This window comes from Indicator indicator, chromosome 18 (assembly GCF_027791375.1).
Source record: "Indicator indicator isolate 239-I01 chromosome 18, UM_Iind_1.1, whole genome shotgun sequence".
Classification (NCBI taxonomy): Eukaryota; Metazoa; Chordata; class Aves; order Piciformes; family Indicatoridae; genus Indicator; species Indicator indicator.
The window spans coordinates 17,968,546-18,037,495 of NC_072027.1; the positions used below are offsets into that span (position 1 = coordinate 17,968,546).

At 52.1% G+C, this 68,950-nt stretch overlaps 4 protein-coding genes across 4 annotated transcripts in view; 2 read left to right on the forward strand and 2 right to left on the reverse strand.

The window, feature by feature from the left end:
- The first annotated feature begins 8,640 nt into the window (after positions 1–8,640).
- LOC128972832 (interleukin-4-like) lies at positions 8,641–12,278 on the forward strand. Its single transcript, XM_054388960.1, has 4 exons — positions 8,641–8,772; positions 8,941–8,988; positions 11,186–11,317; positions 12,174–12,278. Exons 1-4 carry the CDS (start codon positions 8,641–8,643, stop codon positions 12,276–12,278), a joined length of 417 nt encoding a protein of 138 aa, XP_054244935.1.
- A 4,974-nt stretch (positions 12,279–17,252) lies between these two features.
- KIF3A (kinesin family member 3A) lies at positions 17,253–41,195 on the reverse strand. The gene is made up of 19 exons (XM_054388961.1): positions 41,003–41,195; positions 38,682–38,826; positions 38,377–38,461; positions 37,805–37,910; positions 36,749–36,888; positions 34,786–34,983; positions 34,253–34,427; positions 32,507–32,608; positions 30,905–30,976; positions 28,695–28,703; positions 26,747–26,903; positions 25,733–25,913; positions 24,654–24,764; positions 23,494–23,615; positions 19,876–19,885; positions 19,018–19,071; positions 18,193–18,261; positions 17,850–17,974; positions 17,253–17,327 (listed from the first exon to the last, which is right to left on the reverse strand). The coding sequence occupies exons 1-19, from the start codon at positions 41,178–41,180 to the stop codon at positions 17,279–17,281; spliced, it is 2,088 nt and encodes a 695-aa protein (XP_054244936.1). The 5' UTR covers positions 41,181–41,195; the 3' UTR covers positions 17,253–17,278.
- A 6,053-nt stretch (positions 41,196–47,248) lies between these two features.
- Positions 47,249–56,430, forward strand: CCNI2 (cyclin I family member 2). Its single transcript, XM_054388962.1, has 7 exons — positions 47,249–47,348; positions 48,384–48,541; positions 50,072–50,146; positions 51,231–51,371; positions 53,186–53,416; positions 55,576–55,746; positions 56,425–56,430. Exons 1-7 carry the CDS (start codon positions 47,249–47,251, stop codon positions 56,428–56,430), a joined length of 882 nt encoding a protein of 293 aa, XP_054244937.1.
- Positions 56,431–64,149: 7,719 nt separating this feature from the next.
- SEPTIN8 (septin 8) overlaps positions 64,150–68,950 on the reverse strand; it is a 24,121-nt gene continuing 19,320 nt past the window's right edge. The window contains exon 8 of the mRNA XM_054389107.1: positions 64,150–64,204. Within this exon, the coding sequence (XP_054245082.1) occupies positions 64,150–64,204 (55 nt within the window). The remainder of the gene's footprint in view (positions 64,205–68,950) is intronic.

A 68,950-nucleotide genomic window follows, 5' to 3' on the forward strand; every position in this document is an offset into this window, starting at 1 on the left:
GTGGTGTCCTAGTGATGATCACGTAATGGTGGTGTCCTAGTGATGAGCTCCTAATGCTGGTGTCCTACTGATGATCTCCTAATGCTGGTGTCCTAGTGATGAGCTCCTAATGGTGGTGTCCTAGTGATGAGCTCCTAATGGTGGTGTCCTAGTGATGATCACCTAATGCTGGTGTCCTAGTGATGATCACCTAATGCTGGTGTCCTAGTGATGAGCTCCTAATGCTGGTGTCCTAGTGATGAGCTCCTAATGCTGGTGTCCTAGTGATGAGCTCCTAATGCTGGTGTCCTAGTGATGATCACCTAATGCTGGTGTCCTAGTGATGAGCTCCTAATGGTGGTGTCCTAGTGATGAGCTCCTAATGCTGGTGTCCTAGTGATGAGCTCCTAATGGTGGTGTCCTAGTGATGAGCTCCTAATGGTGGTGTCCTAGTAATGAGCTCCTAATGGTGGTCTCCTAGTGATGAGCTCCTAATGCTGGTGTCCTAGTGATGATCACCTAATGCTGGTGTCCTAGTGATGAGCTCCTAATGGTGGTCTCCTAGTGATGAGCTCCTAATGCTGGTGTCCTAGTGATGAGCTCCTAATGGTGGTGTCCTACTGATGATCACCTAATGCTGGTGTCCTAGTGATGAGCTCCTAATGCTGGTGTCCTAGTGATGAGCTCCTAATGGTGGTCTCCTAGTGATGAGCTCCTAATGGTGGTGTCCTAGTGATGAGCTCCTAATGGTGGTGTCCTAGTGATGATCACCTGATGCTGGTGTCCTAGTGATGAGCTCCTAATGGTGGTGTCCTACTGATGATCACCTAATGCTGGTGTCCTAGTGATGAGCTCCTAATGGTGGTGTCCTAGTGATGAGCTCCTAATGCTGGTGTCCTAGTGATGAGCTCCTAATGCTGGTGTCCTAGTGATGCTCTCCTAATGGTGGTCTCCTAGTGATGAGCTCCTAATGCTGGTGTCCTAGTGATGAGCTCCTAATGGTGGTGTCCTACTGATGATCACCTAATGCTGGTGTCCTAGTGATGAGCTCCTAATGCTGGTGTCCTAGTGATGAGCTCCTAATGGTGGTCTCCTAGTGATGAGCTCCTAATGGTGGTGTCCTAGTGATGAGCTCCTAATGGTGGTGTCCTAGTGATGATCACCTGATGCTGGTGTCCTAGTGATGAGCTCCTAATGGTGGTGTCCTACTGATGATCACCTAATGCTGGTGTCCTAGTGATGAGCTCCTAATGGTGGTGTCCTAGTGATGATCACCTAATGCTGGTGTCCTAGTGATGAGCTCCTAATGCTGGTGTCCTAGTGATGCTCTCCTAATGGTGGTCTCCTAGTGATGAGCTCCTAATGCTGGTGTCCTAGTGATGAGCTCCTAATGGTGGTGTCCTAGTGATGATCTCCTAATGCTGGTGTCCTAGTGATGATCACCTAATGCTGGTCTCCTAGTGATGAGCTCCTAATGGTGGTCTCCTAGTGATGATCACCTAATGCTGGTGTCCTAATGGTGGTCTCCTAGTGATGATCACCTAATGCTGGTGTCCTACTGATGATCACCTGATGCTGGTGTCCTACTGGTGAGCTCCTAATGCTGGTGTCCTACTGATGAGCTCCTAATGGTGGTCTCCTAGTGATGGTCTCCTAAGGGTGGTGTCCTACTGATGATCTCCTAATGCTGGTGTCCTACTGATGAGTTCCGAATGCTGCTGTCCTACTGATGATCTCCTAATGGTGGTCTCTTAGTGATGATCTCCTAATGGTGGTGTCCTAGTGATCATCTCCTAATGCTTGTGTCCTACTGATGAGCTCCTAATAGTGGTCTCTCTCCTAGTGATGATCTCCTAATGGTGGTCTCTATCTTAGTGATGATCTCCTAATGGTGTCTCTCTCCTAGTGATGATTTCCTAATGGTGTCTCTATCCTAGTGATGATCTCCTAATGGTAGTCTCCTAGAGATGATCTCCTAATTGTAGTACCCTAGAGGTGATCTCCTAACAGTGGTCTCCTAGTGATGGTTCTCCCTTTTCTTTCCTCCTCAGATGCCCTGCAATGACACCCGAGTGGCACAGGTGGTGTTCACGGATCAGAAGGTAAAAGATGATGGAGGGGTGGGTGGAAAACTCATTTATGAGAGACACAGGCACAGGGAGTACTCTTTGCCACCACACAGGCACAGAGAGTCCTCCTTGCCACCACACAGCCCACGCAGCAGAGGTTGTCTGGTCGAGTGGCAGCTGGTGAAGGTGGCACACAGCTCTGTGCCAACCTCCTCTGCAGAAGACCAGCTCCAACCAGTCCCTTGTGATTACAGCAATGGACTGAAAGTTGTTTAGAAAGTCAGTCTGAAGTATTAGTAAGAGTGGCAGGGCTCAGCACTGCTGGGGTCACACCTTTGGAGGGGCTGGATTCAGTTTTGGGCTCCTCACTCCAAGGACACTGAGATGCTGGAGCAGGTCCAGAGAAGGGCACTGAAGCTGGTGAAGGGTCTGGAGAACAGGGCTGGTGAGGAGCAGCTGAGGGAACTGGGGGTGTTCAGCCTGGAGAAAAGGAGGCTGAGGGGAGACCTCATTGCTCTCTGCAAGTCCCTGAGCCAGGCAGGGGTTGGGCTCTTCTCCCAAGGAACAAGTGACAGGACAAGAGGAAATGTCCTCAAGTTGCATCAGGGAGGTTTTAGGTTGGTTATTAGAAGAAACTTCCTCATTGAAAGGGTTCTCAAAGCCTGGCACAGGCTGCCCAGGGAGGTGGCTGAATCCCCACCCCTGGAGGCGTTTCAAAGAGGCAGAGATGTGGTGCTGAGGGCCAGGTTTAGCACCAGCCTTGGCAGAGTCAGAGAATGGTTGGACTGGATGACCTGAAAGGTCTTTTCCAACCAAAGCAACCCCAGGATTGTAGGAAATGTCCCACCAGCCCTGGGCACCTTGAGAACAGCATCAAGTCAACCCCCCTCTGTGGTGCTGATGTTTTCCCTCCTCACGTTGGCAGCTGTCAGAGCAGGAGCTGCTGTGCCAGGCTGTCAAGGCCCTCAGCACAGTCACCAGGTGCAAGAAGGACTACGAGCCCCTCATCAGCAACCTGCAGAGCCTGCAGGGCAAGGAGGTAAGCAGCAGCTGCAGCCCCCACCCCCTGCCACGGCCGTGCCCCCCATGCCAGCTTTGTGAGCGTGGACCCTGGCTCAGTGCCAGCTCCCCAGAGGCACCCACAGAGGAGCCAGAAAAGAGGGTGAATGTCCCCTGGGGTGGTGGCCAAGGGGGTCACACCACTGGGCAGAAGGGCCACCTTCTTGTCTTGAGCAGAGGAGAGATTTCCCCCCCTCCTGCTCCTGCACCCTGATTTATTTCCTGAATTATTTATGTGGAGATGGAGGCAACAGAAACAGACCATCAGCTTGGGCTGGTAGCTACCACCCCAGCTCCTCAGTCCTGCTGTCACCCCTGATGCCACAGAACCACAGAATCGTGGAATGCTTTGGGTTGGAAGGGACCTTAGAGATGATCCAGCTCCCCCCAGCCCAGGCTGCTCACAGCCTCATCCTGCCAGGGGTGAGGCGCCCCCAGATGCCACTCCCGTGCCTCACCACCCTGACAGGGAAGAACTCGTTGCTAACACTTTTCCCTCCCTCCCCAGACCTGCCCCCTGAGCAATGACAACGAGATCTACCTGCGCCACTTCTTGCCAGCCCTGGGCAACTTCACCCAGGGCTTGTACAGGCGCCTGGGCATGCCAGCAGCACACCGAGACGGGCACCGCTCCGCCGCCAGCCCCAGGCCCAGGAACCTTCCTGCTGCCAGCTCTTAAGATTGGTGGTGCTGGGTTGGTTTGAAGCTCCTCGCTGCATGCACTTCCTCAGCTCTGCCCCTGCCCTCCTGAACCCAACGCAAGTCCCAGCAGGCACCCAGGAGCACTCGGGAAGTGTCTCCTTCCTGGCAGGTGCCTGGCAGCTCCCAGGCTTTCCATCCGAGTGTGTCAGACAAACCTCAGCTTGGCAGGAGAGGTCTTGTCTGGATGAGGCTGCCCTTAGAGCTCCCTCACAGCCCTGTGCCTCCTCCAGCCAGCATGACAGGATGTGACCCCTTAAGAGGGATCTGACCCCCCCAAGAGAGATGGATGTCACCTCCTGGGAGGAATTTGACCCCTCAAGAGAGGGTCAGAACCCTGTGGAGGAACATATGTGTCCCCTCAGGGAGGATCTGAACCCTGGGAGTGATGGATGTGACCCCTCAAGAGGGCTGCAGCCCCCTGGGAAGGCTCACAGGAGGATTTTCCTGGCTGGGAGGAGCACAGGGCACGACACTTGGATGGGGTGGCCAAGGAGGTTGAGCTTGCAACTCCTCCACCTACTAAAAACCAAACCCAAATTATCTGCTTCCTGTTCCTCTGAGCGAAGGGAGGCTTCTTCATAATCATCTTCTCTTCCTAAAGAGATCAAAATCTGGGCTGAAATGATGCATTTCACACTTTCAAGTTCCTACAGCAGCTCGGGGGACAACTTCTGGGTGGGAGCAGAGCTGGGGAAGTGCAGCAACCGAGGGCAAAGAGGCAGAGGGGAAGGAGCAGAGGGAAGGGAAAGGAAGGAGCAGAGGGAAGGAGCTGCCTCTCCACCAGCCAGCCCTGACAGTGCACCCTCAATATGCCTTTTTATGTGCTTTTAATGTGTCTTTTCCTGGTGGGCTTTTAAGTTATTGATAGTGATGGAGCAGGAGAGTCTGTGGGGTAATTTTGGCTCTCCTGGGTAACTTTGGCTCTCCTGGGTGCTCCTTGGCACCACCATGTCCAGAGTTTATTTATTACTCTATTTTATTTAAATAACTTATTTTTGTATCATGTAACCTAAAGGTTCAGGACCGAAACAAAAACCAAAGCCAAACCCTGGGTTGTCCAAAGCTTTTCTTCATTTGGGACCCAAACCAAAGAGGAAAGAGCCAGAACTGGGGTGGTTTCAGTTGGAGAAGAGCAGTTCTGTGGATCACAGCCCTGGTTAAAGTGCTGCTACCTCAGCCTTAGGGACCTCTTCACTGCCTTACCCTCACCTCTCCACCATGCCAGCTGAGCCAGTGCTGATGTGTAATTTATTGTTCTTTCCTTCTATTTAAAATATTTGTGTTCTGACAGAGTTAATATATTCCAATTAGCACCTAGTTTGGACGGCCTGGCTTTGTTTTCTTGGTTCATTTTGGTCTTTGCACTGATGTCACAAGAAGGGTTTCAGGGCTTGGGTAATAAACTACTGAGGAATGAGCTCTTGGCACCTGTGGTTTGTGCTGCTGATTTCCCTCCCCTGGCCTTCAGCACTTGAGGAATGTCAGCAGGAGGTGCTGCCCCCTTGGCCAGCTGGCACAGGGGCAATGGGATGGGAAAGGTTGGGATTTTGGGGGCAGACCTCACCAAATCTCCCCAGTTTGCCACTGAGAGAGTTTGCAAGGCAGCAAAAGGCACCAAGGAACCTCCTGAGAGGAAAACATGGGGTGAAGGGAAGGGCTGGAGGAGAGGGGTGAGGGGACCTTGCTTGGGAGAAGGCTCTTGCCATAGAATCATAGAACAGTTTCCATTGGAAGAGGCCTCCAAGAGCATCCAGTCCAACCATCAACCCAACACCACCACGGCCCCAGCTGCCATCATGTGTGGGGCTGTGATGAAGGGAGGTATGCTGAGGTGCAGACCCTGGTCTGGGGGGGTCTGAAACAGGAGCTAGCAGGCGGCCAGGTGGTGCTCAGCTGAGCAGAGAGGGCTGGGATGAAGAGGTGCAGAATCCCATTTTCCCAGTGCTAGCACCCATGGGGCTGGCTCACAGGATAAGTCCCTGCTTGGCAGGCAGTGGGGGAGGCAATAAATAGTCCAAAATGGCAGTTGGGGATCATTATTACTGCAGGAAATGGCTCCAAACTCCTGTGGTGGGGCATCACCTGCAGCCTTTGGCTTTGCTCTGGAGCAACCCCATCATTAGCAGCAGCAGCACCAGACCTGGCAGGCAGCAGAAAGGGATGAAAGCAGCAGCACACCTCTGCCAGTGCCAGCTGGACCTTCCCCTGGGCAGCATGGGATGCTCCAGCAAGCCCTCATGGTCCTTCCTCAGTGGCTGTCCTGGAATCCCTCCAGATGGGGCAAATGGAAAAGGGTTAAAAAGCAGAGCTGGTGGTTCTGAGACTTGGTGGCTGCAGGGAGCCCAGCCCAGGATCCTTGTGGGATGGGGAGATGCTTCAAAGCAGACAGCAGGAGGAGGAGCATGGCAGTGGAGGAAAACTGAGGACATGTTTCTGAATCAAGCAGCAGGCTCAGCCCTGAGCAGTGGCTGGGACAGAGGTGCTGCTGAGGCTCTAGAAATGACCCTCAGCCCCAGACATCCTGAGATGGGCACTGTGCCAGGGCCAGAACCTGCCCTCCAGCTTGACTGATGGGCCCATGGCTGCCTTCAGCTGGCCTCAGGAGAGGACATGGAAATCTTCTCCTTCACTGGTGACCTTCTCATCACACAGTGATGCAGGTTTCCACCATGATTCAGCCTGAGCAGCTCAAAGGTTCCATTTTTCTGTTCATTTAGCATTTTCTGTTCATTTACTCCAGTTTCAGAGATTTCCACCCTGATCATGAGGGAAAACACTGTGCCTGCAGGACAGGACCCCCACCTCCACCCCCTTCACCTTGCAGCTAGGGCAGAGGAGGCCACAGCAATGCTGGCAGGGCTGGAAGCCCTCTGCTGGGAGGCCAGGCTGGGAGAGTTGGGGTTGTTCAGCCTGGAGAAGAGAAGGCTCCAGGGAGAGCTTCTGGTGGCCTTTCAGTGCTTCAAGGGCTGGTCAGAAAGCTGGGGACAGACTTCTGAGCAGGGCCTGTTGTGACAGGACAAGGGCTGATGGTTTGAACTGAAAGAGGGAGATTCAGAGTGGAGAGAAGGAAGAAATGTTTCCTCCTGAGAGTGGTGAAAGCCTGGCCCAGGTCACCCAGAGAGGTGGGAGATGTCCCATCCCTGGAACCATTCCAGGTCAGCCTGGGGCTCTGAGCAACCTGCTCTGGTTGCAGATGTTGGGCTAGATGACCTTTAGAGGTCCCTTCCAACCCAAGCATTCTGTGACTGTCTGCTGCCTGCTGGGCAGGGAGCTCCCCACCACCCCCGGGCACAGAGCAGTGAGGTGTCTGGGGGCACCCCTGCTGCCATGGGAGCAGGGACACTTATCTGCTCTCCATCAGTGTGGTGCAGGCAGCAGACACACCCCCTGGTGAAGCTCTGTCTGAGTCAGTGGCACCAACTCCATCTGGGGCATTCTGGAACCAGACCAACCCAGCTGCCTTTGTTTGGCTGCTCCTGGAGCCCTCGCAGGCTCTTATCGAGCATCAGCTGGGGAGTTGCTGTTTGAGTGAGGAAAATCCCTCTTAGTTATTACAAAACTCCACAGCTTCCCTGCTTAGCAGCTTGCTCAGCACTGTTTCCTGCAGCAGGGCTGCCTGGGGGTGCCAGCCCCTGCACCTCACTCAGGCTTTACCCCAAGCCAGGTAGGATGGGCTGGGGCAGCCTGCAGCTGGCCAGGTGGAGGAGCAAAGCTCCATTTCCCCAGCAGCAGAACTCCCAGCGTTGACATCACAGAACCATGGAATGGGTTGGAAGGGACTTTAAAGATCATCCAGTTCCAACTCCCTGCTGTGGGCAGGGACACCTCCCACCAGCCCAGCTTGCTCAAGGCCTCATCCAGCCTGGCCTTGAACACCTCCATGGAGGGGGCATCCACAACCTCCCTGGGCAACCTGTTCCAGTGTCTCACCACCCTCACTGCAAAGAATTTCTTCCTCATCTCCAGGCTCAATCTGCCCTCTTCCAGCTCACAGCCATTGCCCCTCATCTTATCACTACAATCCCTTATCAAAAGTCCCTCCCCAGCTTTCTTGCAGGAGACCACCAGCTCCTTCTCCCTCACCCACACCCCTGCAGGCTGCTGCAGGCTGAGCCACGCTGTTTCGGGAGTCCTGTTTGTCCAGAAAGCTCCCCTAGGTCTCCATAAACCTCCCAATCCTGGAGTTTTTAGTCCCAGTGGGCCCCAGGCAGGGCTCACCACCCTTTCTGTTCCTCCCCAGGCACAGGTTAAGCTAAGCCCAGGGCAGCAGGCACTATGCAGATGAAGGATGCTTTGCATGATTTGGAGATAGTCAGATGAGGAACCCTGAGCTGCAGGAGCTGGCAGGACAGAGAAACAAAAGCAAAGCTCCAGGATTTGAGCAGGGTCGGGGCTGGGGTCTTCCCAGCTGGGCCACTTCCACCTGAAGGTGTTGGGAAAGGCCTTGGGATGGGGGAGAGGCAGGGTGGGCAGGGCAGGTGGGCAGGTCCCTCTTGCCTGCTGCGAGCTGACTCCTACCACCGCCGGCTCACGGTGGAAACTTCCTACGTTGCAAGATCAGAAGAGCATCTTGACTGCTGCAAAAAGTCCTCTTGTCCATAGGAGTGACTCTGGAAAGTGCAGCTAAGGGAAAAAAAAAAACAAACCCAAAGGGTTTGGGTGGTTTTTGTTGGGTTTGTGTTTTGTTGTTTTTTTTTTTTTTTTTCCAACAGGTTCAGCAATTTTGCCAGCCATAAATGGAGATGTTTCTCCTAGGAAAGCACACACCAGGTAGAGGTCACCCCCAAATCCAGGCACTGCCAGCTGAGGGGAGGCTTCACCCAAGCAGGCCATGGGCATGCTGCTGCTGCTCACCACCCTGCTGCTCTCAGCCTGCCAGGGCCACTCGGCCACCCTGCTGCCACCCACCTCCAACTTCCTGAGGGAGAACATCAGGCTGCTGAGCCAGCTCCTCCAGACACAGGTAGGCTCAGAGCTCACCCACTGCTGGGCTCGGGGGTGCTGGGGCAGAGGAAGGTGCTGAGAGCAGGCAGGCAGAGGGCCAGGCGTGTGCCTGCCTCCTGTGGCAGCAGGGCTGGCTGCTGCTGGCTTCTCCTGCCTGAAGGCTGCCCTCCGGTGTGTCTCCCTGCAGGGTTCCTGTGACAGGAGGAACGTGACAGATGTCTTTGCAGGTGGTAAGGTAAGAGAGAAAATTCACCTCTCCTTGGGCTTGGGGGCATGGGAGGCATGGGCAGAGGCTGCCAGGGGCTGGAGGAGAGCACAAGGCAGCCGTGGAGTCCTGCCCGTCCTGGTGTGGCACTGCATGGCAGCAAGGAGCCCATCATGAGCCCCAGGCAGTGATGCTGGGCTGCCAGGCTGGTCCTCACTGTTCCCAGTGCCCAGCAGGGGTGGCACAGGAGCAAGGAGCCCATCATGAGCCCCAGGCAGTGATGCTGGGCTGCCAGGCTGGTCCTCACTGCTCCCAGTGCCCAGCAGGGGTGGCACAGGAGCAAGGAGCCCATCATGAGCCCCAGGCAGTGATGCTGGGCTGCCAGGCTGGTCCTCACTGTTCCCAGTGCCCAGCAGGGGTGGCACAGGAGCAAGGAGCCCATCATGAGCCCCAGGCAGTGATGCTGGGCTGCCAGGCTGGTCCTCACTGCTCCCAGTGCCCAGCAGGGGTGGCACAGGAGCAAGGAGCCCATCATGAGCCCCAGGCAGTGATGCTGGGCTGCCAGGCTGGTCCTCACTGCTCCCAGTGCCCAGCAGGGGTGGCACAGGAGCAAGGAGCCCATCATGAGCCCCAGGCAGTGATGCTGGGCTGCCAGGCTGGTCCTCACTGCTCCCAGTGCCCAGCACTGGTGCCCTCACCTTCACACACCCATCTCCAGCTGCAGCCAAAGCAGGGTCAGAGGCCATGGGGAAGGGCAGAGGAGTGGGCAGGGATGGGCAGGGGGTGCTGAGGCAGCACTGAGGGCTTTCAGGCTTTTCAGAGGGAAGAGAGGAGAACCTTCTCCCTTGGCCTTGGAGTGGTGTCTCACACCCAGGTTGGACACTGTCCCTCTGCAGCCTCTGTCCCTCTGGTGGGAGGCTCCTCAGAAGATCTGGCAGCAGATGGTGAAGGCAAGTTCTGCTCTGAAGCCTGAGCCAGCTCCCCCAGCCCCCAGGGTTCCTGTTGGCACAAAGCCCATGCCCTCACCGATGCCCTTGCAGATGCCCTTCATTTGCCTGGCACCTGAGGGGCACAGCAGTCTCCTGTGAGGGGCTGGGGCTCAGCACCCCTGGCTGGGGGTCCCTCCACCCCTCCTGCTGCAGGGACAGGCCCTGGGACAGAGAAGAGTCCCCCAGCCCCAGAGATGGCTGTGCTGACAGGGATGGGCTGGTGGCTGATTTGGTGGTGGCACTTGGGTGACAGCTGAGGAGGTACAAGCAGGTGGAGCTCACAGGGACCTGCCAGAGGTCCTGCACTGAGGTGCCACCAGGAATGTGCCCAGAGAAGACAGCTGAAATGATTTCTTCTTCCCACCAGCACTTCTTAGCTCCTCACCTTCCGGGTGTCTCTGCTGCTGCCTTTACCTACTCAAAGCACCTGATGGAGGCAATCTCTTCCCAAGGGCTTTTGTTATTCCTTCCCAAACCAGATTCATTCCCAAGGGACCCTGTAAGGAGCAGCTCCCTGGGACAGGTCCCACATTCACACCTGCAACAAGAGCCTGAAGCATGTGGGGCCAGGTGCTCCTCAGTGGTGCCCAGCCACAGGCCAAGGGGCAGTGGGCACAATCTGGAAGCCAGGAGGATCCACCTGAACAGGAGGAGGAACTTCTTTGGTGTGAGGCTGCTGGAGCCCTGGAGCAGGCTGCCCAGAGAGGTTGTGGATTCTCCTTCCCTGCAGAGCTTCCAAACCCAGCTGGACACTGTGCTCCTGGGCAGGCTGCTGTGTGTGCCTCTGCTTTAGCAGGGGGCTTGGACTGGATGATCCCCAGAGGTCCCTCCCAGCCCCAGCATGCTGGGATTCTGTGGGTGCTCATCACTGTGCCAAGTTCTGCTACAGCTTCTCACTGGCAGCTCCCTGCTCACCAGGGATGGGAACAGAGCCAAGTGCACACACAGGCACTGGGAAGCTTTGACACTGAGTCACAGGATGGTTGGGGTTGGAAGGGACCTCGATGATCATCCAGTTCCAACCCCCCCAGCCACGGGCAGGCACAGCCCACACTAGCCCAGGTTGCTCAAGGCCTCACCCAGCCTGTCTCTGACCTCCTGCAGGAGGGAGCATCTCAAGCTGCGTTTCAGAGCTGCCCTTGGGGCCAGAAATGCACCACGTGTGCAGCTGGAATCTGCTGCTGAAGCCATGGCTGTAGAAGAGGGTTTCCAAAAGGGGCCCCTGTGTCTTTTTCCAGACAGGTGATGATGTGGAGATCTTATGCAAAGCTGCTACTGTGCTAGGGGAGAGTCAGAGCTGCCACAGCTACCTGGAGGGCATCTACTCCAACTTGCTCACACTGGTCCAGAGGAAGAACATGGGCCACAAGGTAAGGCAAAGCTCTGCCCTCAACCAGGGAGCCCTCAGCAGCCTTCAAGCTGGGACATGGCTTCACACCAGACCTGGTGTAGCTCCAGGCTTTTCCACTGAAATCTGGAACAGCTTGCCCAGAGATGTGCTTGGGACCTATAGGAAGGCTGGGGAGGGACTGCTCAGAAGGGCCTGTGGGGATAGGATGAGGGACAATGGTTTGAAACTGGAGCAGGACAGATTTAGGTTGGACACCAGGAGGCAATTCTGCACAGTGAGAGTGGTGAAATACTGGAACAGGCTGCCCAGGGATGTGCCTGAGGCCCTGGAGACATTCAAGATCAGACTGGATGTGGCCCTGGGCAGCCTGATCCACTTGGAGCTGTCCCTGCTGCTTGCAGGGGGGTTGGACAAGATGACCCTTGAGGGACCCTTCCACTCTAATGAGTTCTGTGATTCTGACATGGAAGAGTTAGAGAATGGTTGGACTTGATGATCTTGAATGATTCTGTGATTCTATGATTCTAAGCTCTTTGCAGCCTTCAGACTTCTCCCTTGGCCACCATTCTTGCTTCCACCTCATCCTTTCCTTACAGAAAGAATGCTCAGGCTCTGGAAGAGGTTGTCCAGGGAGGGGGTGGAGTCCCCATCCCTGGAGGTATTCAAGACCTCTGTGGCCATGGCAGCTGGGGACATGGTTTGATGGCCATGGTGGGGCTGGGTGGAGGGTTAGATACAAGAAGCTCAGAGGTCTTTCCCCACTGAAGCAATTCTCTGACTCTAGCCTCCTCCCACACCCCATCAGCCATCAGCAGGCTGCAGCCCCAGACACCTCCTCAAGGAAGCATGCCCAGGGTCATTTCTCCCTCTTGCAGGCACCATGTCCTGTGGCAGGAGCCACCACGACTTCCCTGAAGGAGTTCCTGATGGATCTACGCAGAGTCCACCAACGCTTCATGAAGAACAGGAGCTGGGAGTGAAAAACCACTTTGGCCTCTTGGGTTTGAACCTTAATGCTGCTGCATGTTTTTCAGAGCTTATTTATATTTTTTTAAATAAATGTATTTTTGGACTAAATGTGGTGGAAGGTGCCTGAGATGTTTCTCAAGCAGAAGAAAGTAGAGAGAAGCATGGTTGAGAGCTTGAGGGTGCCAACAGCAAGGAGGGAGCAGAACCTCTGAAGGACCCTTGGGATGCTTCCTTGAGGAGGGATCTGGGGCTGCAGCCTGCTCTTGGCTGCTAATGGTGGTGTGGGAGAGGATAGAATCAGAGAATTGCTTTGGTTGGAGAAGACTCCAGCCAGCAGCAGAGCTGGGTGGTGGTTACAGTCTCCCCAGCAGCACAAGACCAAAGTCCTGCAGGTGTTTAGGTGTCCACCATTCTGCAACTAACTTTGGCACAGTGTTGGAGAGGGCTGTGGAAAGCCCCAGGACTCTGCAGGCTTTGGTTCCTGCATCAGCTGAGTCCCAGGACTCAAGGGAGCTGCAAGGTTAGGCCACAAAAAGCTGGAGCCTGGGCAGGCTGAGATGGCCTCTAGGGGAAGGAATGCACTGGGATGAGTACAGCTCCTGCAGCAGAGGGAACAAAGTGAGCCTCTTGAGGTTCAACCAGGCCAGGGTCCTGCACAGGGGCTGGGCAACCCCTGGTATCAACACAGACTGGTGGGCAGCCCTCAGGAGAACACCTTGGGGGTGCAAAGCTGGACAGGAGCTGGCACCAAGTGCTGCTGCCCAGCCCCAGCCTGTCCTGGGCTGATCCCCAGCAGTGTGGGCAGCAGGGGCAGGGAGGGGATTCTGCCCCTCTGCTGTGCTCTGCTCAGACCCCACCTGCAGTGCTGGGGCAGCTCTGGAGTCCTCAGCACCACACAGACAGGGACCTGTTGGAGTGGGGCAGAGAATGTCACAAACATGAGAGCTGAGGGGGGCAGCTTCTGGCTCTCTACAAATCCCTGAAAGCAGGTTGGAGCCAAGCGGGTGCTGGTCTCTTCTCCCGGGGAAGAAGTGACAGGACAAGAGGAAAAAGCCTCAAAAGTTGCCCCAGGGCATGGACATGAGGAACAATTTCTTCCCCAAAAGGTTTATCAAAGCCTGGCCCAGGCTGCCCAGCGCAGTGGTGGAGTCCCCATCCCTGAAGGGGTTTCAAAGCTGTGCAGATATGGTGCTGAGGGCCAGGTTGGGTGGTGCTTGGGTAGTGTTGGGGCAGTGGTTGGACTTGATCTGAAAGATCTGCTCCAGTCTAAACGATTCTGTCTGCCTTCTCAGCTCCTTGAGGCCCATCTTGTGCTCTTCAACCACCCTCATCCCACTGATCTCCTCTAGGGTCTCACAAAGCATCCTCCTCTTCTGCCTCTACAGGAGCTTGCTGCCCAGTGCCCTGGAGCTTGGCAGTGGTCCCCACACAGCCTCCATCCCCTTTCTCCCCCCACTGCTGTGGATCAGAGCTCCACAGACTGCTTGAGCTGCCCTTCCTGCCCCACAGCCTGACTCAGCCAAGCCAGAGAGCTGCTGTGGGCACCAAGTTAGTTGAAAACCATGCAGAGAGGGTGGAACTAGGAATCAAGAGTTTTATTTGATGGGATGAACATGCTCCAGGGCCACAGGACTGCTATATACAGTGTCAAGAAGAAGGTTTAATCATAACACAAAGCACACCCAGAAACAAAACAGTTAGAAAACCCAATAAATAAGAAGAAAATGTTACAGATGAGCAGTTTCTCCTCTCTACAGGAGCTTGGCTAAGCAGAACTGTTGAGAAGGTGACAGCCTGGAGATGTGCAGTGCAGTCAGAGAAAGGCACTAAGGACCATTTCCCCCTCCTCAGGAACAAGATGAACTAATTCATGTACACAACATCAAACAACAGAAACCAGCCAGAACCTCAGCATTAAGGTTGAAGTCCTGCAATGAGGGGAACCTTCTGGTGGTGAGACATGGAGATGAACACACAAGATCTATATTAGGGAGGTGGGAATTGGAGAGATCCTACAGAGCATGGGATGGGAAGGGCTGGATTAAGATCTTGACCCCCACACAACCAACCCCCTTCCTCCTTGAGACACATTATGGACCTGTCAGACATCCCCAGACTGTCCAGAGGGTCACTAAGGTCAGCCCCACACCAGACTCCCCCTTCTGAAAACAAAATGGTAAACCAGGGTGAGAGATCCTCATGGCCATGAGAAGGCTCACCTGAAGTCCTCTAGAAGAGCAGAGAATTTGTTCTCCAAGCCCCTGCAACAGGAGATGACAACCAATCCAGGCTTCTCCAACCAGTTACAAAGGTGCACAAGCAGCAGTTTGGTTTCCCTGCCCAAAGCTCACTTAGATGTGCAGAGGACTCTTGTTTGCAGCAGCAGCACTGTGAGGTTATTAAATCCTAAAGCCTCTAGAGGTAATTTCTCTGTCCCTTGAAGCACAGGGTCAGGCCCAGGGGTGTCACTAAGGCATTGATGTCTGCCAGGTCAAAAACCAAACCCAACCCACCCTGTCCAGTTGGCTTTTTGAAAGCACAGTTCAAGAGGAACTCCCTTAAAAACAACAGTCAGCAAATCTTAGCACAACACAACACAGGAACACAACAGTTTGCCCTGGCCTGGCAGTTAGGGCAGGCCAGAGCTATGCACCCATCTGCTGAGGCTCACCACTGACCTAAGGGTGGGGACAAAGCAGCACTGAAGCCATTTTCAGGGTCTGGTTTGATGAGAAGGATGGAACATGAGACAGGATCATAGAATGGTTTGGGCTGGAAGGGACCTCAGACATCTACTTCCAAAGCCCTGCCATGGGCAGGGACACCTCCCACCAGACCAGGCTGCTGAACTCCATCCAACCTGGCCTTGAACACTCTTCCAGGCTTGGAGCCTCCACAACTTCTCTGGGCAGCCTGTTCCAGTGCCTCACCACCCTCATGGGGAAGAATTTCCTCCTAATGTCTCATCTCAATCCAGCTCCTTCCAGTCTGAAGCCATCAGCCCTTCTCCTGTCACTCCATGCCTTTGGAACAAGTCCTGCTCCAGCTCTCCTGTAGCCCCCTTCAAATAGCTGCTCTAAAGTCTTTCCTGGAGTCTTTTTTTCTCCAGGCTGCACAACCCCAACTCTCTCAGCCTGGCCTCACAGCAGAGGGCTTCCAGCCCTGCCAGCATTGCCGTGGCCTCCTCTGGCCCTGCTCCAACAGGTCCCTGTCTGTGCTGAGGACTCCAGAGCTGCCCCAGCACTGCAGGGGGGTCTCAGCACAGCAGAGGGGCAGAATCCCCTCCCTGCCCCTGCTGCCAGGGATCAGCCCAGGAGATTGTTGGCTTCTGGGCTGCAAGAGCACATGGATAACCCAACTGTATCCAAGCACATTCAAAGTAAGGTCAGCAATTCAAGAGCAAAGCCTTCTGCAGCTTAGATTGACAGAAATTCAGAGTCATTAACTGTTCATCAAGTTTTAATTACTCTACATACTTCCCAGGAACATTCTAGTAACCAAATCTGGCTACTAGCAAGAACTGAGGACACCCAAGGAGCTGTCTTGTTCTTCCTGTCATTTTTTTTGTCCCTGCTGACTGCAGGGATGTGGGACTAGATGACCTTCAAAGGTCCCTTCCAACCCAACCCATTTAATGATTCTGTGCTTAGGGACTCCATTTCTCCTCTGGGTCCTCACAGCTTTTTACACCTCTGGCTGACCCCAAGACCAGATGAAGTTCCAGCACCCTGCCAAGCCAAGGGGGCTGCTGAGATGCCTGTGCAGCCCAGGTGCTCCAGCACCAGTTACAAAACACACCTGATCCAAAGGAGAGGCATCTTCTGTGACACAACAGCAATGTCTTCAAGTGAGGTGTGTCTATTAGCAGCACAAATATCAACCCAAAAATAAAAGAGCAGCCACAACACAGAAATGCTTAGAGACCAGAACTGCTTTCCTCTCAGCAGAGCATAGCCAGAGATGACACAGTCCACACAGGAATGAACAGCAGCAGCTACTCCAGGGGATGCTACTGGGAAATCTGGGTAATTCCATGCCTGGTTTAACACAGGAGGGTCAAATCCATCATCAGTTCAATGCCCTTGTAGCCAGGGATAAGAAAATGAAGCCATCACACCCAGTGTAAAGGCTGAAGCCAAATCCTGGTGTCAGAGCATCCCCCTTAAACAATCTCTGCTGTCCAGATTACAAAGCATGTCACAGATGTCAAAAATTCCAGCTCAGAAGCATTAAAAAAAAAAAAAAAAAAGCAGCCAAAGCAACATTGCAACACAGCCTTAAAAAGGAGGAAAAAAAAAGCAAAGCTCTCTCTTGCCTCTACACCAAAAGCCTGGTCCTCCACAGTGCAAAGAGGTACAAAGAAAAGCACCACTCCAAAGCTTGGGGGTTTGCCTCACTTAGAGCATGGTCCCTTTCCAGGAGCCTCAGGCTTTTGGCATTCATGTTTGCCCTCCACAAGTACATTTTTTTTTTTTTGGTAGAGCAAGACAGCAAATGAAGAGAGAAGAACTGTGCATTTGATGCACAAGAAGGATCAGGTGAGGACTACTGAACTAAAAGGGTTTGAGATGCTCCCATGGTTTGCAGCCACCACATCCAAAACACAGCAGGGGCTAGAGAGAGGAGCCAGTGAAAGCTGTGTGCAAAGCAGGGCAGAAGTCTGATTCCCCAGCCTGATGGCAGCAGCTCATCAACCCTTTGGAGTTAACACTTTAAAACACACACAGCAGAACCCTAGAACCCTTGTTTGCTACACATTTAACACATGGAATTTCACAGCCATCATCTAAGACCTGTTTAATATTCTGTTAATATAACATACAGGCAACTAAAGGGAAAAAAAATACATTGGTTGTTTTGTTTGTTAAAATCAAAAGCTCCATACCAGCAAGGCATGGTTTTTATACAGCTGGGAAGGGGGGAGATGTCAAACTGTGCCATCTCTTGGGATTCCATATCCTGGCTCAATTTTATAGACTCACTGAACAGGCAAATCCTGACCAGGTCACACCTACTGCAGCAGGGAGTCAATGACAGCTCCTGGCTTTGCCGAACGTTTTCTGTTTGGAGAGCAAGAAAGGAAAGGGGAAAAAAAAACAAACAAACAAACAAATAACACCACACACACATCACTATGCTGCCTAGGAAAGAGAGGGACCAGCCACATTCCAAATCCAAACTAACACACAAGTGTTACTCTGCCACAAACACAGCAAAAGCCAAACCGAAATCCACCAAGGAAAAAGCCATGCTGAAATCTCCCCTCCCTCCCCACCCCCACGAGCACATTCCCTGCCAAAGTCAGTGTCTGGTGTTCAACTGACCCACAGGACATGGTCCAGAAGATGGGAATGAAGCAAAAAAAGCAGCAAAAATCCCCCCAAAGAGGTCCTTCTGGACAAGATTTTACTGCTTGGTTCTGTCCCACTTGGCATCAGTAAACTCCATACTGTGCAAAGTGTTGGCGTTTTGTCCTCTCATTAGGCAAAGGTTTGAAGACTTGGGGCAAGTTTGCACACACAAACTCAAGCCTTCCCCTGGGTAAATCCCCCATGACACAAAGATACTCCAAAGTTCTTCACCTTCTACCAGTCTTGGGCCTGGATCTTCCTTTGGAAGTCCTGGGTCTCTCCAGCTTCATCAGCGATTGCCTCAAGCTTTCTTCAGTGTAAGCCAAGTAAACGTGGGAAAGGTCCACCTCAAAGGGCTGGCAAAGACAAAACAACCCCACAAAAGATCATCAGAATCCTTTCATCCACTGAGCAGTGTTGCTTTTGGGACACTACGACTCATCTCTTCAAAAAAAAAAAAAAAACCAAAAAACCCCAGTTGGACATGGGCAGCTTTGCTATGAGCATGCAGTGGGAGGCCCAGGCAGCAGAGCCTCACCTATGCAGTTCAAAAGCAGCTTACAAAGCCACTCACATCTTTCTCTTTCTTGTCCAGGACAGGTGTCTGCTTCCTCATGTTGTTTCCTGTGTATGCCACACATTTCTGGAAGAAAGAAAGGTCTGTCAGCAAAGCCTGCTTTGGTCTGGTGAAGTCCTCGAATCAAAGAATCATTTAGGTTGGGTAAGATCTCTCAGGTCATTGACTCCAGCCAGGGCTGCTGCTAAACCATGGCCCTCAGCACCACATCTGTGAAACACCTCCAGGGATGGGGATTCAGCCACCTCCCTGGGCAGCCTGTGCCAGTAGCTGAGACCCCTTTCACTGAAGAAGTTTCTTCTGATGTCCAACCTAAACCTCCCATTTCTTCTCCTCCTATCACTTGTTCCTTGGGAGAAGAGACCAACCCCCACCTGGCTCCAACCTCCTTTCAGAGATCTGTAGGGAGCCTGAAGGTCTCCCCTCAGCCTCCTTTTCCCCAGGCTGAACAACCCCAGTCCCATCAGCTGCTCCTCACCAGCTTTGTTGCCCTTCTCTGGACCCACCCCAAGCCCCTCAGTGTCCCTCTGGAAGTGAGGGGCCCAAAATTGAACCCAGCACTCCAGCTGCAGCCTCACCAGTGACAAGCACAACTGCTGATCCAAGCCAGGATGCTGGTGGCCTTCTTGGCCACCCAGGCACAGGCTGGCTCACGTTCAGCCAGCTGTCAGCCAACACCCCCAGGTCTTTCTCTATCCTGGCAGCTTTCCAGCCACTCCTGGCAACCCCAAGGCTATACAAAGTGTCTCCAGAGCTTTATCCATGCTATTCTGGGCTGGCTGACTCCCCAGGAAGTTGTGCTAACATCAGCCACGAGCTCACCAGCTGCCACTCTCCAATGTCTTCATTCCAGTGAACGTAGTTTTCAATCTTTTCCTAGAGAGAGAAAGAAGAGCACAGGAATTGCTGCAGCCTTGCACAATCATCCCTCTCCAGCTGCATTTTCCATCCCTGAAGGGTTGGGCAGGTTGCTTAAGAACAGCCTTGACCATCCCAAGTTGTTTTTATCAGGACTGTCATGCCATGTTTAACCTGCTCTAGGTGCAGCTGAGTCCCTGACTGCAAGGAGGTTGACTAGGTGACCTGTGAAAGGTCTCTTCCCACCCAAACCAGTCTGATTCTATGTTCAAACCTCCCTATTTACACTCTGAAAAGAAAAAAACACTACCACTCCCAGGCTGCATGCACTGGAGCTCCCACTCTAGCACTGGTTTCCCATTATGCCCAAGCCACCAGGAGAGCAATAAACCTCTGGTAATATGGAGGGGAAAAAATAATGAAGGATTAAGGGAAAGAACTTCTATTTTCTCTCTTAGTGTGCATCATACTGAAGGTCATCACCAATTCTCTGGCTACTGGGGGGTCACAAAGCAAACAAGTGAAGAGTTCCAAGCTCTTCCTCCTTTGTTTTAATACCAGACACTGAAGCACAGTGGGAAAAGGAGGATTTGAACAGTGACAACAGCAGTTGTGGTGAATGGGATGTGATTTATTTTTAAGCCATTAGGAGAATGAGCTGTAAGAGAATTGAGATTACTACAGCCCTTTGCTTACAGCCCCTGCCACACTACTTCCCCTAAAGGATTCCATAACCAAAGTTATCCAACCCTCTGAGAAACACAAAGCCATTCTGTATTCTTTATTCACATCATGGTGCTGCTTTTGGAGCCCAACACTGACCTCCTGCCAACTGAATTGCCAGATGAAGCCCACCAGGTTACAGGAGCCACCCAACAAAAGCATCTTTCTGCTTTATCACCTGGTTTCAACAATCCAGGTAAGGACAAAGGCAAGGGGTGAGAGGAAAAACAAGGGGGGAGGGCAAGGTGAGAGAGGAAAAAAAGGATGTGGAGTGCAAGGGGAGAGCGGACACAAACGGATGGGGTGGGCAAGGGGTGAGAGGAAAAAACCGGCGGGGGATGGCAAGGGGAGTGCGGCCACACAAAGGAAGTGGTGGCAAAGGGGAAGAGATGAAAAAAAAAGAGGTGGGAGGGCAAGGGGAGAAGAGAAAAAAAAGGAGGGGGAGGGCCTTGGTGAGAGGAAAAAAAGGAGGGGCGGCAAGGGGATCGAGGCCCACCACGGCGGGGGAGTGCCAGGGTCGCGCTCGGCACCACCCCCGGATCGGGGGCGTGCCACGTGTGCTAGCTTCGGACCCCCCCGTGCTGTGTCGTGGCCCTGGGCTCGCTGCCACACCCCGGTCGTGTGGCTGTGTCGCCCTTGGCGCCTCGTTCCCCCCCCGTGCTGTTTCGTGTCCCGTTTCTCGCCGTCCCCCCCTTCGGTTTCTATGTCCCGCTTTGGCTCTCGGTCCCCCCCCGGCGTTGTGCTTCCCGCCTTCTCTCTCTGCCCCCCCCCTTCTTTGGCGGTCCCTTTGTCTCGCTTCCCCGCCCATCTGCTATGTGGCTGTGCCCTTTGCTCTCTTCCCCCCCTTCTTCTGGTCTATTCCCTTTTCGCTCTTCCCCCACCCTTCTTTTTTCTTGCCCCTGTCGCGCTTCCCCCCCTTCTGGTTCGTGCCCTGTGCTAGCTCTGCCCCCCCGTTCTTTGTCTGTCCCTTGTTCTCTCTTCCCCCCCGTCTTTTCTCTTCCCTATGTCTCCTCTCTTCCCCCCCCCACTTCTTCTTCTTCTTGCCCTTGTCATCATCTTCCCCCCCTGCGTGTTCGTTGTCCCTCCTTGCTCTCTGCCCCCCCTGCGCTTGTCGTGGTCCCGGTCTGCGCTCTCCCCCCGCCCTTCGTTTCTCTTCCCTTTTCTCTCTTTCTCCCCCCCTGTCTTTTCTATTGCCCTTGTCTCTCTTCCCCCCACGTCTTTGTCGGGCCCTTTTCTCTCTTCACCCCCTTCTTTTCTTTCCCTTCTCTCTCTGCCCCCCCTTCTTTTTAGCTTTCCCTGTTGCTCTCTTCCCCCCCCGGTCTTTTTCGTTCCCGTTTCTCTCTCCCCCCCCTTCTTGGTACTTTTCCCTTTTCGCTCTTCCCCCCCCTTCTTTTTCTTTCCCTTTTCTCCTCTGCCCCCCCCTGCTTTTGCTGTCCCTTGTCGCTCTGTCCCCCCCCGTCGTTTTGTCTTTACCCGTATTCTCTCGTCCCCCCCCTTCGTTTGTCTTTATCCGCCCCCTTTGCTCTCTCCCCCCCCCTTTTCTGTTCTTCCCCTTTTTCCCTTTTCTTCTTCCCCCCCCTTCTTTTTCTTTCCCTTTTCTCTCTGCCCCCCCCTGCGTTGTTCCTTTCCCTTTTCTCTTCCCCCCCCTTCTGTCCTTGCCCTTTTCTCTCTCCCCCCCCTTCTTTTTCTTTCCCTTTTCCTCTGCCCCCCCACTTCGTTTTCTTTCCCGTTTCTCTCTTCCCCCCCCCTCTTTTCTTTCCCTTTTCTCTCTTCCCCCCCCTTCGTTTTCTTCTCCCTTGTCTCTCTTCCACCCCCTGCTTTTTCTGTCCCTTGTTCTCTCTTCCCCCCCTTCTTTTTGCTTTCCCTTTTCTCTCTTCCCCCCCTTCTTGTTTCTTTCCCTTTTCTCTCTTCCCCCCCTCCTTGCTTCCCTTGATCTCTTCCCCCCTTCTTTCTTTCCCCTTTCTCTCCTCCCCCCCTTCTTGTTCTTCCCTTTTCCTCTCTTCCCCCCCTTCTTTTTCTTTCCCTTTTCTCTCTTCCCCCCCTCTTTGCTCTTGCCCCTTTTCTCTCGTCCCCCCGCTTTTTCTTGTCCCTTTTCTCTGTTCCCCCCCCTTCTTTTTCTTTCCCTTTTCTCTCTTCCCCCCCTCTTTCGTCCCTTTTCTCTCTTCCCCCCCTTCTTTTCGTCCCGAGCCTCTTCCCCCCCCTTCTTTTTCTTTCCCTTTTCTCTCTTCCCCCCCCTTCTTTTTCTTTCCCTTTGCCTCGCCTGCCCCCCCTTCTTTTTCTGTCCCCTTTTCTCTCTGCTCCCCCCCTTCTTTTTCCTTCCCTTTCTCTCTTCCCCCCCTTCCTTCTTTCCCTTTCTCCTTCCCCCCTCTTCGCTTTCGGTCCCTTTCCTCTCCCCCCCCTTGCTTTTTCTTTTCCCTTTTCTCCTCCCCCCCCCTTCTTTTCTCGCCCCTGTTCTCTCCCCCCCCTTCTTTTTCCGTTTCCCTTTTCTCTCCCCCCCCCTTCTTTCTCCTTCCCTTTCCCTCCCCCCCCCCTCTTTTCTCTCCCTTCCCTCCCCCCCTTCTTTTCTTCCCTTTTCCGTCCCCCCCCTGTCTTTTTCTTTCCCTTTTCTCTCCCCCCCCCTTTTTTTTCTCTCCCCTTGCCCTCCCCCTCCTTTTTTTTCTCTCCCCTTGCCCTCCCCCTCCTTTTTTTTCTCTCCCCTTGCCCTCCCCCTCCTTTTTTTCTCTCCCCTTGCCCTCCCCCTCCTTTTTTTTCTCTCCCCTTGCCCTCCCCCTCCTTTTTTTTCTCTCCCCTTGCCCTCCCCCTCCTTTTTTTTCTCTCCCCTTGCCCTCCCCTCCTTTTTTTTCTCTCCCCTTGCCCTCCCCCTCCTTTTTTTTCTCTCCCCTTGCCCTCCCCCTCCTTTTTTTTCTCTCCCCTTGCCCTCCCCCTCCTTTTTTTTCTCTCCCCTTGCCCTCCCCCTCCTTTTTTTTCTCTCCCCTTGCCCTCCCCCTCCTTTTTTTCTCTCTCCCTTGCCCTCCCCCTCCTTTTTTTTCTCTCCCCTTGCCCTCCCCCTCCTTTTTTTTCTCTCCCCTTGCCCTCCCCCTCCTTTTTTTTCTCTCCCCTTGCCCTCCCCCTCCTTTTTTTTCTCTCCCCTTGCCCTCCCCCTCCTTTTTTTCTCTCCCCTTGCCCTCCCCCTCCTTTTTTTTCTCTCCCCTTGCCCTCCCCCTCCTTTTTTTCTCTCCCCTTGCCCTCCCCCTCCTTTTTTTTCTCTCCCCTTGCCCTCCTCCTCCTCCTTTTTTCTCTCCCCTTGCCCTCCTTCTCCTCCTTTTTCTCTCCCCTTGCCCTCCCCCTCCTTTTTTTCTCTCCCCTTGCCCTCCCCCTCCTTTTTTTCTCTCCCCTTGCCCTCCCCCTCCTTTTTTTTCTCTCTCCCTTGCCCTCCCCCTCCTTTTTTTCTCTCCCCTTGCCCTCCCCCTCCTTTTTTTTCTCTCCCCTTGCCCTCCCCCTCCTTTTTTTCCTCTCTCCCCTTGCCCTCCCCCTCCTTTTTTTTCTCTCCCCTTGCCCTCCCCCTCCTTTTTTTCCTCTCTCCCCTTGCCCTCCCCCTCCTTTTTTTCCTCTCCCCTTGCCCTCCCCTCCTTTTTTTCCTCTCTCCCTTGCCTTCCCACCTGCCATATATTATGTCACCGTCGCCTCCTCCCCCCCCCGCTTGGGTCCTCTCCGCCCTGTCTCTATTACCCACATCACCATCCTTGAGGAATGAAGTTGTCTATGATGAGCATCTGCAGACGAAGTTCTCTGCTCAGCTGCCGAATGTTCTCCAGCAGTCCTTCAATCTCTCTCTGGTGCTCTTGTTGCAGATCTGCCATCTGAGGACAAAGCAGGCATTGGAGAGTCAGCACCAGCTGAGGCTGTGGTAACAGCCTAAAAGAGAGCAGACCTCTGCCTACACAAGGCTTTTGGGAAGCCAAAGCAAACTCTGGTTCTAGATACTAGAACATTTCTCTCTGAAGAAGAAACCCCCTGAGATGTTCCAGCTCCGAGGTGGCTGAGAGCAGCATTAAGGTCTCAGCTTCCTGAAACCCAAACTGGCCTGCTGCCAGTTCAAGCTCTGCACCAGCTAAGAGCAGACAAAGAGCATGCAGACAAGGTCTGTCTCTGGCAAGATTTCAAGGAAAACCTCTGATGCTGAAGATAAAAACGCAGGAACTCTAGAGACCAGCCAGAAGACACATGGGTCCAGTGACTGCAGAAGAGATGAGGGCAGCAGGCAGAAAGGACAGAGAGCTAAGGGCTGGGGAGCATGTGTGCTGCTGCAAAGCAGGAGATTGGGCTGCAAGCAAACAACTTGGTTTGTTTCAGAACTAGCCAGTGGCTTTCATAGAATCAGAGTGGTTTGGGTTGGAAGGGACCATGAAAGTCATGTAGTTCCAACCCCCCTGTCATGGACAGGGACACCTCCCACCAGCCCAGGCTGCTCAAGGCCTCATCCAACCTGGCCTTGAACACCTCCAGGGAAGGGACATCCACCACCTCCCTGAGCAACCTGTTCCAGTGTCTCCCCACCCCCACTGGAAAGAATTTCTTCCTAATCTCCAGTCTCAATCTGCCCTCCTCAAGCTTCAATCCACTCCCTCTCATCCTATCACTACAAGCCCTTGTACGTTCTGAAGCTCTCAAGGTCTCACACAAACCTCCTCTCAGGCTGGCTTGGAGAAAAGCCCTACAGCACCCCCCAGGTACAGCCCTGACACCTGAATAATCAGACATTTTTGAGCTACATGAACCAAATGCCCAGCCCAGAGACATTCCTGAACCCGTGGCACTCGCTCTGGTGTTACAAAGGCCCAACCCTTCCCAGCCCCAGTCCCTCATGTGAGCACAAGTTGAGAACTTCAGACACTAACCTCTGATTTTGCAGCCATAAGCATGGTCCAAACTTTCTTCAGCTTTTTGGTTTTGCCCTGTGCCTCCTCCTGGAGGCTGGTGTACTTCTCCTCGATGTCCAGGCGTTCTTGCTGTGTGCAACAGTTAGCAGAGACATCCACACACAGAATCACAGAATTGTTAGGGTTGGAAGGGACCTCAAGCATCATCCAGTTCCAACCCCCCTGCCATGGGCAGGGACACCTCCCACCAGCCCCAGGTTGCTCAAAGCCTCATCCAACCTGGCCTTGAACACCTCCAAGGAAGGGACATCCACAACCTCCCTGGGCAACCTGTTCCAGTGTCTCACCACCCTCATGGTGTAAAACTTCTTCCTAACATCAACATCATCACCACACAAACTGTCTGCAATGGTGTGGACAACAACTGCAACAAAACAAAGCATTGCCAAGGCCTTGGAGGTCCTGGCTTGGCCAGCTGGCTCAGATCCATAGGGACTGCAGCACCCTGCAGGTGAGCACTGCTAACATGTGGCTTCAGAAGTGGTTAGAAACAGAGTCCCAGACTGGTTTGGGTTGGAAGAGACCTTTAGAGGTCATCTGGTCCAAACCTAGCCCTGCAGGCAGCAGGGACATCTGCAACTAGAGCAGGTTGCTCACAGCCCCAGACAACCACACCTGGAATGGATCCAGGGATGGGGCATCTCCTACTTCTCTCTGGGCAACATGGGACAGGGTCTCACCACCCTCACTGGAAACAAAAATCTCTCTCTCCAGTCTAAATCTCCCTTTTTTAGTTCAAGCCATCACCCCTTGTCCTGTCACAACAGGCCCTCCTCAAAGTCTGTTCCCAGCTTTCTGATCCCCCCTTTACTCACTGAAAGGTCACCAGAAGGTCTCCCTGGAGCCTTCTCTTCCCCAGGATGAACAACCCCAACTCTCTCAGCCTGGCCTCACAGCAGTGCTGTGGCCTCCTCTAGCCCCCAGCTCCTGCTGTGCCTTGAGCAGAGCCACATTTCACCCCCACAAGCAACACCAAGGCACACAGCATGGTGTGTCCTGCCACTGCTGCTTTCAGCAGCTCCAGCACACAGCCTCACCTCCTTCTCCTCAAGCTCCCTGCGAAGCTGCTCTGCTCTCTTCCTTCGTTCTTCCAGTTCCATATTTGACTCTTCCAGAAGCTTCTCTTGCTCCTCTGCTTTTGCCAGCAAGTCCACTCCTCCAACAATCACCTTCTTCTCCAGTGCAGACAGTTTCTCCAAGAGGGACTGGTGCTCTTGTCTGGAGAGAGAGGCAAGAGTGAAGCTTCCCATCCTGCAGTGCTCACACGGCAGCAGGGCCAGCTCAGCCTCACAGCCCAGACACTGCTCACGGAGCTGGAAAAACTTGTCCTGCTCTCCAGGCTTGCAGAGGGAGTGAGGCAGCATAAATGAATGCAGGGAGTTCCCCCAAGCCTCCCTTCACTTTCTCTCAAGCAAAACCAGATCAGCAGAGAATTCTCTCCTGCCTCAAGTCCCTCCATGAGGGGCTGCAAGGCACCAGCACCATCACCAGGCTGCCCAAGGCATCTCCTCCCTGCCAGCAGAGCAATGCCACAGGCAGCTGGAGAAAAGGCAGTGAAAAAAGGTGAGGACAGAGCAGCCCAGCTGCAAACCAGGCATGCTGGCTGCTGTTGGAGCAGCCTGTTTGCAAGGGACAGGGGGATCCCAGCAGCTTTTCAGCTCTGGAGTGGAGAACCTCTCCACCCAATGTGAGAGCTCATGATGGTGTGTTGCAGGAAACCTGGCTTGCTACACAGCTACTGCCCATGCAGCACAGCAGCACTGCTGCCCTCCACAGCTCCCCAGGGGCTGGAAAATTCATGTTTCTAGGCTGCCTTGCACAACTATATAAAGTTAAGGAAGTGGCAAAAGGATAAGTTTGTCTGCTCCATCTGCTCTAAGCTCTGAGACAATACAAGCTCCTCTCTCACTTTGACAACAGCCAGAGTTATGTTCAGTTCACACAGAGTTTGACAGGCACCTCCTCATCATGCACCTCCAGATAGCCAGAACTGAGGGGTAGGTTGAGCAAGGAGAAAGCTACACAAACTGCTCGGAGAGCAGGGTACTCACTGTGCTTTCAGCAGGTCTTTTTCTCTCTTCTCCAGTTCAGCTCTGGCTTTATTTCTTTCCTCCTCTTCCATATCAAGCTTAGTTTCAAGAGCTTTTCTCTCCTCTTCAATCTTTGCTTGCATCTCTACCATCTTATCAGGGGAAACTTTCTTTTTGCCTTGAGAAGAGGCAGGGAAAACACAAATGAGCTCCCAGAACAATAAGACAGCCTCTAAAACACAGCAGTTCTTTTAAGTTCAGACTGAATGCTTCCATTTAACAAACATTAATCCAGTCAGATTTCAGCTCCAGGCTGGGCACAGTCAGTCTTTCAAATCCCACTTTAAGAGTGAGCAGCTGTCACCAGTTCCTACAGAGAAGGAGCACTGTAACATAGGAGGAACACCTGGAGAAGCAACCTCAAGAGAAGTCTAAGCTGGGAACTCAGATGTTCTAACTACATGGGTGAGGCCAAATGAAGAAGAGAAGACTTCCTTGACCTACAGCTACAAAAGCTGAGCTACCAAGAGTTGCCAGACTCCAGTTTCAGCTCAGCATCCCCACCACACCCCTCAGACACTGTCGTCCTGATGGGCTGAATTATTGCCAAGTGGGCAAACAGGTATTTTCAGAACACTTTACTGTGGAAATAAAATTCAGGACAGCCCTAATGAAAACCAGGGAATTAAAGACACTTTGGGGTGGTATTTGATCTGTGTAACAGTGTCTACCCACAGCTCTGAAGGTACTGAGGTTTGCTGTGACTCACCAGCTGTGTCTTTACAACATAACTACAGCACAGCAGGTACATCTCAGAGGGTTACAAGGTGAGCAACTCATGGAACCTGTCACCTGAAGGGCTGGTCCCAAACACCCCTGACTTAGACAAAGCTTGAGGCTGCTGCTCCTGCAACTCACTCAAGAAGACTTGAGTCAAGTCAATACAGGGATCTGTAGGGGGGTATTTGGGGTGAGAAAGCTCAAGCCTAACATCCTCAAATCGACAGCTCTCCCCCAAATCCTAAACCTCCCTCTACTCACTGCAAGTAAATCCAACATTGTCTTTGGCCTTCAGACGAACCAAACCAGTAGAATCCAAAAACTAACAGCATCCATCTACTGTCAAGGGACTCTCTTTCACAGTGACAATTACAGGGCCGGAAGGTGCTCAAGGACATTAAAGAAGGAGGCTTCCTTCCCTCCAGCCCCCCTGGCATTCAGCCTGGTTTAAATACATACATGACCTGTGTGATCCTGCTCTAACAGCTGGGCTGGACTGGATGATCTTCAGAGGTCCCTTCCACCCCCTCCCATGCTGGGATTCTGTGACCTCTGAGAGACAAACTGCACTGCAGTTGTACATTTATCTACACATCTGCACACATCTGTTTGTGCACACCAGAAAAAAATTAATTAGTTCTGTGGCAAGGGAAGGTCTCAGCACTTCAGCAGACTGCCTCAGCTTCCATCTGCTAAACTTTGGAATCAGGTAAGAAGCACTGCTTTCTGGATTGGTCTTTGAGAGAGAAGCTCTCTCTACACAGAGCTCTTCATTTGAAAAAAAGAGAAGGCATAAAGGCTCCTCACTGGGTATGGGGCACTTAAAATATCTCTATGTTCAGAGGATAGTCTGGGTTGGAAGGGAGATTAAAGACCATCCAGTTCCAATCCCCCTGCCTTGCCCCTCCCACCAGCCCAGGTTGCTCAAGGCCTCATCCAACCTGCCCTTGAAGGCCTCCAGGGAGGGAGCATCTACAACCTCCCTGGGCAACCTGTTCCCCACCCTCACTGGAAAGAATTTCTTCCTAACATCCAGCCTAGTGCTCAGCTTGAGAGAAAAAGGTGAACTAAACCAAGTGTTTAGACCCTACTGACAACAGCTAGCACCCCAGACCAGCCTCCCTCCACAAGACCCTTCTCACAAGCTCTGCAGATGCATCAGGAAGAGGTGGGAATCAATGGCACCAACCTGCTTGGTCTTGTGTTAAGAGGAAGTGGAAAGCAAATCACAGAGAGGCAGCACACACATGAAAAGAGGAGGAAAGAAAAATATATTATTGCTTTGGTCATATTTTTTTGGCCAGAGATCAGCAGCATCAGAACAAACACTCATTGTATAGGCATGGTTGTGGAGGAGGAGAAAACTCTACTTGGAGGATAATCATCAGTCAGCTCCATTAGAGCAGACAGGAATGCACTGTGGCTTTATGCTAAAGCAGAGACAGGTTCTGTACTTCGGGGTGCTTTGCACATCCAGGGGGATTCTCCAGCTCGCTCTTGCATTCTTCTGCCCATTCAATGCAATGCAGAATCTAAAGGGGACCCCAGGAGCCTGCCGCAAGGATCATGCCCTAAGGAGCAACTCAAGAGGGTAGAGGTTGCTTCTTCAGTCAGAAATGGATGCTTCCCCCTCCCCAGGGCAGCCAGCTCCTTGACATCACCTCTCCAACACTGGCACACACGACTTGCTTCCAGTTTTAACCGAGTTTCCAAGCCAATTCTTTCCCAAGAGACATGACAGTTGCACACAGGGAGTCTCAGCACAGGGTTTCTCCATCAATTACACAGGGTAATTAATTAGTAGGTTAATCTGCAGTAACTGATGCTTCCATAGAGGTAAAGAGCCAGGTTTGGTTATTCAAGCAAGTGCAGCAAGAGAGGCAGGACAGGAGAAGGTTAATGAAAGACACCACATGCAAAAGGGCCACGCTTGAGGACAGTTAATATCCCAAACCACGCTCATGCCAAGAGCCCAGGGCAGCTCCCCAGGCAGAGCTGGCTCCAGGCTGGCAGGAGGTGGACTCCTCCACTGCTGCCACACCAGCAGTTTGCTATTAACTGTCCTCACCTCAGTAAAACACTCTGCTTCCAAGCAAGCTTTGAGAGAGCAGCTTTGAAGCAAGCACATTTCCAAGGCTGCTGCCCTATCACCTACCAAAGATCTCCATGAGGCTGGGACCCTTCTTAACCTGCTGCTACGCTTTCTCTGAGCTGTCTGTCACTCACACGAGCACTGTGAGTGTGATGGAGGTGTGACTAGACAGCAGTCCTTTGGAGACTCTCTCCACACATCTCTACAGTGGCTGAAGTCCCTCCAAGCCAGGTCTTGGATGAGGTTTGTGTCTTCAGTCCGCACTGACTGACTCTAGGGTTTGTACCAGGACAGAGCCTTCTCTGACCAGGAGCTTTTCCTCCCTGCTAGATCTTCGAATCACAGACTCCATCATTAAGGTTGGAAAAGATCTCTAAGACCATCAAGTCCAACCTTCTACCCAACACCTCCATGACCACTTAGACCACGTCCTGAAGCGTTTCTTGAACACCTCCAGGGGTGGTGACTCTGAACTGAGTCCCACAGCGACCAAGAGCTTTGTGTCATGGGGCAGTTAAAAAGACACCAACCACCAGTAAGGACCTTCTAAAAGTACCTGCTAAATTAAAGCCAATCAACCAAGTGCCATCACATTAACCTTGCAAGCATAATCCTTGTCTTGCTTGACCATTGACTGCTCCAGCCATCCTCTCCAAAGGTTTGAGGAGATAGTCCAGTGTAACACAGCACAGCCTCTCTAGCTGTCCTCTTTATCAGCTCTTATGGCAGCAGCTCCCTCAAAAAGGGTAGCTCAGACTTTCTCCTACAATCAGGTTGCCCAGAGAAGTCGTGGAGGCTCCAAGCCTGGAAGTGTTCACAGCCAGGCTGGATAGGGCCTTGAGAAACCTGGTCTAGCAGGAGGTGTCTCTGCCCATGGCAGGGGGCTGGAACCAAACATTTGAGGTCCCTTGCAACCCAAACTTATGATGATTTTAGTTGGAAGACACCTTTAAGGCCAAGCCCAACATTAACCTAACACTACATAACTTGGTATTTTAGAGGGAGCACTTAACACAGAACCTGCAACCTGTCATTTTTAGGCCTATTATTTCCCAACTGCCCTTAAATCTTGTTCAAGCAGCCTGCTACTTTGCTTCCTATCATCTTCTCACCTGCCTGGCTCACAACAAACACTGAACAAACTGTTTCAGGCACAGAAGCAGCAGAGGCAAGGCATGCTTTAGCAGAGTTAAAAGCTCAGGTTTATCTTTCCAACAGACAGAGCAGGGAAGAGTGCAGCGTTGCAAAATGGAGTGTGCAGATTATGGAAAGGTCAAAGCTTAAAGGACTGAAGAGCTCCCACTCACTAGTGAAGGACTTATCCAGAGGTTTCTCTATGACAGAGCATGTGGAGTCTGAACTACTGCTGCTGCTACTGCCTGGAAAACAGAAATGAGTCCCACAGAACAACCCAGAGAGGAAGAAACATGCAGATGGGAAGTTAGTTCTAAAGGGAAGTAACCCAGAAGGGCCAGCAACCTGGTCCAGAAAGGCACAAATCCCCATCAGGAAGCATGGGGCAGGATCCCTCCCAGGCTCAGCCTGCAAAGCCCCCATCTCCCAGCACAAAATAGCATGCTCAGAAAGAGAGTTTGGTTAAAACCCTTCTTCACCAGCCTAGAGCTTAAGACAACATGCCAAGGCAGCTTCCAGTTCAAGCGACAGCAGGGGAAACCAGCTTGTAGTGGAGAAGGCTGTGGCTGTCTGCAGTGGCAGAGGATTCAGTGACCAGGAGTCCTTTCCAGTCTTATGGAGGTGGCCAGGGGTGCTCCTCCCTCTGGAAGGCAGAAATCAGCTCACACAGTTGCTGTGTGTACTCCAGCTAGTAGCACCCCTAAGTAGGGAACTTAAAAGTAACTTGTTTGGGAGCTGACTAAGTCAGTTACTTGCCCCACATGTTGAAGGTGGTCTCCTCTTGGGAGGAGATATGGGCAGAGCTTGGTGCTTGATGGGGACTGGTCAATCAGGTTGCTTCTAGGAATTACCAGAAGGTGAAAAATGAAGCTGTTGCTATCAGCAAGGGCATGAGAGAAGTCATTTATGACTCTGCTTAGACAGACACCAACATGAAGAGACTGCACCTAAAGCAGGAATGCTTTAACAGAATCTGTTTGAACAGATGAGTGCTTCAGGGCAGGAGAGCAGGGTCAAAAAACTAGTTTGCTAGAGAAGCTGGAAGTTGAGGAGCAGCACTGAGCTTGACTTCTACTCCCCATCACAGAGGCTCTAGATGCACATAGCAAGCTCCCTGGAAGCCACAGCATCCCATGGTACCCAGTGGTCTGTACTTCTAGGTTCTGCAACATCCCTTGGAGATGTTACACAGGAGTTTAACACTGGTGCAGGACAAAGCAAACTTCACCATGGGATTTCCAGAGTGCTCCCCAAGAAGGGATGTGCAGCTCCCATTTGGCTTTTCAGCTTGCACAAGGACACTCAGAGGTCAGGTTTTATCTCCATCAACATAAAATAGGACATCAGTAGAGTCAGTAACCAAACACCCATAAGGCAGAGGAATCCTTTGCCTAAACCACAGCCAGAATCCCCCCTCCAACCATTCCCATGGCTATCAAAAAACCACATCTGCCTCCCACTGATCTTTGGTGCCCTCCTTCCTCCTGCCTCTGAGAGCTGGGGAAGTTCCAGCACACCAGGCACAAGCCATTCACAGCCACCAGAGAAGAGGACGTTCTCCACAAGCAAGGATGGCTACCCCAAGTGGAAGCAGGTACTAGAGAGGTTGGCAGCTGGGCACCACACAGCTTTATTTCTAGGAGAGGCATGATAATTGCAGCGGCTGGAGGGCAGCTCTACAACTCCACTTCTGCCTGCCTGGCTCTGCCTACAGCTTCTGCCACCAGCTCCTGGCCAGGGACTGGTGGCACTGCCAGGGATCTCTGCTGCCTTACCCCGACGCTTCTTCCGCTTCTCCCCATCCTCTCCAATCTCCCCTTCGTCATCTTCGTCCTCCTCTTCAGAATCACTGGTCTCAGAGCCAGAGATCTCTTCCCCTAGAAGAGAAGAGTGTGCTTTTAGATGTGCTTTTCTTCCCCTCACAGCTTGCTCCTGTGACAGCAACATTTGTCCAGCCCAGCAGCGTCCTCCATCAGCTTATGAGCAGCTGCAGAAGCCAGGAAGGGTTGAGCAGAGAGCTTGCCATCACCCTGAGAAACCCAGGCTAACCTCTTCAGAGGAAAGGCTGGGAACTGGGGCTGTTTAGTCTGGAGAAGAGCAGACTGAGGGGCATCTTATCAATGCTGATCAATACTTGAAGGCTGAGCGTCAGAAGGATGGGACCAAGGCTTTCTTCAGCGTTGCCCAGAGACAGGGCAAGGGGTAACAGGCACAAAATCTTTATGTTCCACCTAAACACAAGGAGGAACTTCTCCAATTTATGGGTGACAGAGCACTGGAACAGGCAGCCCAGAGAAGTGGTGGAGTCTCCACCACTGGAGACATTCCAAACCCACCTGACATGTTCCTGTGTGACCTTCTCTAGGTGACCCTGCCTTGGCAGGGGGGTTGGACTTAATCTCCAGAAGTCCCTTCCCACCCCAACCATTCTGTGATGCAGTGTTGTGCAGTCAGTGTGTCCGTGGTAAAGTTCAAGTGGGTGCTTTTCCTGGGAAATAAATCATCCTTGCACTACTGAAGCATTAAGCTACAAAGATTTCCCAGCAGGATCACCTCAGACATTCTCCTCCACCTCAGAAGGAAGAGAAAATGGTCAGAGGTAAAGTTCAGACTTGCTCCTCAGTGGGACACCTGTACACATGAAACTCAATGGCTGTTAACAGAGAAATCTCCAGTTTCACAAATGTTTAGCATTGCTGCCACTGTAGATAGGAAGCTCAGAGGTTTCAGGCTGAGTTTGGAAACCAAGCTCAACAGAAGCCAACATCTAACATCCTGGCCTCCCAGCACCGTCAGCAAACAAAACTGGTTTGTAGCTTGCAGCCTGAAATGGAAGAAGCCACCCTCAGCATAGCAGGGATGAAACAGCTACAGCCAACTCCCAGGCCTTGAGGAAAGAGTTACTGACTGTTTTCTGCTCCTCCTGACCAGGACAGACATGTTGAGTTTCTGCTCCAGCTGTTCCCTGCTGTGAGCGTCTCTGGAGGGAGCTGTCATGCCAAGGGCACTGTTCAGTAACCATTCCCCTGGCAAGGTCATTCAGTGCTGATGGACTAACAGTGTCACAAGGCCATGATGCTACAGGGCTTAAAGGTGGGTGTTTAACCCTGTGCAGCACTTGAAAGCCAGCCCCACTTCCAGCTCCACCAAATCACTTCATTGTCATCCTGGAAACACACCATCCCTCCTCCTCCTCAAACCTTTTGCTATGCTACACCAATTCCCTGCACCCTATCCAGCCATGCCCAGAGCCCTCTTGCTCACAGGAGAGCCTGGGCACACCTAAAAGCCCAGAAGCCACCACTTAGCCTGGTGCTAAGTGCCACCTAGTGCTAAGTGCAAGCAAAGCCGAGTCCCACGGGTCACCACTGCCCTGGGGACACCTCTCCTGGGACCCAGCAGGGCAAATAAAAGCAGGACAGTGGCCTGCACCAGCTACCAGACTAGTGTGACACATCTTCCAAGGTTCACACTCAGAATGAGGGCTGGCACAGGCAGAAGCACCCCAAGGGGACCCTCACCTTCTTCCAATTTTTTCTTCAGCTCTTCAATTTCCTTTTGGAACTGGCGGAGCAAAGCATCCTTGGGATCTTCATTAATCCTGGCCTTGTTCTTGATGTTCTTGGCTCTGTTGGCATACCTGAGAGTGCTGATGGTCTCGTCGTAGTTGTAGTCTGCTGGCCCAATGTTTGCACACTGTGACACACACAAGACAGTTACTGGGGGACAGCGCCAGAGCCCAGAACAAGCAATTTCAGGAGCCATCCCCAGCTCTGCCTGTCTCATTGCTGCTCTCCCCAAGCTTCCCTGCTGCTTCAACACCAAAGATAACTCTGGCAACTCCAGAACAGCTTCTACTTGATCTTAGAGACAACTGCACTGTGTTTAGAACCTCACCTATACAGAGGCAAAGAGACAGAAACACCCAAGGAAGGATCTCTGAGCTGCAAGAAGCTCTGAAGAGGTGAGGGCCAGCTTGCTCTCATGGCAGGGCCACTATGCTGTCGCCATCAAAGCACAGCCCTGGCACTGGGAAGGGCCTCTCTCAGCTTACCATCATGGTTTTGGAGTTGCCCCCCAGGGAATCCTGGAGGAGCCTGGTGAGCTTGGAGTTGCGGTAGGGCACGTGGGTGCTCTTGCCATCCACCAGTGCAGAGATGACATTGCCCAGCGTGGAAAGAGAGAGGTTGATCTTGGTGGCTTCCTTCAGCCGCTGCCCCGTGGCTCCAGTTTTTGCCTGCCTTTCAGAACCCTGGAAGGGAGAAAGAAGCAAGAGTTACAGATCACAGAATCACCTTGGTTGGAAAAGACCTCCAAGATGAACCCCCCCAACCATCAACCTAAGCCCACCATGGCCATTAAACCATGACCTGAAGTGCCATGTCCCCACATTTCCTGAACACCTCCAGGGAGGGGGACTCTACTACCTCCCTGGGCAGCCTGTTCCAATGCCTGAGCACTCTTGCAGTGAAGAAACTTTACCTAATCCCCAGCCTAAACCTCCCTGGCACAGTTTCCTCTCCTTCTATCACCTGATACTAGGGAGAAGAAACCAAACCCCAAGTCACTCTAAACCTTGTTTTAGGTAGTTGTAGAGAGCAATGAGATCCCCCGATACATCTTCCCTCTCTAAAGAGGATCAGCTACACATGAAGTCTTGCTAGCAGCCATGTCACCAACTACCTCATCTGTTGTTAGAAAACCTGGCTAAGTACCTCAGATTGTTAGAGAGACAAGTCTAACAGGTTGGAACTGAAGCTTTCAGCACCATAAAGCTATGGATTGCTCAAACAGCAATGCTGGCAGGGCTGGAAGCCCTGAGCTGTAAGACCAGGCTGAGAGAGTTGGGGTTGATCAAGCCTGGAGAAGAGAAGGCTCCAAGGAGACCTTCTTAGTGGCCTTTCAGTGCTTCAAGGGGTCAAGCAGAAAGCTGGGGACAGGCTGTTGAGCAGAACCTGTTGTGAGAGGACAAGGGGTGATGGCTTGAACTAAAAGAGAGGGATTTAGACTGATATTAGTAAGAAATGCTTCACTATGAGGGCGGTGAGACAATGTCCCAGGTTGCCCAGAGAGGTGGTAGATGCCCCATGCGTGGATCCATTCCAGGTGAGGTTGTTTGGGGCTGTGAGCAACCTGCTCTAGTTGCAGATGTCCCTGCTGACTGCAGGGGGGTTGGACTGGATGACCTTGAAAGTTCCCTTACAAACTAAAGCAATCTATGATACTAATGCAGCTGGGATAATGGAGATTGTCTCCATGAGCAAAAGCATTCTGAGAAGTCAGCAGTTGTGAGGCACCTCAGCTGCAGCTGCCAAGAACCACATCCAGCCTCTCCCATCAGCAGTCACTCTCTCTGTCAGGCAGAAAACCAACACTGCAATGACTTTGAAGTGTTTTTCAGAGCAACCTAAACGTACATCATGTAAGTTAACATGCAGGCATTGAGTGCCTTTGGTCTCCCCTCTCCTGCATCTTCTCCAGTGTAAATCTGGGCTAAGGCCACGTTGTACCAGCACAATCACACTGGTTCAAAGTGGTGACAGAGGGAGGGAACAGAAGTGACAGAGCTGTGGAGTTTCAGTTGTAAACCCACCTGGCCATTGTGATCCTGGGCAAGCTGCTCTGGGTGCCTCTACTTTAGCAGGGGGGTTGGACTGGGACTGAACGATCTCCCAGCCCCACCATTCTGGAACTCAAGTGATGAGAACTGCATGGTCACAACCCTCTCAAAGCCAGGAAAACTCAATCCAGAGAGCTCATTCCAGTGCAGTTAAGCCACTCAATAGTTAATTTATAGAAGCAAGAGAGGACTTTCACTGGGACGAGCCCTAGCTACGAAGAACTCTTCCTGGCATACCTCTGATTTAAGGCCCCCACTGAATGCTGCACAGAAGTTCAAGGTCAAACCGAAGCACTTCAGCTGCGTATCTAAACGCCCTTTAGGGTGCCTTCAAGAGCCCAGAGATGCTCTGTGATGCCCAGCAGAGGTTCCAGCAGAGCCAGCTGGTCCTACTTACAGCCAGGTCAACGAGGTGCAGCTTGCCCATGCGCACGTGCATGTTCCCATCCACCCCCTTCTCGCTGCACTCGATGGTGATGGTGAAGATGGCGTGCGAGCGGGAGCTGTGCTCGTTCATGTTGGTGGCACCCACTGAACCTTTGGAGAGAGAGAAAAACCAGCAAAGATGTCTTCAGAAGGAATCACAGGCTCCTCTAGCACTTCCTGCTCCCAAAGACGACTTCATCCCCTCTTCACCCAACCCTGTTTTTTTGGAAGACGGATGGTCAGAGCCAGCAGCAAACTGTGTTCTTGGGCAGTGGAGGTGCAGCACATCTCCAGTTTGGACTTGCAGAGGTGTTACAGCCTGCTGTAGCTTTAAGATGACAACCACAGACCCCCATCCCAACAGCAGAAGTGGTTCTCAGCCGTTTCTTTAAGGCTACAAAAAAAATCAGGAGCCTACAGCATAGATTCACAGAATCCTAGAATGGTTTGGGTTGGAAGGGACCCTGGAGATCATTCCAGTTCCAACCCTCTTGGCATGGGCAGGATGATCTACACAGACCCTTCCAACTAGAAGGGTCCCTTCCACCAGCCCAGGTTGCTCAAGGTCTCATCCAAACTGGCCTTGAACACCTCCAAGGAGGGGGCATCATGACCTCTTCTGGGTAACCTGTTCTAACATGCCCAGCTGATCCCTGAAAACAGCTGTACACTGAGAAATAAGAGCACACCAATCCATGCCAAGAGCAATAGCAGCCAAAACTTCAGGTCATAAAAGGATTTGAGCTTCAGAAGCCTTCCAGAAGACATAAAGCACCTCCCACCCACAACACCTCCCTAGCTGTTTTCCATCCTGATCAGAACTGAAGAGGGAAAATGTCCAAGACACACAGTAGCAGTTGTGACAACTGATCCCCTTCTTCACCTGGGCCTCACAAGGGGTTCAGGAGAAGGTATCCTTTTTGCTCTGCTCAGCTGAACAATCTTTCCAGGTTAGGCCTGGGCTCTCTTACTCTGGGGTCCCATAACCAGCCTGAGCTAGAAAGCTGCCCACAGCAAGGCTACGTACGGTTCTTGTGGCCCAGAGTCATGATCCTGTCCATATCATCTGCATTGTTTACGACATAAGCTGAAAGGTCTTTGATATAAACTCCCACATCAGGTCTCTCTTTGACCTAAGAGAGAAACAGTTGAGACTGAGCATCCCCAGGAGATCCCCAACAGCAATTTTCAGTGGTACTTTTAACAGGGCAGGTTCTGCTTTGCACATAAAAGACTCCCAGAGTCAGAATCAGAGCAGCTAAGGAATAAAGACTCAGGCAGGACAAGATTCCACTGGTTTCCTCTGGTGGCAAATAGCAACTTCAAAGCTCAGTCTGCAATTTCTAGAAACACTGCTGAGGGGCCTCTGGGGTAGAAGTGCAGGTGGCAAAGCTGACCCCGATGGAGCAGCCAGTTTCTCACTGTGCAACTGCCTAAGGGAAGGAGATTCAGAAGTCAGTGGTGACATCTAGCTACTCCATCTTAAGGAAGTAGCACCAGCGATGAGGAGTCCAACCTCTATTTCTCTTCAAGTGCTTCTCTGGTCTTTAAAATAGTGCTCACTGATTCAGGACAAGCAGATGAAGAGAGCAGGCTCACCTCTAATCTCTGAGTCTGGTCTTTTCCCAGCAAGTCCCTCACTTCTTCATTGTAGATCTCCAGGTAAGATACACGAACCAAAAACCTGAAGGCAAACAGTTGAGAAGCTCTCAGTAAGGAATCTGTTAGCCCAACAAAGAGTGCAGAGGAAACAGTCCTGCACCACCACAACCCCCCTAACAACTGTCCCAGGCAGCAGTCTTTCAGAGGGACCATGTCAGTTGTCATTGTCAAGGTCAGGCTCCTGCTACACACAGACACAAAAGACAGAAGCAGTGAATAGAAGCTTTTTTTTTTTTTTTTACCTTGTATCCCCCTCTGCCTTAGCAATGTGACCAAATATATGGGCAAAGGAGTTGGGGATGATGCCTCGAAGCTCAGGAACTGCTCGGACCCCTTCCATGGTGAACGTTTTGCCTGTTCCAGTCTGCCCATATGCAAAAATAGTACCTGAAGGGTAAGAAGATACATGAACATACACCAAGAAGCTGCTAGCTGCAGTTTGGCTTCACCCTTTCTTAGCATGATGGCTCTGAACAGCCCTGTTGTTATGGAGCTGCAGGTTTGCACCCACTCCAGGAGATACAGCAAGAGAAACGCTGGGCACACACAGCCAAGAGGCTGAGCCACTGCTTTCTGCAGCCTGCAAGATAGCCAAGGGATTGTCAGCTTGTTTTAACTGCACAGAGTGATTAAAGTGTGAGTGCTAGTACACTTAGGTCTCACACACAAGTAATTAAGGCAAGCCCAATTAATAACATGGTCAATTAGAGGAAGATCATTAGATACCAACTGCCAAACCAACTACTGCTGGTGCTCTAAGCCGTGGCAGAAACAGCGTGAGGCACAAGCCCAGTTCTGAACCTGCAGATGCAGCTGCAATTTGGCCTGCACAGGAAGAGATCCAGAAAGCATCCTGAGACCCCAGACTCAGGAATTCCATAAATATCCTGGTTCTAAGCTTTAACCTAGCACTGCTGGAAACTCAGGTTTTAATTGACAAGACTCTGACATCACAGAAAAGCTGGACAGAGTATTTCAGTTGGAAGGGGCCTACAGCAATCACAGAGTTGTCTGGGTTGGAAGACACCCTTAAGATCATCAAGTCCAACCATCAACCCAGCATTGCCAGGTTACCACTAAACCACATCCCTCAACGTCACATCTACACAGCTCTGAAATTCCTCCAGGGATGGGAACTCCCCCTTTACCCTGAGCAGCTGGTCCCAGGGCTTGACAACCTTTTTGGGGAAGAAATTGTCCTTCATGTCCAACCTAAACCTTCCCTGAAGCAATCTGAGTCTGTTTCATCTTGTCCTGTCACTTAATACTTGGGAGAAGAGACCAACCCCCACCTCATTACAGTCTCCTGTCAGGGAGTTAAAGAAATCCAGGTCTCCCCTCTGCCTCCTTTTCTCCAAACTCAACCACCTCAGTTCTCTCAGCTGCTCCTCATCAGCCCTGTTCTCCAGACCCTTCATCAGCTTCATTGTCCTTTTCTGAACCCACTCCAGCCCCTCCATGTCCTTTTAGTGTGAGGGGCCCAAAACTGAACCCAGTACTCAAGGTGAAGCCTCACCAGTGCCCAGTATAGGGGGGCCAAACATCTCTCTACTCCTGCTGGCCACACTATTGCTGATCCAAGTCAGGATGCTGCTGGCCTTCTTGGCCACCTGGGCACATGCTGGCTCACCTTCAGGCAGCTGCCAACCATCTAGTCCAAATGCCTGAGCAATTCAGGGCTGACCAAGACTTAAAAGCATATTGTCCAAATGCCTCTTAAACACTGACAGGTCTGGGGCACTAATCTCCACTCCAGAAAGCTTGTTGCAGGATTTGATCACCCTCTTGATAAAGAAATGCTTCCTCACATCCAGTCCAAACCTTCCCTGGTGCAGCTTTCAACCAGTAATTTGCAAACCATGAACTGCAATCAGCTGAGACCAGGGTGTGTTAGCACAAGAGCTTACTAGGCCCTTTATAAACCTTTAGAACTTTGTCATCTGTTGCCACCTGCAGCGTGCTGTTATGGAAAGCAGTGGAGTGCTTCCCCACCAGCACCCACTCTCCTTTAGCTAACATTTTTACATGCACAGCAGAGACACACACAAACCATGGCCACGCTCCTGCCAGCTGGAAGAAGCACCATGGGGCAGGGCAGATGTGCTGAACTAATCATCTCAGTTGAAAACAGCCAAGTTTAGAGGAGAAAACACAGCAGTTCTGTGCAGAAGGTTGCTGGGCATTACCTAGTTACTGCAGGGCCATGGGCAGCTGCCTGGTTATTGAAATGGCACAGTGAAGAGTTGCTGGGAAGTCTGCTGATGAGACAAAGGGCAGATCTTTGGCAAACGGAAGATAGAGGAGAAAAAAAAATTAAAAAATCACACAACTGACTGATCTCAGCTGTGTCATGTTCATCACTGCTTAATGGTCATAGTAGGTGCAACCACTGAGTACCCACAACACAAAGTACCTTCAGGCTGCTTTGAGGCCACAACAGAAGCAACGCAGGGCTATAGCCCTCAAAAGGTGACAGTCCCTCAAATCAGATCAGCAGGAACTCTTAACTAGGCAAAAAAAGAATAGGAGATGGGCTCCTAGACTTAAACCAACAAAGACTTACCATTGTATCCTTCTAGCACAGAGTCAATGATAGGCCTTGCAGTTAAATTATAGACATCCAGCTGTTTACTCTCTGGTCCAAACACTGTGTCAAAGGTGAATGTCTTGGGAGGCTCATTGGATGAGTCTGTTTTGTGGACAGTTATAGTTCCTCTCATCTCATCCACGCTGACTGCCATCTTGTAGCCTGTAGCTTTCTCGCGGTCATTGAGAGGCCGGCAGCGAACCACCACCTTGACATTATCACAGCTCTCTGGTTTGTCCAGCTTCTCCAGCTTGTTGATCTGTCATTAGTTAAAAAGCAACTGATTACACAGGCTCTGACACCACACTCCACATGCCTGTGTGTGTAAGCACAAGCCCTGCTGAACCAACTCGAGTAGACGTGTCCATCTCCACACCATTGGGAACTTGGGGACTTAAAATCAAAATAAACTTACATTTATTCAGTCAAGACAATCCTCTGTTGGCTCAAGTGGGAACTCTAGGGTAAACTTGAGACTCAGACACTCAAGACCATCTAAGAATTGATTCAAGGAAGAATTTCATGCTTGCAAGCAATCTGTGAGGAGTTTGCTGGAAGTAGTTGGGGCCACGCCAGCCTTTCACATCAACACTCTCTCGCTGGTGCACCCAAGTCTTAAACCTTGCAGGTGATATAAGCAGATGCAAACAAACACTGGCTGAAGGCAACTCATTTAAGTTGCAAGCTTCAGTGCACCTTCTGAATTCCAACCACTTAGAAAATTCCAATGCAGTGTCACAAAACCCCCCCAAACCTTTTCTTTCATCAAATGGTTACAAATACAAACTCTGAAGCACCTCTGATGCAACTGCACTGAAGCAAGCTGATCAAAGAATCATAGAATCAGATTTGTTTTGGTTGGAAAAACTCTCCAAGGTCATTGAGTCCAACCTTCAACCCAACACCACCATGGCCATTAAACCATGTCCCCAGACTTCTTGAACACCTCCAGGGATGCTGATTCCACCACTTCCCTGGGCAGCCTGTTCCAATCCCTGACCACTCCTCCAGCAAAGAAATTGTTCCTAATCACCAATCTAAACCTCCCCTGGTGGAATTTCAGGCCATTTCCTCTTGTTCCATCACTTGGCACTATGGAGAAAAGACCAACCCACACTTCACTCCAACCTCTTTTCAGGGAGTTGTAGAAAGCAATGAGGTCTCCCCTCAGCCTCCTTTTCTCCAGGCTGAACCACCCCCAGTTCCCTCAGTTGCTCCTCCACAGCCCTGTTCTCCAGACCCTTTTCCAGCTTTGTTGCCCTTCTCTGGACCTGCTCCAGCACCTCAACATCCTTCTTGCAGTGAGTGCCCCAGTACTGAAAACAGTGTTTGATCTGTGGCCTCACCAGTGCCCAATACAGGGGCGGAATCACTTTCCTACTCCTGCTGGCCACACTATTACTGATGCAGACAGGATGCTGTTGGCCTTCTTGGACACCAGAGAAAGCAGTGTTCTAAAACCTCACAAACCTTTTCTTTCATTTAAAGGTCACAAATACAAACTATGAAGCACCACCAATTCAACCCCACTGAAGCAAGCTGGTATCACCTGCTCCTTTCTGATCAAATAAATCTCAAACCCTCTGATCTAGTGAAGTCTAAGACAGTACCCTTGGTAATAGATTCTGTATCTGAGCTCTGAACTACTTCCAAAGCAGCTACCTCGGATGTCAACAAGAAACAAACCCTCTTTCCAAGCTCCTCGCCCACCACTGCCAGGCCTCAGCAGAGGCCAGGGATAGCTTCTGCTGGTGGAAGCAGAGAGCGGTGTGGTCCCATCTGCTGGAGCGGGGATCCTACAGCCCTTTTCTACCACTGCAGGTGCAGGAGAGTTCCTGGAATCGGGAATGAGAGAGTCAGGATGAGCCACACAAGCAGCGTCACTCCCAGCGGGAAGCGCTGCCTGAGCTGGCCTTCAGCCCCGACCCCACATCCCTCAGCCCCGCCGCCACCCCGCCCTCACCGCCGTTTGCCTCGCCAGCAGCGGGGCCGCGCTGGCGCAGCGAGTCTGCGCAGCATCACGGCGGAGGCTCGGGAGCAGCGGCGACAGCGAGGTCAGCCACCACCCCTCGCTGCCGGGGAAGCCACCCTACCTCACCGTCCCCGCTCAGCCTGACAGCGCGGCACACACCGCCCACCATCTCCCATCGCACAACGCACGTCGGTTCCCACACCGAGGCCGCGGGGCCTCCGCTTCCCCTCAGCACTGGGCTCCTCGGGTCCTGTCAGCGACGGACCGAGGAAAGCAGGCAGTGGCCAAGAGCAGAGCCGAGCTGACAGCGCGGAGCGGCCGGGGCGGCACTCACCGGCATGGCGGCGGCGGCAGGCAGGGAGCGGCGGCAGGCGCGGGGAGCCGCCGGGCTGCACAACGGAACAATAACAGCACCGCGCCTGCGCCCGCCCCGGCCCCGCAGCCAATCCCCGCACGCTGCGGAGGCCGTGCAGCCAATGGTTGGGGAGGCAAAGGAGGGGCCTGCCCCGGCCCCTTGCTGCCATAGGAGCCAATGGCGAGGGGGCGGAGCGGCGGGGGGCGGGCGAGGCGCTGCCATGGGAACGGCGGCGAGTCGGGAGAAGCGCAGGGGGGATGCGGGGCGGGATCACCGTTTCCCGGGGCTTACGGAGCTAGGGGCGACGAGGTTCCGGGGGCTGACGGGCCTCTGTAGGGCTGACAAGGCTCCGGGGATTGACAGGCCTCCGTGGGGCTGACAAGGCTCTGGGGGTTCTGGCAGGGCACTGGACTTGGCGAGGCTCGGGGGACTGACAGAGCTCTGGGGCTTTGAAAGGACTTTTGGGGTCTGACAGGGCTCCAGTGATTCTGACAGGGCTCTGAGGCTCTGACAGGGTGCTGAGCCTGATGAGGCTCCAGTGGCTCTTACGCAGCTCCCAACGCAGTGGGAGACCCTCTCCAGTGGGTCTGACAGGGTTCTGAGGCTCTGACAGAGATCTGGGCCTAATGAGGCGCTGAGGGGAGTGACAGAGCTCTGGGGCTCTGACTGGGCTCCTGAGCTGACAGTGCTGCAGCCTCACCCTGTTCTCCACACCAGCAGTAAATCCATCTCCTTTTCCTCTTGCTCCTTCCTGCCCAGGAATTTCTGCACACCCAAGCCCTTCTGCTGGCAAGTTGCAGGGTGTTGTTCCAGTCCCACTCCTCCTCACAATGCCTTTGCTCTGGCTAGCAAGGCCTGGGATGCCAGAGCAAGGCCAGGAAACATCAAGCACAGAAACAAACCAAGGGCTGTCGGTCATTTGTGTTGCATTTTTTTGCCAGAGGGTTGTAGGCAGGAGCAGGAATGTGGACAGGATTGGTTTGGGGATTCCAGAAGGGTTTCTGATCTCAGCCACCAAACTCAGCAGGGTATCACAGGGCTGGGAACAGGCTGGTAATGACAGGACAGGGACAGCTGAACATCACAGATGATCCAGGAAGACAAATAACAAGGTGTTCAGCAAACACAGTCTCTGTGCTGTTTGTTTGTTGCCACAGCATTACTCAGAGCTCTGCTGCATGCAAAGGTTCGTAGGCTAATGGAGTAATTTAGCACCCAGCAAAACAAAATGTATAACCCAAAGGGCTGCTGAGGGAACAGGGAGCTGTGTGTGGGCAGACAAAGCTGAGGAACAAGAAAAGGTTTAACATAAAAAATATTGCAACCAGCTCCCGACACAAAACACTCTGTGAGAAAAACAAAGAGGAGCAGGAGCCAGGCTGAGAGTGGTTGTGAGAGGTGGAGCCCTTGGCTGGAGGCAAACACAGGGTGAAATGAGGGTGCTGGCAAAGGGGCCCAGCCCTGGCAGGGACAAGAGTGCCTATCACAGAATCACAAGAGTGGTTTGGGTGGGAAGGGACCTTTCAAGGTCATCCAATACAAATCCCCTGCAGTCAACATCTGCAACTAGAGCAGATTGCTCAGAGCCCCAGACTGACCTGGAATGGTTCCAGGGATGGGGCATCTACCACCTCTGGGCAACTTGGGACAGGGTTTCACCCGCCTTAGTGAATAACATGTTGTCCTTCTCTCCAGTTTCAATCTCCCTCTTTCACTTCAACCCACCACCCCTTGTCCTGTCACAGCAGGCCCTGCTCAAAAGTCTGTTCCCAGCTTTCTGATCAGCCTCTGGAAGCACTGAAAGGCCACCAGAAGGTATCCCTGGAGCCTTCTCTTCTCCAGGCTGAACAACCCCAACTCAGCCTGGCCTCACAGCAGAGGGCTTCCAGCCCTGCCAGCATTGCTGTGGCCTCCTCTGGCCCTGCTTCAAAAGGTCCCTGTCTGTGCTGAGGACTCCAGAGCTGCCCCAGCACTGCAGGGGGGGTGTCTCAGCACAGCAGAGGGGCAGAATCCCCTCCCTACCCCTGCTGCCCATGCTGCTGGGGATCAGCCCAGGACAGGCTGGCTCTGGGCTGGCAGCACTCAGTGCCAGCTCACGTCCAGCTTTGTACCCCCCAGCACCCCTAAGTCAGTCTCCTGAGGGCTGCTCTCCAGCTCTTCATCCCTTCAGCCTGTGTTGATACGAGGGGATGCCCTGACCCAGTGTCAGTACCTTGCTTTTGGGCTTGTTTGAACCTCAGGAGGTTCACACAGACCCAGTTCACCAGCTTGCCCACATCTCTCCAGAGAGATCCCAAGACCTGCACCACTCAGCTCCGTGTCAGACGCAGACTCACAGCGGTGTCTCGGTCCCACTGTCTATGCCATCGATGAAGCCACTGAACAGCACTGGTCCCAGCATGTCCCACACGCTCCGGGAAAACACAAGAAAAAGGCTCTGGGCACTTTCTGGGGCTTACCAAGTATTCCACCCTGATGCTGAGACCCTCAGCAGCGCCTCTGGGCGCTGAAGGAGTGACACAGACAGCCCCGGTCCCGGCGGTGGGGCCGGGCAGGACTCACCCCCATCCCCCGCCTCCCTCCGCCCTCCCCGGGCGGCTCCTGCGCGTAGCCGCCGCTGGCAGCGGCCGGCCGGGGCCAGCTCCCCCGGGCCAGCCCATCGCCGGTGCCGGGGCAGCGCCGGGCACCCGATGTCTCGGAGGTTCTGCTCCGGGACCCAGCATCTGCTCCCGGGGTTCTCCGGACGGGAGACCGGGACGTGAAACGCAGCTCAGGCGCTGGCGTTGCGGGAGCCGCTCGGGGTCGGTCACCAGTCGCGGGCCCTGCAGGGTGAGCTTTTAACGAATTCCTTTTTTCCTTCCCTAATTACAGAAGGATGAACTTTTCTGTGCATCACACTGGACAGATAATTTCACAGCTCTGTGGCAATGCTCCGGGCAGGCAGGCTGGGATGCTGTGACATCCAGGCTGGGAGGCTCTGAGATCCGGATTTGGGTGCTCTGACATCGAAGTTGGGATGCTCTGATATCCAGGCTGAGATCCTCTGACATCCAGGTTGAGATTCCCCAGCATCCACGTTGGGATCCAGTGGTAGCCAAAGTCCACAGTCATGCGTGGCTCTTGCTTACACACACAGAGCTCTCAGCTTTTGAAATCCCTTCTTCCCCCAGAGGATTCATGTCACTTTGGGGTGTTTCACAGAGCTGTGAAGGTAATGGTGTGAGCTGAGTGGATATAAAGCCCACATCCACTGCTCTTTGTGAAGAACAGCAGAAAATTTATGCCTAGTAATATCTTTTTTTGTTGTTGTTTCCTGATGTTAGAGACATCAGAATGCTCAGTTTCAGGCTGGGATGTTCCCACTGCTTGGTTGTCACATAATATTATGATTTCATGCTCAGGCTGGAGGGTGGCATTTGCAGGGTGGCTGTTGCAGCACCAGAGAAAGGTTCAACTGCTTTAAGGAAAACTTTTAACTGGGAATTAAGAAACCTCCTAAGAAGAGTCATCTGTGGGCTTTTGCAGGGAAAAAATAAACCTCTGTTTCCCAGAAACTTGAAACTGGGTGACAACAGGCTGCAGCTTAATATCAGGACATGCTGCTTGACCCAAGGTTACTCAAGCAAGCCCTTCCACAGTCCAGGAGGAGGGAAAAAAAGCTCCACTGCACTGTTGTGCAGCCATCTGACATGTTTTCTTTCATCATGAGCTTCCCCTCAGGGCAAAATGATTGCTCTGCCTGCAAACAAACAAGTCACAGGGCTGCTCCTGACTTAGTTCTCAGCATTGGAAGGGCACCATGAGAGGATACCCTAGTACAAAAAGCTGGGATGTTGCTTTATAAGTATTTTTCTTGGTTTTGACAGAGGCTCTCGGCAGGGAAACTGAGAGAGTAATGAAGTGCCCTGGACCTCCAGAGAGCTCCAGACTTGACTCCTTCCTGGAAAATGCCTTAGCCAGAGAGGCTAGGATTTGGAAAGTGCCTATTTTCCAGGATCTCACCCTGAAGGTATCCTTCCTTGTCCTTTTGGAAATCCCTAAGGAACTCTGCAGTGCTGGTCCTGCCACCTAATCCACCTGAAAGCCAAAGTCATCGCACATGGATTAAGGCTGAGGAATGGAGGGGGAGAAGGGTCTATATTTGCCCCATCTTACTGATGCTTTGCATTTTGGTTGGACTCAGGCAGTTTGGGGAAGTGTGGTGGAGGAGGAGGTAAGAGCAGGCAACAGTAAAGCCATAAACATGTCACTAGAGTTAACTGATCTCAAGCCTATCTCTGGGGCCCATCTACTCAGATGGGAGAAGAGGGAATTCACTGAGACCTGGCAGAAACCCAGCCTCATTCCTGGCTGCTAAAGTGACCTGGTATGCTCCTACAAGCTACTACACTTGATGGCTTCTGTGTGCAATGGAAACAGGCTCAGTGGTTTCTGTGAAGTGCATCAGATCCATGGCAGAATGCACAAAAGAGTGGCATTGGAATGACAGACAGTGAAGTCCTTCCTCTCACCCATATGAACTTTCAAATAAGATATATTTAGGTTGGATATCAGGAACAAGTCCTTTCCTGAAAGAGTGGTCAGGCATTGGTACAGGCTGCCCAGAGAGGTGCATCCCCCAAGGCACAGTGTGACTTTGTTCTTTCTTATACGATCATGGAATCCATAGAATTATAAAAGCATTAAGGTTGGAAAAGGCCTCTAAGATCATCCAGTCCAACCATCAACCCAACACCACCATGACCACACCCCGAAGTGCCATGGCCATTTCTTGAACACCTTCAGGGATGGTGACTCCACTGCCACCCTGGGCAGCCTGTTCCAACTCCAGCCCCTTGTAAGCATAGCTAGAGCCTGGCTGGGTGGGCAACACAAAAGAGTGCTGCAAACTTCTCACTCTGTAGGCACAGCTGAGGACTTGCTCCATCTGAAGCCTCCAGCCATCTGAAACGTTCACTAGAGCACTTAGAACTCCAGCCTTCCTTTGGAGATACCTTAACAAAATCATCAAAGCACCAACTGTGTTTTACTTCCAGCTGTCTCTCCCCCTCAGGGCACGGACATCTCTCTGTGGTGCTACAAGAAAGCAGTGCTGTGGATTGCAGAGACAAGCTCCCAGTTCCAGTTTCACCCTGAGACGTTTGCCTTGGCTGCCAGCATCTTTAACCGGATGCTGGCATCAGTGAAGGTAGAGACCCTCCCTCAGCTTACTCCTGCCTGTAAGGAGTAAGGAATCAGTTTATACTCAAAGCAGGCACCAGGTCTGTCCAACCCCCCTGCAGGCAGCAACAACTAGATCAGGCTGCCCAGGGCCACATCAAGTCTGATCTTGAATGACTCCAGGGACAGGGCCTCAACCACATCCCTTGGGCAACTTGTTCCAGCGTTCACCACCTTTGCTGTGAAGAACTTCCTCCTACTATCCAACCTAGGTCCACCCTGCTCCAGTTCCAAACCACTGCCCCATGCCCTATCACCACAGGCCCTTCTAAACAGTCCCTCCCCAGCCTTCCTGTTGGTCCCCTGCAGATATTGAAATGCAGCTCTAAGGTCTCCCTGGAGCCTTCTCTTCCCCATGCTGAACAGCCCCATCTCTCCCAGCCTGCTTTATAGGACAGGTGCTCCAGCTCTCTGATCATCTTTGTGGCCCTCCTCTGGGCCCTCTCTAGCAGGTCTATGTCTTTCTTCTGTTGGGGGCCCCATAGCTGGACCCAGTACCCACTAAAGCAGAGCAGAGGGGCAGAATCCACTCTCTCCATTTCTGCCCACACTGCTTTGGATGCAGCCCAGGCTGCCATTGCCCCTCTGGGCTGCAAGTGCCCATTGCTGGCTCCTGTCCAGCTTCTCATCCACCAGCACTTCCAAGTCTTTTTCTACAGGGCTGCTCTCAATCTCTTCATCCCCCAGCCTGGACTGATAATGGGGCTTGCCCCAACCTAGGTGCAGGACCTTGCACTTTGCCTTATTGAACCTCATGAGATTCTCCTCAACCCACTTCTCCAGCCTGTCCAGGTCCCTCTGGATGGCACCCATCCCATCCTTCAGCCTTATGACTTTAGGGAGCAGGCAGGGTCGTTGCAGGGGAAGGCATTAAAGCACATCCATATACAAATATATATACAAGAACTGGAGTGTTTGATGAGGCTCCACTGATCCCCAGTCCTCAGCAGAAGTGTTTGTGTGACTTGTAGTCCAGATGCTGTGCTAAGTACAAAGAACTCTTTCTCATCTGCTTGTCTCTGCTGAAGAGAAAACAATTGTATTATCACATTGAACAGTTTCACTTTGAAACCACTATTTGAGCCCAAACTGGGGCTGCAGCTTTTCCTGCCAGTGAAGCCACAGCAAAGGTTCTGCATGGAACTGAGCCTTGCATCTCTCAGTTCTGGTTTAGATCAATGGTGGCATTTAGCAACAGCGTGTTAATTAACAATGCTCAGCTAAGAGCAATCCCATTGCATTGTAAATACTGTGCCACTGCAGGCTAAAACCTGTGGGATACATGAATGCAAATTGCACTAAGAAGAGGATTTCTTTTGTTTCGCTTTGGATTCCTATTTCCAGCTTCAAATGAATCTTCCTGCAGCTAAATTAATTCATAAGCAGCTGTAAATGAAATGAAACTTGTGCTTCTGTCATGGAGTGACAATTATTCCCCCCCCCCCTCCCCCCAGACTGTTATCTTCTTTACTCACTCTTTTCTTCTTTCTCCCTTCAGGCCCAAATAAAACATCTTCAGTGCATTGCAATTTCCTGCCTTGTCCTTGCAGCAAAAACCAGTGAAGAAGATGAGGTCTGTATGCTTTAATTTCAAACACACTAAACACATCTCCTGCAGTCAGGTTGTTCACATTTCCAGGTCTTTCAACAACAATAATGGGGACATTTAGCTTGTTTACCCCAAATAGTCCTTTAGTCAGTCACATTTCCAGTCCTGTTTTGTCATTGCTTGACCTTTATAGCTGGAGGACTTGTGTTGGTTTGCTTGTGTAATTAAAGGAGTTTCCCTACTCCTGCCCTCCAAGAGTCTCCTCAGGACTACAATAAAGCTTAGTCTGGGGGTTACTTCTGTTGTGAGAGCTCCTGGAAGGGTAAGGCAGGTGAGCCAGAGCAGAAGTTCTTCAGAGCAGTTTGCTGGCAGTCCAAACTGGTTTCTGAACCTGGTGAGGAAATGACTCAGGTCTGCACCTCAAGGTGAGCATGTCAAATCAGCAACTACCCATGTGACATCACACAGCATAACCTCTTGTGGCAGAAATGCACTGACAGGCTTCTTCAGACAGCTACAAACATGAACCAAGAGCATTTCAGATGGCAGCTCTCCCCTTCATCCTGGTTTGAAAAGGAACAGGCAAGCTAACTGGAGTCAAACAGACATGTCTGAGCAGCCTCTGCTACAGTGAAATGCTCTTCACAGCCTCTCTCAGGATGCATCATGCTGTGGTTACTCTTCTGTTCCTCTCTGCTAAAAAGAAGCTGAGTCAATGACCACAGGAAGCAAGACAACCACAGAAGGTCCTGTAAAACAGGCCCACAGGAAGCCTCCTCCTTGTCAGAGGAGCAGAACTGCTAAGACTGCTAGCAGGGAACATGGCAGCATTGAGGAGGCTGATGGTGACCCAGGAGGCCTGTGGTGAGCCAGCATCATTCTTGCCTTGGGCTGGGTTCACAGCCAGCTGCCCTGAGGAGAGCATGGACCAGCCCTCACTTGGGATGGGAGTTACCTTGCAAAGAGGTCTCCTGCATTCTGCTTAGCACCTGGGATGCGAATAACCATGCCAGGTCCCTTCAGAGCACAGAGAAAGACAGAGAGCAGTGGGTAGGATGTTGGCTGCTTTATTATTTTCTGTGATTTATGGTTTGTTTTTTTTTTACAGGCAGTGCCATCGGTGGAGATGCTCGCAGTGCAGAGTGGTTGTAAATGCTCTCCAGCTGAGATCTTGAGAATGGAAAGAATTATACTAGATAAGCTTCACTGGGATCTTTACACAGCAACACCAATGGATTTCTTAAACATTGTAAGCACTACTTTTTTGGTGGATTTACTTCTCTTTAAAGAAACAGCTCCTTATCAAATCAGACTAGAAAACACAGATGCACACACACCCACACCCCACACACACATCCTCCCCAAACAACCTCTTCTAACCTATCTGCATTTTACAGAATCTTACAGGAACTTCTTTTTAAACTGATTTCTAACATTTTCTACTATTGAAAACATTTCATTTTGCTCAAAAAATAAAAAGAATTTACTCCCCATCTTCAGAGGAGAACTAAAATGGACATCAAAAAGACTCCCATGCTGCACAACTCTATGCAGTTGAGTTCCAAACAACCTGTTCTAACCCATCTGCACTTTAAAGAATCTTACAGTGATTAATTTTTTTCTTTCCTACTATTTAAATCCTTTTGTTTTGCTCAAAACCAAAATTTAATCCCATCTTTAGAGAACCTAAGTGGACATGCAAAAGATTCCCATAATGCACAAGTCTATGCAGCTGAATTCCAAACAACCCTTCCCAAACAACCTCTTCCAACCCATCTGCATTTTACAGAATCTTGCAGTGATTGCTTTGTAAATGGATTTTTTAACATTTTCTACTATTTAAAACCTTTCCTCTTGCTCACAAATAAAAAAAAGAATTTACTCCCCATCTTCAGAGGAGAACTAAAGTGGCCATTAAAAAGATTCCCATACTGCACAACTCTATGCAGTTGAGTTCCAAACAACCTCTTCCAGCCCACCTGCATTTTACAGAGTCTTGCAGCGATTGCTTTGCAAATGGATTTTTTAACACTTTCTACTATTTAAAACCTTTCATCTTGCTCAAAAATAAAAAGAATTTCCTCTCCATCTTCAGAGGAGGACTTAAAATGGACATCAAAAAGATTCCGCTAACTCACAACTCTGTGCTGTTTTTATTTAAATACACACTTGAAAAAATATTTCTAACTATCTCCATTCTATGAATACTGTACAGAGAAAGCTGTCAGAGTTTTGCTACATTTCACACACACAGCTTTAGTTGTTTTCTTCTTTTTTTTTTTTAATTTTTAATTCTTAACCCATTTTCCTTCTCATCCTGCTGATATTCCTCCTCGCTTTAGACAACCCCAACCTGGCACTTAGTTCATAGAATCATAGAACCGTCAGGGCTGGAAGGGACCTCAAGGATCATCTAATTCCAGCCCCCCTGCCATAGGCAGGGACACCTCACATTGTGGTTACTAAATACTTAATAGAAATGATTCAGTTTTGTCGTCAAGAAACAACCATGTACTAGTAAGGCAAAAATCAGGTGGTACAAATCCATCCTGGGATCCCTTTGTTTTTTTTTTTTTTTATGGGTATGTGCAAATATTTTGCCATCTTAGGCTGCTGATTGTGAAAACTGCCTGGCTTAGGTGCTTGTTTCCTCAGGAAATTCAAAGTGCAGTCATGACTCCTGGTTTTACTCTACTCACATCTGCTGGCCTGAATTGATTTCTCCTGGACAGCAATCTGGGTGATGTACAAACTGCAGAAGTTGTTAGGAAACACAGACCTTGTACATTCATAAGCTCAAAAAAAACACCCCCAACCAACCCCAAACCACCCCCCACCCCCCCAAAAAAAAACAGTTCAGTGGTTGGCAAGTACAAACACAAAACACAAAATAAGAAAGGGAGAAGGGAGGAAACCCTTTAGGTCTTCTGAGAGGAGATAAAATTAGTCTGTACTTCTGGTTGGGCAACACAGGGAAACATACAAAGTTCACTGACCTCTGCTTCTTTTTATAATATATTTATATATATATTTATATATATATATACTTTATCTTCTCTCCAGTTCCATGCCATGGTGATGTCCAACTGGCCCCAGCTACTAGCAGGGCTGCCTCAGAGGAATCCTTCTCGCCACGTTGCGTTCTTGACCAAACAGCTACAGCACTGTATGGCCTGCCACCAGCTAGTGCAGTTTAAGGGCTCCACGCTGGCTTTGGTGATCATCACCTTAGAGCTGGAGAGGCAGACTCCTGGTTGGTTTGCTGCTATGACTGATCTGCTAAAGAAAGCACAGGTAGGAATCAAAAGGGCCTGGGGTCACGAGCGCTGAGGCCAGGACAGCGAGGCGCTAAGGAAGCACACGTCTGGTTAGAACCAACACTGCGCTTCAGCTGCCTGCTGAGGAGCAACTGCACATGGTCTGCCTCAGGGCAGACCTGGCTACTGCTAAAGAGAGGGAATAAACCTGCAGTGAAGGGCTGGCACTGGGAAGAGGGCTGGCACTGGGAAGAGAGCTGGCACTGGGAAGAGGGCTGGCACTGGGAAGAGGGCTGGCACTGGGAAGAGGATTGGCACTAGGAAGAGGGCCGGGACTATGAAGAGGGCTGGGACTATGAAGAGGGCTGGGACTATGAAGAGGGCTGGGACTATGAGGAGAACTGGGACTATGAAGAGGGCTGGGACTATGAAGAGGACTGGGACTATGAGGAGAACTGGGACTATGAAGAGGGCTGGGACTATGAAGAGGGCTGGGACTACGAAGAGGGCTGGGACTACGAAGAGGGCTGGGACTATGAAGAGGGCTGGGACTACGAAGAGGGCTGGGACTATGAAGAGGGCTGGGACTACGAAGAGGGCTGGGACTATGAAGAGGGCTGGGACTACGAAGAGGGCTGGGACTACGAAGAGGGCTGGGACTACGAAGAGGGCTGGGACTACGAAGAGGGCTGGGACTATGAAGAGGGCTGGGACTATGAAGAGGACTGGGACTATGAAGAGGGCTGGGACTACGAAGAGGGCCGGGACTATGAAGAGGACTGGGACTATGAAGAGGGCTGGGACTATGAAGAGGGCTGGGACTATGAAGAGGGCCCTCCCTTTGACAGGGAAAGGAGGTTTCCAAATTGCTTTGGTAATGGTTTGGGTTGGAAGGGACCTTAAAGATCATCCAGTTCCAACCCCCCTGCCATGGGCAAGGACACTTCCTACCAGCCCAGGTTTTACAGGGCCTCATCCAGCCTGGGGGCTCCACACCTCCAGGCAGGGGGCATCCATGACCTCCCTGGGCAACCTGTTCCAGTGTGTCCCCACCCTTACTGGAAAGAATTTCTTACTTTCCTCCAGTCTAAATCTGCCCTGCTTGGCCCCAGATAGACCCCTACTTCCTCAGCAAGGAGAGATTCTACCTGGTCTAGTAGGAGGTGTCCCTGCCCATGGCAGGAGGGTTGGAATTAAAGGATCTTTAAGGTCCCTTCCAACTCAAGCCATTCTCTGAGTCCATGATACAATCCTATAATGGGAGTGGCTGAGAGCACCTAAAAACCTGCTGTGTCTCCAGCCTCCTACTGGACACAGTTCCATGGCTTTTAACATCTCATCAGTTTGGTTTCTGATGATCCACCAAGCTCTGCTGGACTTTTAAATCATGAAACACATGCCCTTCAAGAGAACACACCTAGAAGCCTGAAGACCCAAGCTGTCACCTTACCATCAACTCATTTTATGGTCATGAATAGTCTCATCTCCTGCTGTCCCTCCTGCTTGTTTCCACCTCCTAAATGTTCAAGAGGGACAGGGATCTAGTAGAGAGTGCCCAACAGAGGCTACAAGGTTGACAAAGCGACTGAACATCTGTCTGATGAGGAAAGGCTGAGAGCCCTGGGGCTGTTGAGCCTGGAGGAGAGCAGCCTGAGAGGGGATCTGATCAATGTTAACAAATATCTGTAAAATATCTAAGGGTAGGGGCAAGAAGAAGGAGCCAGGCTCTTTTCAGTGGTGTCCTGTGATAGGGGGAGGGCTAATGGTCACAAGCTGGAACCCAGGAGGTTCCACCTCAACATGAGGAAAAACTTTCCTGTGAGGGTGCTGGAGCCCTGCAGCAGGCTGCCCGGAGAGGTTGTGGAGTCTCCTTCTAAGGAGACTTCCAAAACCTGCCTGGATGCATTCCTGTGTGACCTGCCCTGGGTGATCCTGCTTTGGCAGGGGGGTTGGACTTGATCTCCAGAGGTCCCTTCCAACCCCTGCCATTCTATGGTTCTGTGAGTGCTTGCCCACCTTCTGTGTGGCAGCTCAGGAACTCCTGACATCCAGGCCAACACACATATTGCTGGCACATCTACTGCTGGCACATCAACCTGTCCCTGCCCTCCCCCCAGCCACAGTTACAGGAGCAGTGGCCAGGAGAGAGAGAGCAACTTACCATGACCTGACCAAGCTCTGCACCTTCCCTTGCAGGTTGACAGCACTGAATTCATCTACTGCAAAGAGCTGGTGGCCCAGGAGCTAACCTGCTTGCTGCCAGTCAATGCTGTTTACATTTTCTATCCCCTCAGCCAAGGCACCCAGGGCCACCCCAGGCCAAGGCTACCCCACCCCAACCCTTCTGGAGTGAGGAGTTCCCACCAGGTGAGGTGGAGGCTTGCTGTAAGCCAAGCAGCTTTAGCACCTTTCACTCCTCCTCCAGCCCCAGTTCCTGGTGCCACCATGGAGATGGATGAATTCTACAATGGGTTCAGACACCTCTACAGTGAGGAGGGGGCAGGGGGTGCTGGGAGGGTGAGCTCAGGGGGCTCATGCCCTCAGCTGAGGGCTGGAGAAGGCAGCTCCTCTTGTCCTCCTTTACAGCCACCTGAGAGGGGCTAGAGAAGAGCCAAGAGCAAAAGTGCTGCTGTGTTTTCAAGTGACAATGACAAAACCTTTCCCTTTTTGGTGTCCTTCCTCAGCAGCCTCTGCTACCTCCCCACCTCTGCTACACCCCCACCACCTAAACACAGAGAGCTGGGAAGAGGAGGGGCTTGGTCACAACCCTCCAGCTCAGGGATCAAGTTGGCAGAGGGCTACAAAATGCACCAGAAAGGACCAAATGTCTGAAGAGTTTGTTTTCAGTAGTTGTGATGGGCACATGGAGCCTGTCCCCCAGCCCACTCCAGTCTTCTCCTATTAGATCTGACTTGCCCCATAGAAGAGAGAGCAGGAGCTGCTTTTGGGGCAGGGGGAGCTCTGGCAGAGCAGCTCTCAGGTGAAACCAAGGGTTTGATTTCACAGTGAGAAAACTGAGAATCAAGCCTCCACTTTCTCTTAAAGCCTTAACCTGGAATCCAGGGGTCTGAGTTCTGTGCTCCTCTCTGGTTAAGCCACTAAAGACCCAATCCCAGTCCCTACAAGCTGGGGAATCTTGTCTGCCATCAGCATGGCCTTGGGGCCCTCACCAACCAGCATCTGCCATCTTTGGGGAGTTCATTAATTGTCTCTTACCAGGCTAGACAATGCAAAATGCCTTTAATTGCTCCCCCCCACCACATCAGTTGTTATTAACTGCTCAGCCCCACAGCAAAGCAGTTCTCCAAGCTACAAAGCTCAGCCTAAGCCTCTGTTGCAGTTTTTAAAGCCAGCCTTGCAGAGTCTCTTAAAATCAGTGTGTCCTTAGGGGTTGGTTTTAAACAAACAGGGCAGGTCTGCAGGTGATTTTTACCCTAGTTTGAAGGCACCATCCAGACAGCACCAGATGAGTAACACCACCACACCTGCAGGTCCTGTCACAGGACAGGGCTCCTGTCACAGGCTCAGTGCTGAGCAGGTGTCACATAATGACCTGGGACAAATAAATTTGGCACAGGGATGAGACAGGAGCAAGGAGAACCCTGTAACAGTGCAGGAAGAGAGTTTCTGGCCACCTTCCCCCCATGCTCACCACCTTACCTTGTAGGAGAGGAACCCCTGAACACAGAGCTGTGCAGGACTGGTGTCCTGAGCAGCTCTGTCCCTGAAGTGTTGCACTGGCACTGAGAACAGTGAGCTGGGTGCCATGCTTTCATCTCTCAGCCACAGAGAAAGCTGTGCCCAGGTGCTCCAGAAAGAAACCCTGAGTATCAGAGACCCAGGGAAGTGGCACCTGTGAGGAGATGGGACCTGGACCAGCAGTTAAGCCAAAGGAGGTCCCATGGGGCAAGTGCCACACACTGTGAATGCTGCAGCAGACAGCCCCTGCCCTGGCCAGGGGATGCTGCAATTCAGCACCCACCCTCAGACCAGAGGAGGTTCCTGAGGTGCCCACACAGCCAGGGGCCAGGCAGCAGCATGCCTGGGGTGTGGTACTTGTTCCTCCTGCCTGGGTACCACAGGGGAGCTCTGAATGCCATGAAAAGACTCTTCCCAGCACTGCACCTTCCTTTTGCAGCAGACTGTGGCCTGACAGCCTGACTTCCTGAGGGAGGCAAGTTGTCTTTTGGAGCTTTCATCAATAAAATGCAAGCTGAGTCTCTGTGTTCAGTGTGCTCCCTGAGGCCAGCCAAAAGCTGATGCCCACACAGGGCCTCACAGGAGGCTGGGGGGGTGGCTGCTTCTTTCCTCCCACCCCTTGGCTTCTGCTTTTCCTCCCATCCCTTGGCTTCTGCTTCTTTCCTCCCATCCCTTTGCTCTGCTTCTTTCCTCCCATCCCTTTGCTTCTGCTTTCCTTCCCATCCCCTGGCTTCTGCTTTTCCTCCCATCCCTTTGCTTCTGCTTTCCTTCCCATCCCTTTGCTTCTGCTTTTCCTCCCATCCCTTTGCTTCTGCTTTCCTTCCCATCCCCTGGCTTCTGCTTTCCTTCCCATCCCTTGGCTTCTGCTTTTCCTCCTATCCCTTTGCTTCTGCTTCTTTCCTCCCATCCCTTTGCTTCTGCTTCTTTCCTCCCATCCCTTTGCTTCTGCTTCTTTCCTCCCATCCCTTTGCTTCTGCTTCTTTCCTCCCATCCCTTTGCTTCTGCTTCTTTCCTCCCATCCCTTTGCTTCTGCTTCTTTCCTCCCATCCCTTGGCTTATGCTTTTCCTCCCATCCCTTGGCTTCTGCTTTCCTTCCCATCCCTTGGCTTCTGCTTTCCTTCCCATCCCCTGGCTTCTGCTTTTCCTCCCATCCCTTTGCTTCTGCTTTCCTTCCCATCCCCTGGCTTCTGCTTTTCCTCCCATCCCTTTGCTTCTGCTTTCCTTCCCATCCCCTGGCTTCTGCTTTCCTTCCCATCCCCTGGCTTCTGCTTTTCCTCCTATCCCTTTGCTTCTGCTTCTTTCCTCCCATCCCTTTGCTTCTGCTTCTTTCCTCCCATCCCTTTGCTTCTGCTTCTTTCCTCCCATCCCTTTGCTTCTGCTTCTTTCCTCCCATCCCTTTGCTTCTGCTTCTTTCCTCCCATCCCTTGGCTTCTGCTTTTCCTCCCATCCCTTGGCTTCTGCTTTCCTTCCCATCCCTTGGCTTCTGCTTTCCTTCCCATCCCTTGGCTTCTGCTTTTCCTCCCATCCCTTTGCTTCTGCTTTCCTTCCCATCCCCTGGCTTCTGCTTTTCCTCCCATCCCTTTGCTTCTGCTTTCCTTCCCATCCCCTGGCTTCTGCTTTCCTTCCCATCCCTTTGCCCCATCTCAAGCAGCTCCTCCAGCTGTGTTACCCAGCAGAACCCAGGAGAACAATTCTACACAGTGACCACCACACTTCATAGCACAACCACCACAGCTCATGGGTTTTCCCCCAGCTTTCAGCCTCTCTACACAGTTTCTGGATGGACGACACCTTAAACCCCATGCCTGGAGCTTCTTTCCCTGAAGCACACATTAACAGGGGGTTGATTCTAAAGGATGAGGCCAGTGCTGACGAAAGGCTCACCAAGGTCTTGTGCCCCCAGTCAGGACAACTGATGCCATGCTGGGAACAGTCAATCTGCAGCCTGGTGCCCCAGGCTATGCTGCTGCTCCCCTCTGGCAGCACAGGTCCCTCCTGCACACTTCCTGCAGTGCTGAAGGGATGACAAAGGAACCAGCACACTGGTGGCTTGGCCTCAGCAGGTTCAAAGTGCCACTTACCTTTGTGTTCCCAGCACCATCGTTAAGAACAGAGCCTCCTGCCCTCAAGAGCAGGCTGCACGCCACAGGGAGAAGCTGCTGGTGCAGCAGGACCATTCTGGGATGGAAAGAGCACTGATAAGAGCTGCACAAATTCCCTCCTTACTGCAGACCAGAGGCTGAGGCTGTTAATAGAGGACAAAATTGGAACCATGGCAGGCATGAGGAAACAGCCTCAGGGTGCGCCAGGGAAAGTTTAAGTTGGACTTGAGGAACAATTTCTTCCCCAAAAGGGTTGTCAAGGCCTGGAACAGGCTGCCCAGGGCAGTGGTGGAGGCCACATGCCTGGAGGAGTTTCAAAGCTGAGGAGATGCTGAGGGCCATGGTTTAGTGGTGCCCTGGCAGTGCTGGGTTAATGGTTGGACTGGATGATCTCAAAGGTCTCTTCCAAGCCAAACAGTTCTCTGATTCCAGCACCTTTCCCCTCACTGCCTGGACAGGAGCTGAGCAAGAAGCTGAACACAGCACACAGCCAGGGACAGCAGTGACAGGAACAATTATTCTGGGTTTCAGAGATCCCAGAATCCCAGAATGGTGAAGGTTGGAAGGGACCTCTGGAGATCATCCAGTCCAAGCCCCTGCCAAGGCAGGGTCAACTGGAGAAGGCCACACAGAAGATGGCCAGGTGGGTTTGGAGTGATGACCACCTCCCTGCCTCTTTGGATTGGGTACAGTCTCCATGCTACAGACACAAGCTCATCCCACCTGCAGCTCAACTCACCTCTGCATCCTGCAACCATTTTGCTGCACAGCAGTTACTGCTGAGAACGTGCCAGATGCAGATGGCACAGATCTGATGTGCTCAGGGCTGGTTCTCTGAGGATGCTGCTCTGGGGAACGTTCAGTCCCTGTAAGCCTCCAGAGAACACTCACAGAGCATCTTCAAAGAGCTCTTACAGCAAGGAGAGCTGCTCCTCCCTGGGCAGGAGCATCCCACAGCTCCCATGCCAGGCTCCAGCCCTTGGGTGGTTTGTGTTGGCAGTGGCAGGATCCCTTCCCTGCAGGGATCTCAGCCAGGGGGAAGCAAACCTCTGACCCCTCAGGCTCCTTTTGCTGTTGCCTTACTTCAGGCCAGATTTCCATGTGCCTGAAGCTGACACAAAGGAAGCTGCAACTACATTTGCAGTCCCCTGGAGTAAGGATCCATAGAATTGTCTGGTCCTTCAAGAAGCTTCCTGGCAGCCTCTGCTGCTCAGGTTCTGAAGCAGAACCAGAACACAAACCAAACTCCTTTTAATCACCTACAGAAAAAGCAAAGCAATTTGGAGGCAGCCCCCCAGCTGCTACCACATCTCCTGTTCATAAACCAGTCCCAAAATGAAGGTGTCACAGCCAAAGCAAGTCCCCCAGGAGCTGTCCCACACAGCTGCCTCACTGTAGACCAGCAGGCACCAGTGACCTGCTGCTGATGAGGGGAGGTGTGTGATGACCTAGAAGAGTTCATTGACACAGCTCCACAAAACTTCTGTGGTCAGAGAATTGACCAAGACAGAAGAAAACAGCAGAGGGAGGACTAATCCCAGAGCTCTTTTACCACATTGCAGGCTTCTGATGGAGTTTTCTGGTATGGCAAAGGAATGCTTAACAGGGAGCAGCACTGGGACCAGCACTGGGACCACAGGAGGACCTTTCAGAGCAGCCAGCAGGTACCAAGTGTCTCCAGACATACCTCAAACCTTTAAAGCCCATCTGTGGGGTGGCCTCGATGTACTGTGGTGGTTTGGGATTTTTTGGCTAATCAGCTTTAGTGGTTTGACTCACTCTGACCAGCACTTACAGCTCAGTTCTTTGGGCACTCCAGGGAAGTGCACTTCCAGCAGGTTCTGCCTTAACTGCAGGGCCCAGCAGCTCTCCCTCTCATTTCTCCCTCAGCAAGGAATACAACTTGAGTCCCACTGGCGACCAAACTATGGTCATGGCAAACAGAACTTAATCAAATCTCAGCAATTGGGAGGGAAAAAAGGGGAAGTTTTCATTCCCAGTTCACCTCTCCAGTGACTTGGCAGCAGCTGCCAACTGGGTGAAAGGTTTGCCAAGGGAGTCAGAGTGGTTTGCCTCAAGAGAGAGCACAGGGAAGTTTGAAACTCCTCCTCAACAGCAGCAGCAAAAGCTGTTCCATTGCTCAGCTCAGCCTGATGGTGACAACATGAAGAGACAGAGCTGTGCTGAGTGCAATTCCAGCTCTGAGTCCATGGCTGCTGAGGGACAGCCTGGGAAGACCTGCTTCCCACCTGGCCCCCTGCAGTGCCTCAGCTTGCTGTGGGATGAGCAGGGTGGGATGAACACACTGGGCATGGGCTTAGTCCCTGCTGCCTGCACGTGGCAGGGGGCTCCAGAACCTCCCTCTGTGCCTACTTTGCTTCTCCTCAGGCCACATACCTGTTACTCACTGGCATTAACCTCCAAGTTTCAGTTTGTGCCAAGGGCATCCAGAGGTTTTGGTGACTGCCACATCCAGCACACCCCAGGGACAGGGTTTGGTGACTGCCACATCCAGCACACCCCAGGGACAGGGTTTGGTGACTGCCACATCCAGCACACCCCAGGGACAGGGTTTGGTGACTGTCACATCCCACACACCCCAGGGACAGGTTTGGTGACTGTCACATCCCACACACCCCAGGGACAGGTTTGGTGACTGTCACATCCCACACACCCCAGGGACAGGATTGGTGACTGCCACATCCAGCACACCCCAGGGACAGGGTTTGGTGACTGTCACATCCCACACAGCCCAGGGACAGGGTTTGGTGACTGCCACATCCAGCACACCCCAGGGACAGGGTTTGGTGACTGCCACATCCCACACACCCCAGGGACAGGGTTTGGTGACTGCCACATCCCACACAGCCCAGGGACAGGGTTTGGTGACTGCCACATCCAGCACACCCCAGGGACAGGTTTGGTGACTGTCACATCCCACACACCCCAAGGACAGGGTTTGGTGACTGCCACATCCAGCACACCCCAGGGACAGGGTTTGGTGACTGTCACATCCCACACACCCCAGGGACAGGTTTGGTGACTGCCACATCCAGCACACCCCAGGGACAGGGTTTGGTGACTGTCACATCCAGCACACCCCAGGGACAGGGTTTGGTGACTGTCACATCCAGCACACCCCAGGGACAGGGTTTGGTGACTGCCACATCCCACACAGCCCAGGGACAGGGTTTGGTGACTGCCACATCCAGCACACCCCAGGGACAGGGTTTGGTGACTGCCACATCCCACACAGCCCAGGGACAGGGTTTGGTGACTGCCACATCCAGCACACCCCAGGGACAGGGTTTGGTGACTGCCACATCCCACACAGCCCAGGGACAGGGTTTGGTGACTGCCACATCCAGCACACCCCAGGGACAGGGTTTGGTGACTGCCACATCCCACACAGCCCAGGGACAGGGTTTGGTGACTGCCACATCCAGCACACCCCAGGGACAGGGTTTGGTGACTGCCACATCCCACACAGCCCAGGGACAGGGTTTGGTGACTGCCACATCCCACACAGCCCAGGGACAGGAGCTCAGTGCCTCTACACCACCACCACAATCTCCACATCACCTCCACAAGCTCTTAGGTGGTGCTGGAGACCCAGCCTGCTTGGTGGGAGCCTCCTTGAGCTGCTGTCACACCTGCCACACTTCATGGCCAGGTCTTCTCCTGCTCTGGTCACAGCACCCAGCACAAGGCAGGTGTCCAAGGTGCAAGCTGCCTTCAGACCTTCTACCTGGTTTCATGCTGGTCCTACAGCCTCAGGAGAAGCAGCAGGCTGGAGAAGGGGACAGATAGACACATGTGCACATGTAGGCACACAGGGGACATCACAGTTCAAACACAGAGACAGAAGGTGAACAGGAGGATGGAGGGGGGGAAACCTGGAGGCAGAGTGAGGGCTGTGGGTTTGGCCACAGCACTTTGGTGTCCCAGTGCCTCCAGCTGGTGCACAAAGCATGGTTTTTAACAGCTGTTTGTTAAACAAGTCAGTTCTGGTTTTATTAAAGCCAGCCTTGGTACAAGCAGGTCATTCCTGAGTCATTTACAAGCTTGTTTGAAAAACCAAGAGAAACTGGGAGCTCTCCTTGTTCCCGGGTGAGGTCAGTCTGGGGCACAGACATCACACTTGGGAGTTTCCCCCCACCCTGGTTTTTTTTTTTTTTTTTGGTTGCCTTTTTTCACCCAACAGGGTTTGTGCAAGGGGCAGTCAGTCTGGGCCAAAGACAGAGCTCAGCACCAGGAAGGGAGCCCCCAGCCTTCCAGTGCCTCCCTTAGGTTAACAGGGAACCTTCAGTTGTCCTTTAAAATGGTTCCAACCTCACCCCACAGCCCAGCAGACTGGCCAGGCAGGGTTACCCGTGCCCCAAGCAGGGGGTGGGGAGGTGGGCAGGGGGGGCCTCTGGGGAAGGGGTTAAGTGGTGAGGCAGAAGGTGCAGCCCAAGGAAGCCTGAAGGAGTGAAGGGTAGGGGAGTTCAGCTTAGCAAATCTCTAAGGCTACGGAAAGAAAAGCTCCAGGAGAGAGTCACTGCTGAGAGAGGTGAGAGTGCAGCTGGATGTTAGGAGGCTCTCCACTTCCACCCCAGCCCAGAGAGAGGAGAGGCCACTCAGAGCAGCAGCTCAAGCAGCAAGCTGAGATCCCACCTCGCCCTGACCCAGCTTTGCCCCTCGCCTCCCCGGGGGCTGGGTCAGCGCTAACTGCCCTCACCCAGAGGTTAGTGTTTGGCTTTAGTGGCAGCCCTGCAGCAGCCTTTCATTAGCTGTTTAGCTCTTGGCAAGGATCTCAGGGGGCAACTTTTATCAAGAAACCTGATCAAGGCAACTTCTGGCAGCCACAAGGCACGGTGCACTTCCAGTCCTTGCTACACAACCTCTTCTGTGCAAGACATTGCGAGCTTAAAGGTGAAAGCACCGATTAATTTCTTCTGCATGAGATGGGTTGGCCTTAACAAATCTTCTAATTAACATATCTTCCTGAAGTTATGGAGCAGGCAGTGGGCAGACTAAAGAAGCTACAGAAAGAACAAAAGAGAACCAGGGTTTCAGTGAATTGCCATTCATTAAGGACAGGGTGAAAGGACAAAAGGGCAACTCTTGATGAAAGCTGCCCCGCAGCTCGGGGGGGCTGGGGAGGGGTTGGGTTTTCAACCACCCAGTGTGGAGAAGCTCTCAGGGCTGCCAGGATCTCATCTGGAACTGCTAATCAGAGACCTGACTTAAAGCTTTAGTGAGGAAAGATGGTTGAAGTCACCTGCTGTGGAGACAGGGGCTGGGCAGAGGTGTGGAGCCACCTCCAGCCCAAGCCAGGACCACAGGCACAGCTCAAGCTGGCTCTCCCCACCAGCCAGCACAGCCACCAGATTTGCACTGTCCTCATCACCTCCCAGGCTCTATCTCTCCCCCAGCTTCAGCCCAGGACAAGGAGATGAGGGTGGGTCTGGGTTGTGTCCTAAATGGTCAGCATGTCCTAGGGCCTCAGCCACCAGGGTTCAGCTCTGGAAGTGCCAAGTGTGGGCAGTTGCTACCTTGCTGCTGAGCTGCTTTTACATCCAGGCTTGGGGTTTCTCCCTCTCTTGCAAGCATCTCTAGGAGCTTGGCAGAAGCATTAATGATCCTAACACTGCCCCTGTGGAAAAGTATTTGCCAGCATGATGTTGTCTGGAAGCACCAGGTGGGTCCTCTTTAACATCACAGCATTAGAGTGGCTGCACAGAATCCCAGCCTGGCTTGGTGGGAAGGGACCTTTAAAGCTCACCTGGGCCAATCTCCCTGCACTCAGCAGGGACATCTGCAACTCCAGCAGGTTGCTCTGAGCCCCAAACAACCTGACCTGGAATGGTTCCAGCCTTGGGGCATTTCCCTCCTCTCTGGGCAACCTGGGAGAGGCTCTCACCACCCTCAATGGATAACATTTCCTTCTTCTATCTAAACTAAATCTCCCTCTTTCAGTTCAAACCTCATCCCTGTCCTGTCACAACAGGCCCTGCTAAAAACTCTGTCCCCAGCTTTCTTCTCATCCCCTTGAAGCACTGAGAGGCCACCAGAAGGTCTCCCTGGAGCCTTCTCTTCTCCAGGCTGACCAACCCCAACTCTCAGCCTGGCCTCACAGCAGAGGGCTTCCAGCCCTGCCAGCATTGCTGTGGCCTCCTCTGGCCCTGCTCCAACAGGTCCCTGTCTGTGCTGTGCTGAGGACTCCAGAGCTGGATGCTACTCTACCACCTTGGTTTCCCAACTGACTCTTAGGTACCTGGGTGCAGGTTCTCTTCTCTGGTCTCCAGGAAGGTTTTGACTTTAGAAACCACTGGGATGGAAAAGTCTGTAGAGCATTTCATCCAAACCACCTGGTGTCAACTGCTAGGTCCCCATCAGGGCTGATCCTTCAACAAGGCTCAGGTGACATAACTCTATCTCAGCACAGGCTCAGACCTTCCACCTGCCCTTTGTCATTGATCTCCAGAGGCAGCACCACACCAGCTCCAGCCACCAGGGCTGGTCAGCTGCTGTGGGTGGATGTGCTGGTAGCAGAGCTGCAGGAACCTTCCTGGCCTTGAAGGGGGTGGGATGCAAAGAGGCAGCACAGAGGATGGCCAGAGCTGCCTTTTAAAGCAAACCAATGCACACTGAATGCACAAAGCAGAGGTCTCACACACAAAGCAACCCCTGCAGTGACAGCACAGCCCATCCACACATGGCTAAAGGATCTTGGGAGCAGCCAGGACCACCAGCTTATTCTGTTCTTCAAACTGGGGCTGCAGGAAAAGGTCCCATCAGAAGCACCACTTCAAACACTGCATCAGCCACACACCACCTGGTTCTGTCTTCAGTGCAGCAATGATGTCAGTGAGTAATAAAAAACCCCCAGGGAGAGCCTAAATTGACTGAACATAGCTTCACAGGGTGATGGCTCAGAGAGCAGGCATCCAGAACAGGCCTTCAAGCAGAGCTTCAGGGGCAGCTCTCTAAAAAACCCAAAGGACTGTGACTTATCTGTGCTCTTCTTCTGGCCTTGACCTGTGTCTGTGATGGGTTTCTCCAGAAGAGCACAGCTTTGGAAGTGCCATTAGGAAAACAGAGAACCAGAGAATTGTTTTGGCTGGTTTTAAAAGACCTTTAAGATCAACTCCAACCATTCTCTAACTCCAGCAAGGCTGGGGCTAAACCATGGCCCTCAGCACCACATCTCTCCAGCTCTGAAACACCTCCAGGGACAGAGATTCTAGCACCTCCCTGGGCAGCCTGTGCCAGGCTTTGAGAACCCTTTCAGTGAAGAATTTTATTCTAATGTCCAACCTCAATCTCCTCTGGTGCAACTTGAAGCCATCTCCTCTTGTCCTATTGTTTATTCCTTGGGAGAAGGGACCAACCCCCACCTGGCTCCAACATCCTTTCACAGGGAGCTGTAGAGAGCAATGAGGTCTCCCCCAGCCTCCTTTTCTCCAAGCTGGACAACCCCAGTGCCCTCAGCTGCTCCACACCAGACCTGTTCTCCAGACCCTTCCCCCTATCACCCTCCACCTCTGCTCCCTTTTCACCCTACTCTTAAATCACCTCTTTGGGCATCCCTCCAACAGTGAGGCTGCTGGTAAATCAGCTTGGCCACCAGATCCCCCAAAGGAGAAGTGCCAGCAAGCCTGAAGGCAACTTTCACCCCAACAGGCATGGCATTTGGATGAGATCTTTGACTCTCTCCCCAGGTTACAGCTGAGCTGCTTCTCTGCATGCTGTGTGATGCAGGAGTTAGCCAGTTTGGGTGGTGAAGGACCTAAGACCCCCGCTGTGGTCGAAGCTCTCAGTCACTCCACGCTGTTATTTCACCACAGATCCATTAGGCAACACCAGGAACCCACTGCCAAATAAAGGACACCACAAACACTCCAAATACAGGTGAGATTTAATCAAAGAAACAAACAAACAAACAAACAAATGTACAACGTGAGTGGAAAGGAAAAGTCCAAATAAAATAATAATAATAATAATAATAAAAACAAAAGAACCAAACCAAACACAAAGCAAAGCAGCACACACACACACACCCCTTCACCCCTCCCTCCCCACCACCACAGCTGGAGGGACAAAGGGAAGGGATGCAGCACCTGGAGAAGCTGCTCCTTCCAGGCAGGCCTCCATGTGCTGCAAGCCAACCACCTCAGCTCCATCCACCCCAGGGCTACCCACCACGGCCAGAGTGGGAAGCTTCTGGAGCTCAGAGCCTCACAAGAGCTTAAATGAGAGAGCAGACAGCACAGGTGATGGTGAATGTTGGAATCACACAGGAATGGGTACTTCCTCCTGGCAACCCCAACCTTGGGCAGACCAAGGTGCAAAGCAGCTCAAGGATGTGGAACTGAGGGGGGGTTGCTTTCACTTCTTCTAGCCTACAAGATGTAAGTCTTCAAAGTGGAGAGAGGTGAGCATCCCCCTGTGCTTGTAACTTGTTAAATAAGACACACAACTACCCTACAGGCCACAGACTTCAGCCTTCTCTCAGCCAAAAGGGAAAAGAAAAAAAAATCAAATAGTAGATAACCCCCCCCAGAAGATTAAAAAATGATGTCTGAGTCCAGGTGAGGTGACAATGATGTTGGCTGCTCTAAAGAAGTAGAAACTAGAAGGCCAAGGTGAACAGGAAGTCAATGTCACACCAGGATCCCCATGAAAATCCTGGGGGACACATTCTGAGTGCCTTCATCAGGGGAAAGCTGGGAACTCCTCCACAGTGCCCCAGGATTTGAAGGCTTTTCCTCTTTGTTATCATCACTGCTCTTAACTACCTGAGATTCTAGGAGAAAAGGATTGACAAACCAGGGCAGATGGAAATGAGTTTGCACAGCCCTTGCTGGCTGCAGCAGGAGATGGGGAGAAAACTCTTGCCTGGCAAAGCAATGTTGAGGCAGCTGTCTGCATGCCCAGCATCAGCAGTGACTGTGTGACCCCAGCAGCAGCCTGGAGGAGCAAACCAGGGAACCAACCAGTGCTGCTTACACAGGCAGAGTGTTTCTCAGCAGCAAAACAATCCAAGTCCTGCCCCTGGTTTGCTCCAAGGCTGGTCTGCAGTCAGCAGTGAGCTGGAATTGTCTGCTTGCAGGCCCTAAGTTGGGTTCCTTCTGTGCTTCTCTGAGTTAACCCCAAACCCACATAAACCCTCCTCCTCCCAGCTTTGGAGAGTTAACTCTTCAAATACATCTCACCTGCAGGCACAGCCTTCAAATTCCAGTGTGGAGCTTCCAGCAGGCTCCTAACAAGCACAGGGTGGGGTTGAAAAGTGGCCTGAGGTATCTGTGAGACCTTCAGGAGGCTTCTCACAAGCACCAAGCAACACTGACATGATTTGCAGCTTCATGTTTCAGGTTTTCTGCCACCTGGCAGTGAAAGCTGCTTGAATGGCACAGGCAAGTTAAAGAACCTCCTCTTGATCTGCCTTCAGGCAGACCTTGCTCTGGGCATCTCCACCTAGGAGTCCCAGAAGGAATTTGCTGACTTTTAGCTTAAATATTAAGGGGGAGAACAAAAAAAAAAAAAAAAAAAGAGAAAGACCAAGAAGTCTCCTGTAACATTAATGCCTAAATAAAACCACAACCCCTCAACAACCAACACTTAGCCAGCCAGTGTTTTATAAACTCCACTATATGTGTGTGGGTTTAATACAAATTAATTCCTACTTATTTAGCCTATTATCTGATAGATGGAAGGGGATCCAATTATTTTTCCATGACAGCATAGCCAGTGAGGCTCTCTTCAATTGGCCAAAAGGGTTTGAG

Coding starts and splice junctions, on each gene's coding strand:
- KIF3A (XM_054388961.1), bottom strand. CDS start 41,180: ATGGCAGTCAGCGTGGATGAGATGAGAGGAACTATAACTGTCCACAAA. Junction 30,977..32,506: donor GAAGCGGAAGAAGCGTCGGG/GTAAGGCAGCAG, acceptor TCTGTTTTCCAG/GCAGTAGCAGCAGCAGTAGT. Junction 17,975..18,192: donor TGGACAAGAAAGAGAAAGAT/GTGAGTGGCTTT, acceptor TGTCTTTGCCAG/CCCTTTGAGGTGGACCTTTC.
- CCNI2 (XM_054388962.1), top strand. CDS start 47,249: ATGAAGTGCCCTGGACCTCCAGAGAGCTCCAGACTTGACTCCTTCCTG. Junction 48,542..50,071: donor GGATGCTGGCATCAGTGAAG/GTAGAGACCCTC, acceptor TTCTCCCTTCAG/GCCCAAATAAAACATCTTCA. Junction 53,417..55,575: donor ATCTGCTAAAGAAAGCACAG/GTAGGAATCAAA, acceptor CTTCCCTTGCAG/GTTGACAGCACTGAATTCAT.
- LOC128972832 (XM_054388960.1), top strand. CDS start 8,641: ATGGGCATGCTGCTGCTGCTCACCACCCTGCTGCTCTCAGCCTGCCAG. Junction 8,989..11,185: donor ATGTCTTTGCAGGTGGTAAG/GTAAGAGAGAAA, acceptor GTCTTTTTCCAG/ACAGGTGATGATGTGGAGAT. Junction 11,318..12,173: donor GGAAGAACATGGGCCACAAG/GTAAGGCAAAGC, acceptor TCCCTCTTGCAG/GCACCATGTCCTGTGGCAGG.